At 42.4% G+C, this 72,089-nt stretch overlaps 1 protein-coding gene across 1 annotated transcript; it reads left to right on the forward strand.

Moving 5' to 3' along the window:
• Window positions 1-8,163: 8,163 nt before the first annotated feature.
• On the forward strand, window positions 8,164-56,301 carry LOC149460910 (palmitoleoyl-protein carboxylesterase notum2-like). The gene is made up of 12 exons (XM_089679064.1): window positions 8,164-8,233; window positions 9,401-9,773; window positions 9,852-9,904; window positions 12,405-12,500; window positions 14,112-14,172; window positions 18,251-18,309; window positions 24,297-24,396; window positions 35,403-35,591; window positions 38,774-38,874; window positions 44,472-44,619; window positions 49,431-49,478; window positions 52,849-56,301. Exons 2-12 carry the CDS (start codon window positions 9,469-9,471, stop codon window positions 53,150-53,152), a joined length of 1,464 nt encoding a protein of 487 aa, XP_089535190.1. The 5' UTR covers window positions 8,164-8,233; window positions 9,401-9,468; the 3' UTR covers window positions 53,153-56,301.
• Window positions 56,302-72,089: the final 15,788 nt, after the last annotated feature.

Here is a 72,089-nt window from a genome sequence, read left to right on the forward strand (position 1 = left end):
CATTTGGTATTGTAAGGATATTTGGTATTGATATTTGGTCTGCGCCCCATTTTGTTTGTGACCTATATTAAGTGAATAATATACACTAGGCAGGCAGCTTATAATTTATCACACTGTAGCATAGGGTTTTTGTTAAAATTAACTTACTTATTACATTGAAAGTAACATATTCATACTTTCCAAGGTACCATGGCTTCAAATTTAGATCTTCATTCCTCATGCTTAATAATTCAGAATATTATTATTATACAGGATTTATATAGCGCCAACAGTTTGCGCAGTGCTTTACAATGTAAGGGAGACAGTACAATTACAATACATTTCAGTACAGAAGGAATGTGAGGGCCCTGCTCGTGGAGCTTACAATCTAAAGGATAGACCTGAAAGTAATTAGTGTGTAGCTGCTTTGCCATGAACTAAAGTGTCGTTATTGCACTGTCATTGCATGTCACCATCAAAGATTGCGTCTCCCAACCATTCTTAGTTAAATAAATCACTGGATTATTTTAACACTTTTATGGTGAGTGCAAAAAGTTATAATAAACTATAATTCAAATGATCGACAAGGTTACTGGGATTTGTACACAGTTATTCAGTACTATCTTAATAAATAAATCACACAGTTTTCAAATTATGTATTGTAACATAAATCCAACATATTAAGTTTTGTGAAATCGGCAGTCTCTAAAAGAACATATGTTACAGAAAAAAAAATAATCAAAAAAGCATTGTGTAAATGAGTTTACTGATCTGCAAAATTGAGCAATGAATTCCTGTACCCAAAGGTGATTCTGCTTAACAGGCCCTGTGGGACCATGCTGTTATCATTGAACGCTGTACTTACCCCTTTTTGAGGTTCCTTATTTTTTTTTCTGAGATTGCTGCCCTGTGACCCTGGACTTGCTGCCTATTATTATTGCCCTGTGTCCAGGCTGCTTGTTCCTTGCTTCCTTTTCCTCTAGAACAGCAGAAATAACTAATCTGTAGCTGTAGGCCCATCTATAAACTCTGGGAAAAGCCTTCTGGATTCAACTGCAAGTGATAATATAAATCTCAGGTTAAAGTGAGTGACTGTAGCATTGTTGCAATGTTTCCTTGATTGCATAAGCTTGTAGGCAGGTGCAGTATCTTCTCTCCACTGCAGGTGGCACTCAACCACAGCATCATTGCAGAGGGAGAGGAAGTCAGGAGAAACATTCTCTTACAGGTCCTGGGTCACTGGAGAAGCAATCTGTTCAGATGCTGCCACCCCATGTAACTCTGGCGGCCATCTTGGGTCAGGCAGAGTCTATTTAAGACCCTGGCTTGGTACGCATGTTGCGAGTGGACAGCATAAGGACAGATCACCCGTCTGGTAGAGAGAATGAGTAGCAGTAGGAAAGGTTCCAGTCAATTAAGGGCAGGATATGGACAAGCTATCCTTTCAGGAATCCTCCTTTTTGGGCACCGACTGGCCAGGTCACATTCCACCCTCAGGGGGCAGACATTGTTGATATATCTGAGACCTACTCCACTCCACATTCCTGTTAAGAACTGTGAGCGCCTTCCCGCTGGGCTGTTTGTATCCTTGAGCCTTGTCTTCAATACAAGTTCTGTTTACTGTAACCAGACTCTGTGTAATTACTGCCACCGCACCACACTGCACCCACTCACAAGCTGTAACTACATTTACTTTTACTTATTATGAAGTTTCTCCTTTTTTTTGGAAACAATAGCTTCTCATGCTATATTGAACAATACATAGTACACTGTGAAGATGTAAAATCTGGAATAACCATGTAGCAGCAGAGAACATATGTCATAAGTTGCATTTTCAAAGCTGTCCTAAGCCTCTGTTGGCTTTTATCAGCTTCATATATGCTGGCCTGTGTTTTAAATGCTGCCAAAAATGACATTCTTCCAGTGTTACTGGGATCACAAAGGCAATCCCATTGTTAAAACATCAACTGGACCATTTGCTAATGTCCGACAATTCTCTACTTCAGCTGTTCTGAAACTAATACGCTTTGAATTCAACCCTACAGATGTATTGATCTCTCAAATCTACATTTTCCATTATTCTTCTACTACTATACAATAGTGGCTACAATGTTCAAGAAATATAAAAATGAGAAAATGTGCATGGTTTTTGTGGGTGGCCAAACTGAGTATGATCCCAATTTTTCAAATCTGAGTGTGGTGAAATAGATTTCAAGCCTCTTCATTGTATACCCTGACATAAAATATGCCTAAATCATTCTATGATAAACATGCATAAACCTCAAGACATAGGTTTTTTTTTATTTTTTTTATGAAATTCGTCTAGCACACAGAGTATATACATAGATCTAACACTTTTTCCTAGCCTACTTCAATGGAGAACTTCATTAAAATACTGTAGTTCAGGACAACTTGACAAACAGTAAAGGCTTTTTCTTTCTGCACACCACCACACATGTACGATTTGAACAGGGCAGACAGAAAATAATTGTTTTCTATGTGCCCTGTTCACACCACATATGTGCATTGGTGTGCAGGAAAATTAAACTCAACTGACATGGTATAAACAATTTCAACTGCTGAGACAATTAACACTTTGGTCAGTAGCATGCATTGAACAAAACAGCTTACAGAGTGCAGCAATCAGTAGTATATCTGGGATATGCACGATGCAGCATGGGAAGCATAGTGCCTCCTTAGATTGGTGGTTAGTGGAGAAGTAACCCCCATATACTGGTGCCAAGTGTACTGTCCCCTACTTGACATGCAGGGGTAGAAACTGGGCAGAAATATTTCCAATGGGGTCATATACATCCATAAAACTTGATAGAAGCATTTCCTCTAATCAAGGCTATCTAAAATTAAAAAATAAAATGTCTCAGAGATATAGGTGATTGTCAGGATGAGTCTTTTCAGCTAATCTTTATTGGTTATGCTAAAATCAGGCCTTGGTATTTGGCCACTTTCCAAATATACTTCTCTATTTTACTAAGATGGTTAATTGAGTAACATCAATCTGTTAACATTGCAGTTGTTTAAAGTCTTACAAACTTCAAATGTCCATGGCTCCACCATGTCTTTATGCTAGAAATGAGCGAAACTGCCTGGATTTGATTTGTGGGGAGTTCAATGAATCCTGTCTTAAATTTGTGAAGTCTGAATGTAGCAGTGAATCCCACTAAACCCCACTGTTAAATTCCTGTCATTTTTGGGGATAATAGGCAAACTATTGTCAAGAATGGGCATGGAGAACCAGGCACTGCGATGGTGGACATTTACTCAAAGCAAAATAATTTTTTAAAAAACACAATACAGGGGGCAGAGGGTCCTTTGAATGCAACTTTGAGGGTGAAGTGGGAAAAAAACACAAATCCTTTAAATTACACAAGGAAATGCCTTTATAAATTACAGGAGGAGATTAAGCTATATGTGGTGTTATGGAACAGTACGATTTTCACAGGTAGCATATGAAACACAGTGTTTTAGCACCACGTATTTTGGATGTGTAATTGCATTTTAAACTTTTAACATTTAGCTAGGCTTACAGCAGCAGTACCCCAATCAGGCTTGCTTCAGCCTTTTTTTTATCATTTGTCTACTGGGGCCAATTTATCATTCTTTGCACACATGTCAAAAATCAGCATTTTTTGCTAGACAGTACTGAAAACCTTCTAAAAAGCAGTGACCCTAGGGAATAAAATGGTGGTAGTTGCAATTTTTTTATGTCGCACAATATTTGAGCTGTTAATTATCAAATGCGTATTTTCAGGAAAGATACACTAACATTTTAGTGTAAACAAACACAATATTATACTCAATTTGTTGGTAATATAAAAGATTGTGTTGCTTTGAGTAAATAGATACCAAACATGCCCAGTCTTATAAATGCATCCATCCGTGGAATCACAAAAAAATATGGCACACAAAACCCTCTTTAGGCGATACTTTAAAAGCCAGGTCATCATTTTAGATTTACCAGTGAGCTATGGCCCTAGAATTATTGCTTTCACTCTGGTGTTCACAACATTACCTCACATGTGTGGCACAATTGTTATTTATGTGATGTGAGTGGAAGTGACAGGGGCGCTTTAAACTTTTTTGGAATATTATGTTATGTAATGAATTTTCTTTACACATTTTAAAATGTTCTTAAATGGTACTGCTATCACAAGGTGGGGGAGGGGGTACTCTTTCTGGAGACATCTGGGGCCTATTAGACACCCAATGTCTCCCCTGCCCTCCAATGCTGCGATTCAAACACAGATCATGCTTGAATAACTGCATCCTTGGCTACACTAGTTGAGGAATGACGACTGTGATCTCAGAAGTGATGTAATACGCATAGCTTCTGGGGTCATTAGTCGCAGGAAAGATTGGACAGATGTACAGTCTGCTCTCACTAGGAAAGCCTGTGATCCTGGACTCCCCAGTGGAATGGGAGCTCTCCCATTCCACTGAGAACCACTTTGGTCGGGAGGATGCACTTTGATAGCCTAAAAATGATTGGGTGGCTCTAGAGCTACCTGATAACTTTTATCAGAAAGCTCTTTGCTGGCTCATAAAGCTGGTATCAAGCTCACAGCTGCAGCAGTTATGAATTTGTTTTAACCACTTGTCTACCATGACGTTTTTAAATGTACTTTGGTAGACAAGTGGTTAAGGTACTTTTGCCTACAGCAACAGTTTTTTTTTGTCAGACAGTAATAGGCCTGAATTGACTGGTAGAACTAGCCTATACAACAAAACTAAACTTCAAAACCAAAACCCGTAGACTCCCTGGCGGTATTCCCGAGTGTAGCTCTCGCTAAAGTTTCAGTACCATAAGCAGTAACCCAGAGCTACACTCGGGCTTACCATGTGGCGCTGCTCCGCGATCCCTCGATCACTTACCTTGTCCTGCGCTCCCACGATGTCCCTCCTGCAGTGTCCCCGGCAATGTAATCCAGCGGATGCCGGCATCTGTCATCTGGGTTCCATCCCCTGCGAGCGTTGGGACGTACGGGGGACGGAACGGCGGGAAATTTGAAAATGACAAAAAGTGACATTCACTAAATACACTAAAATCACATAGTAAAACATTACTGTATCAAGCCATTTCACATACATTTTGTCCCTAGTGCTTTGTCCTGTGCCCAGCCTGCATTTTTACTGTTCTTTCTGCCTTTCTGAGAAACGTCCATGGTGTCTAAAAAACGTCCCTTTAGGTCAAAAGCGGTTTTAGACCAGCTAGAGAACAGCGATAGTAAATCAGAACCAATTGCCGAATTGAGTGATAATGATTCGTGGGGAAATTCGATATCAGACACTGAAAACAATTTTACGACTTTGCTCAGTGATGTGCGAACTTGGCATTATATTTCAAATTTCAGTGTTTTTGGTTTGATTATATTATTGAATTAAATTTATTATTATTATATTATTATTTTTTATGCCTATTATTATTTTTTCAGGCCTATTTATTAAATTATAATTTATGATTTCGTGTTTCAAGTTTTATCCTCTCCGGGATGTTTACTAGACTCTTGTTCGGACAGATTTCAGTGAGTTATTCCAAAAAAGCACAGGCCTACAATAAAAAAAATACATATTTCCGTGCAAAAAAAAGTACCGCTTTGAGCACAGACATATGGACATAATCAGACCGCCAGGGAGGTTAATTCTACAACCCCTCTCCCCCCAGTCCTGTATACTCAATTATTCATGAAATATTAAAAATACTGTATAGACTTTAAATAATTACTTGGATAAAGAAAGAGACAAGACAGGCTTTATCAAATAAAAATTAGAGTATTATCTGAGAGACAATAGCCACAAATATTGTTCAGTGGCTAGACACTATGTAAGCAGCTTTGTAAGGTTGCAATGAAAGAGGGAGAGACGAGGCAGGTTTTAACATGAAATAAACATTACAGTGTATAATTGCATGTATAATTTGGGAGACACTAGCCAAAGATATTGTATAGTGACAGCACAGTATGCAAGCAGCTTGATAACGCCACAATGTAAGAGGGAGAGACGAGGCAGGTATTATTGTGAAATAATCTTTAGAATGTATTGTCTGAGAGATCATAATCATAAATATTGTTCAGTGGCTGGGCAGTATGTAAGCAGCTTGGTTGGGCCACAATCTAAAGTGAGGCAGATTTGATCTTGAAAATAAAAATTAGAGGATATTATCTGACAGACAATAGCTACAAATATCAAATAGCATACATGAAAGCACAATTCAGCATTTACCCTGAAGAAAACATTAGAAACTTGGCACCTGAGGTCCAGCACCAGAACAGGCCAGGAAAGGTGACAGGAGCTAGTATTGGTGGATAGGATTCTTTTTTTGGGGGGGGTATAGATGATAGTTACAAGTTTAGTGTGTAGCAGCATTAGCAGGGGCTTTTTAGCCATTGGTAATGAAAGTTAGTGATCCACGCTGTCAGGGGACAGGCAGATTCACCTCTCCATAACAAAACATCCTGCTGCACTGAAGGCGCTTTCATACAGCACACTGAATGTAGATAAAGCCAGAAACTCCAGTGCATACTGTGAAAACATCAGCCAGCGTCCCACCCTGGGTTCCCAATGGTCCATGGGGTCCTCACTTCTGAAAGTTTTTATCAGTTCTTGACCTAATGTCATCAGCAATCATGTGGTACAGGTACTGCCTTTGAGTGCTGCCTGCAACTCTGAAAAGTGGTGTTGAGACAAGGGGTGGACTGACCATTCAGGCACTCGGACACTGCCAGAGGGCCTAGGGTCAGTAGGGGGCCCCATGAAATGCCCCTGGTGACTTTTTTTTGGGTGTGCTTTGAGTGTAGGCAAGGACACAGGGGCCCCATGATCCCCTATTACCCGTGGGTCCCATAATCCCCTATTACCCATAAGTTGTCAGTCCGCCCCTGGATGAGACAGCCACTGCCACCAAAGTTCCTCCTTTCAGAGATCAGAGGATCAAAGGCCCTTTGGTCATCAGAGAGGACCCTGCCCTCAACAAAAAATGTGGCAAATAGGTTCTACTGCAGTACCTACTCAAAGTGCTGCATTTTTGTCTTTCTCTGGGATGGTGATAGTAAATTGCCCATTTTATCGTTGTGAAGTGGGAATCTTATATTGTGTTCTCTCTGATTACTTGAATCCTGGGGTCCATGTGCAGGCATTTGAGCTAATGGACCCTATTCACCACAAATTCCCTGAAGCAGATGACCCTGAGTCCTCTGTGTCACTGAACAACATTGCCCTTAACAATCACCCCCCACCCACATACAACTCTCGAGGTTTTGGAGGTTTTGGAGGGGTGAAGTATCCCCCTGTTCTATTCCCTCCTTCTGCTCACCTCCAGTACCCCAAGCCTCCTCCTGATATTCCTCCTGATATTCCTCCTCTGCCTCCTGCTGCCTTTGCCTCACAGGAATTGAAGCGGTAGGCAAAGGATCCAACTTATTCTGAGACAGCAGGATAATTTCAGGTGCCAAAACTACCTAAATTTTTTTTTGAATTGAAATAAATCAGATTGAAGTGCTGCTGCTGTATTTAAAGAAGAACCTCACTCCTTACCTCCTGACTTTCCTCCTCTAAGCCCTTCAAACCTTTTATGCTGGGTTCTCTTTGGAATTTATACTCACCTGCCCAGCTGATCCAGCGTTGTCCTGCAGATATCCGCTGTTCAGGTGTCATAGCCTGTGTCCAACACTCTTATCCCATTCCAGCTGCCTCTCCTGTTTTCAGGTACTTAATCCAAGGAATATAAGGTGAGCCCACAGGTTTGCTTTAATTGTGGTTGTAAAATTTCATTATTTTAAACTTCATTTAGCCATTTAGACCACATTTGGATATACTACTTTACTGAGTTGTTTTAGCTGATTGCCATGTCTACTGCCATACAATTTTAATATTAAATAATTAGAAGCAAAGCTCTAGTTATGCAACTTTTACTTCCTGTTAAATAGCAACAAACATGTTCGGTCTTTGGGGAAAACTCCTGTGCATTCTTTGTTCCACAGCAATGATGGTGTTAAGCAGTTTAACCTTGGCAAGGCATGTCTCTTTGATGTCTGTGGATGTCCTGCATTTCAGGGATGTGAGGGGACTAGGCTTGTAATCCCCTTTACAGATCAATGAGTCATCCAGCTGCCATCCAAAATACAGTATATGTGCACCACATCTACAGAGGAAGTGTTTTCTTTCTGAGTGGGACTACTGTCTGACAGGTCTGTCCTCAGAGCTCTCACACTTTACTCTGGTGGCTTATCCACAAATAGAGGTAAGTTCATTCAGCTTTTTGGTTAGATCCTAAAGGGCCACTAAACATATATTACAGAATATAAACATTACAGGAGGTCAGAAGATACATTTTTAAATGACTGTGGTTTATCAGGGAGCAGTATTTTTTAAAATACATTCCATATTTCTTCTACAGTAATCCCATACAAGAAAATTGCCAACTGTCATGGTAGGCAACATTGGGTCTGCATAAATTTTAATTACATTTGTACAGTTGTCTAAAATATTTTTGGTAGTTGTTCAGATTAACATTTATATTTATATATATATATATATATATATATATATATATATACACATACACTGGTCTTGAAAGAAATTCCATATTTAAAAGCAAATGTTTTTCATGACCAAACAAAATAAATAAAAATCTGGCTAGGACTCTAATCACCATCTGAATAATGTTTTTGGGAACCATGAGCATATTGAATTACTGTATGGATAAAACGTTTTGATGCTTGTCATTCAGTATGTCAGAGGTCCACAACCTCTTTCATGCATAGAATGTGGAACATGAAAAAATAGTTTTTAATTAGTTTTATTTTAGTGAAATAAATTAAGTAAACCCTACTTGACTTCATGGTTATGGGACTTTTATAACTTTGGATGTGTTAAATACACAATGGTATTGAGTTCATGGTGAGTGGCTGCTAAGAACCTTATGTGGCTCATAACCCATTAATAGGAGACTTCTTGCAAACAACAGTTCATCTTCAAGTATTTCTTGCAACAGCCAAGTGGAGTAAGCGAGATTATGGCAATACTAAGCCACTCAAAATCTGTAATATGAAAACTTGCCCACTAGGGCATATTTAAGAAAAATAAGAACTTTTTATACATGCATTAATGTTATTCTGCATGCTCATTCTTTTTTATTTCGCATGCATGTATATTTTTCTATACAATATAATTATGGTCATGTGAAATAAAAAAATACTTTTATTGACAGCGAACAGTTTATAGAGTACCATATTTTTGTTATAGTAGTAGGACTTTAAGCCACATAGTGCCTAATTTCACAAAAGGACACTCAACTATGCAACACCATCAGTGAAATCACTTCACATATGGGAAGGATTATTGATATCATATTTATTAATAACCATAGCAGAACTTCTGAAAACACAACTTAGGTATCTCTTCACAGGGTTGATTGGCACTACATGTTGAAATCGTTGAGGGAAGAGATTGATAAAAGGTCAAGTACAAGCAGCTATGAAGCTCACAGAGTCCTTTGTGGTTTTACTATTCCTAAGCCAAGTGAGGTCTCAGAACAAACGAGCCAATAAAATGCTGAAGACTGTATCTCAAGATAAAGAAATTCCTCAGCAAGGCATTGAATATTACCCCTTGCCCATCCAATCAATACCTTCATCTAACATTTCTATACTGCAACATCCAATGCTTTCAACAAGAGGTCCAATGCTGACGCCTCCACGTGAGCACAGATCCTCCGAAGATATGAAGCTCCATCTTCTGAAGAACACACATGTGACTTGTAATGATGGCACAACAGCAGGGTAAGACTATCTAGAGACCATTTATGCAAGACAGAACAACTATGTGACTCTTATGGCTATCTTTTTGGTTATTTGTAGGTACTACATACGAGAAGCCAAGGCAAACAAACGATGGATTATATTTTTGGAAGGTACTTATGGAAAGGGAAAGTGCAGAATTCCACAGACTGGAATAAAAATTGTGTAACTAGAAAACTAATACATGAATGGAACAAGGAATTTATTAGTGATAAAATCTAAATAACAAAAGGGATCCTGTTACAAGACTACTGTTGCTAGACTGATGCTGGGCAATAGATCTTTGTTGTGATGTCAGTAGCCCAAGAAAACTCAAAGCTGTCACTCAAGTGACACTCTAGTATTCACCTTTTACATAAAAACTTCTGTTAAAAAGGCGAGAGGAGGAGCAGAGGAGCTGGGACAACACAAACAATAATTAGACAACCCCAGATAAGAAGAAAGCTATGAAGTGCAAGGAGTGAAAAGGTTGTGATAAAATTGGCACTTTCCTGAGTTTCAATTTGATAAAGTACAATACAACATGACAGGAAGTACTTTGTTTATCCAGCCAGTGCCCATACTTGTTAAGTGCTTTCAGTCCATTGTCTTAATGATACAATAGATAAAAGATGATCCTCCCTACATACCTCAGTGTCTTGAGGTATCTACCCAGTGATCCCTAGTTTATTAATATGCATGTCGGGATGATAGGAGCATGATCCAGATCTTCTCAGCTTTGATATGACATACCATAACTGAGCAGGTCTAAGCCTATGCAGATTTAGTTTTTTAAGCTGTAGTATACTGTTGTACAGTTTTACCCTTAAATTAATGCAGTAAGTAAAACTTGTAGAACCTGATAAAGGGATCTAAGTTATCCCGAAAACTTGCATCTTTAATAATGTAAGTTAGTCAATAAAGGGTATCACTTAAACTCTGCTGTTCACTTTGCAAGAAAACTTTTCCTTATATTAGTGAATAAGGTGAAGCTCAACCGACTTCCATTTTCCAACTATATGTAAGCAAAAATGCTTCTTTTTCCCCCTGCATATGATTAGGTATTCTTTGTCACACCTATGCAGTTTGCTTTTTGTCCGTTTTGCAGTGCTTTTCGCAGTTCGTTTTGCATTTTTCTACACGTGTTTTTGATGCTTTTTGACACATTTACAGCATTTTGCTCAACTTCTTTTTTTTTTTTTTTTGTAAGGTGGAATTTTTTTTGCTGGGCAGAATAAAAATGCAAAACGTGCAAAAAACGCACTACCATGCATTTCAGTAGATTCTCCATTGAACTCTATTGTAGCAAAAATGCTGCTTTTTGCTTTTAAAAAAGTCCCTGACCCTTTCCAAAAATGCAGCAGCTCAAAAAAAGCATAGATGTGAACATGTTCCATAAGAAACCATGTTAAATGGACTGTAGTGCGTTTCTTCAAAAAGCACTAAAAAACGCATTGGTGTGAGTGGAGCCTAAATTGAACTTTCACTCTGTACACTAAGCGAAGGGTAAATTACCATGCAAACTGAATATTCCCGTGCAAGGTGAACAGCCTATTTGCCTTTAGAAAAACAACATATCAACCCTACTGAGACATTTGAAACTCTACATTTTTTTGTGATGCAATTAGTTTAGGTTTAAATTGTTCTTCTTAATAAGAAAAGAGAAATCTGGAAAATACAATATAGGGCAGCAACCTAAAAGTCTTCCTGTATTAAATTGCTGAAAAGTAATATTTGACTGGTTGAAGTAGGTAACTGACATTTATATATCTGCTTGTTGATGTTGATTCAGGGTATGTAAAACTGAAATAAATAAAAAATATTCAGATTTCATCTGTTACTTTTCTAGGTTAGAAAACCATAGCTATATTTAATTGGATGGCAACACAGACAGTGAAAGAGGCTGGAGAAGGTCGGCAGGGCTAATGTGAAAAAAAAAGGATGAAAATGGTGTTAACAGATACAAAGTTCTTTAGCAAACTAAAGTTGCCTTCTACCAGTACGAACAGGACATTTGGATAACTGCTCTACATTTCTGTACTGTTTCCAGCATCTATATTTACAAAACACATCCAATACTGTGAAGGGATGGTGACTATTATTGAATTGTATATCACTATGTTCAGGAGATAGTATTTTTGGTTCTGTTTTGAAGTGGCACAAAATGCAGGAATGCTTCTTTTTAAGCACAAAAGCTGGTTTTGCTGAGAAAAAAAATCCCCTCCAAGTAAATTGTGAACATTGCAACGATTCTATATTTATTTTCTGCAAATTTGTAATCATGCAGCAGAAAATATTTCAGGGAGTAAGAACTTCAGGTTGTTATATTGCAAGGTGATATTTGTAATGTTTCCAGTTTTCAGTGGCTTTAGATTACAAAGGTAATATGCAAGATGGGATGCAGAGTCAACAAATAAAATATTATATATATATATATATATTATATTTTATTTGCTGCTGCATTATATATGTGTGTATATATATATATATATATATATATATATATATATATACACATACACACAAGTATCACAGATATCTCAAAATCAATTGTTTTTTTAATAAAAGTAGAGTTTTGATTATTGCATTATCATATATTGCATTAAAATAATTTTCCATTTTTTCTATGAACAGGGGGATGGTGTTGTTACAGTAAGGAGACATGTGATATCAGATATAAAAGTGCCAAACGGTTAATGAGTTCCTCAAACTGGCCAAAGACCAGAAAAGGTAAGTTACCATTGGCTACTTAAAGTATATGTTTGTCATTGTTCTATGATTACATCAACTAAAATTTAATACACATTTTCAATAACCAATTCATTCATTATAATATTAGTCAGTATTATAAAAGTAGGTGTTTGCTTTATTTATGTAAATTTTTATAATTGACGCTTATTTTAAAAATTCTGCTATAGTTTACGTCATAGCATTGAATTATATAAAAATGTGACTCTGAGCACCAGCTATAAATTAAATCAGATCTGCAAGCACAAAAAGTGAAAACTCACTCTAATGTATATGTACAATAATATTGTGTACTATTAAATTATCCTAATCAGTAAAACAAAATTAACACAAATCAAAATTGTGCCTAATATAAAATGTGTACAGTATATAATATACAGTGTAGTCCAAAGACAGAAAATTAAGTCCTACATATACTGTAAATGTCCTTGAGTGAAGCTGTGATCACATCCACAAAAACAGCTCAATCCGGTGAAAATGGTGTGTAATAGACACACCTCTATCTCTTTATCTCCTCTTTTGGCGCTCACCTTATGAGTTGACTCTCATCACAAAAGTCTTATTTCACCTTTAACTAAATCAATGGAACTCCATCAGCCCAGCTGGACTCTCCCAGAGCTCACACAATCCTTGGGGCTCCCACTGGGTCAATCCAGTAATAATTACATCTCTTTTTTCAAAGGCAGTTTGTATTTACATTTTCATAAGAACATCATAGTCTCATAGATGAAGCCACCTTGGAGTTTGTTCCCTTCACCAATATACACAGTATAAAGTCTCTCTTGTAAATTTTATTATAATGAAGTATTTAGATTAGACTTCTGTACCATCTTCTCACCAGGGAGAGATGACCTCTGGAGTTTCAAAGTCTATTACCCTTATTCATTCCATACTTAGAGTCACCAAACACAAAACCTTCAGCTCATTCAATCAAGAATGGTCATACCCTCAACACTTACAATTAACTGCATAGTATATGGTAGACAAGCTGTTTCTCACATACAAAATGTCATTCTATTCTACTCGAATGGTGGATATTAGGCTAGGTTCAAATTATTGCATTTCAGGAACACACACAATTGGGCATGTTTCTGATAAGTGAGAGAATCCAATGCACATATTCGCTAGCACAACATGGAACGTCCAATTATGTCCAAAACTTTATTGAAGAATGATCACATCATAGAAACATGATGCAACATTTCAGAGCTGCACAGGACCCTTTTGTCAGGCATGTCATGATCATTTATTTTAGGGTTTTGTATCCTTTAAGCAGCCACAGTTAGCAATTACATGTATATGACCAATGAATCAATAAAACTTTTTTAAAATATGTAAATATAAAGCTGCAACATAATTTTTTTTCGTTTTGGTGAAAACTTCTCTTGACACAGTTTATATTTTTAGAAAAAAAAAACTAAAAAGATCTATTTCTACAATGACAACATATAAAAGTTGGATTTATACAGTACATGGGCTTTGCAAATTGTTCTGAGGCATTCTGATGTGATATATATATTATATACTTTAAAGCGGCTCTGACCACAGAAATGCAATTTAAGTGATATACATTGCAATCGTTATTTTTGACAGGCACAGGAGTTCTCTCACCCAGGCAAGATGAGAATCCTCACTGGTGGAATCTAAATGCTGTGTATGTCTACTATGATGGTGATAAGTATAAAGAATTATCCAGAAAGGATGTAAATGTCTACTAAAAACAAAAATGCATGATCATCTGTCTCTGAATATCTCCAATACTGTACATTAAACCAAATGTAGGATAGTAGCACACAAACACTGAAAACCCAATGCCAAGTTACGAGGAATAGCATAAAAACATTTGCATAAATCTTTTGACTACAGAAGAACTCCATGCAGCATGTAAAATCATTCAATGTAACAGCTATGCAATCCAGCTTACACTACAGCTGCCAGTTCATTTTGGGAGCTTCCCTCTCCCCCCTTGTTTCAGTGGCAACCCTAAAATATTGCATTTCCCATCAGTGTCTGTGCTGGAGACCATGGTACTAAAGACAAAAAAAGATGACAAATTATCCTATCAGGGTCACAGGCAGCAATATAAACCTAATAAGGGTTTTAACACACTATCCAAAACTGCACAAAACCAGAAAAACGTCCACCCCTGTAATGTGACTTGTCAAATAAAGAAGGTGGAACGTTTTCTATTTTGTGTATTGATATACTTACTGCACCCAGGTATGGAGTTTTGTTTTACATACACTTGAATTGATTGTTAAGTTAGTTCACGGTTTCTCAACCTATTTCCAGTCAAGGCACCCTTTGAAACTATGGGAATCCTGAGGCACCCTATTCTAAGATATAAAAAGTCAATAGTTTTGCATAGTGCAGCAGCATCCATCGTCATTGGGCACCCAACATTAGAGGTGATTTATTCTTTCAAAGCAAATACACTATTGCCCACTTGTACTGACTAGTATTCCAGCATTTCTTCCTACTCATGCTCTATAGCCTATGCCAGCCTTTCTCAATCAGGGTGCCCAGGCACCCTGGGGCACCTTGAGGTTTCTTCAGGGGTGCCTTGGCAAAATGTCTAAAAATTGCCCAAAGCTTGTATACAAGCCAGCTGGTGGAACAAATCTGCTTTTTAGCTACACAAAGCCACAGGTTTTCATTGTGCAGCATTACCACTTTCTAGCCGCTGGCATCCTGACAACCAATGACATCATCAGTTGATAAGGAGGATGTCAGCTGCTTGCATATCATCCTAGCTTGACCCTCCCCTGCACCTCACCATCAGTGCTGGGGTCAAATTAGCTCAGTGATGGAGAAAAACTGAGGGAGAAGAGAAACATTGGAATACTACTCAGTACTAGTGTGCAATGGTGTATTTGCTTTGGAAAACGAAATCACCTCTAATGTTGGGTGTCCTACATGTGTGGATGTTGCTGCATTATATAGACCTATTAGAATAATTTTTCACATTTTAGAATGAGGTGCCCTTTTAAAACTAGAATGGGGTGCTTCAAGACTGTCCATAATTTTGAGGGTGCCTCGGGACTATCCACAATTTTAAAGGGTGCCTTGACTGAAAAAAGGTTGAGAAACACTGGCCTATGCAACCAACGTGACCCCAGTGCTGAAAGAAAGGGGCGGGGCAAACAAGGATGCTATGCAGGTGCCTGATGTACTCCTTATCCACCAATAATATCAGCGTTTGTTAGGATGCTGGTGGCTGGCCTGTACAGTGTCCACAGTTGTAATATTAAACAATGGAAACCTGTGACCTGTGTAATAAAAAAGCAAGCTTGATCCACCTGCTGGCTTGTATACATTTTTTGGGCAATTTTTAGGCATTTGTTTTCCCAAGGCACCCCTGAAGACCCTAGAAGACACCCTAGTTGAAAAAGGCTGAGTTAGTCAGTAGTGACAACAAAAAAATTGCAGAAATGCTTTGTTGAGTGTAGAAGTAGAATTCCAGGTTTACTATCATCTTAATTAATTTGTTTGGGATATGCTGGCCAAAATGAATTACCTCCATGAAAGAACAGTCTGGCCACTGTGTGTGTTGTAATCGTGCTAGCATCAGATGCATACAGTATGTGATACTGTGTTATGGCAGCAGTATGAGACACTTTCTCTCTGCTACTAATTATAGATTGAATCAGTCTTAGTACATATCCTCCATTCAGGAGAAACCTTTTAGTTTTATCAATGGACACAAAGCTTCCTCTGGCTGAGGTGAGGATTGTGAAGTTATGAACCTACCTCAGAGGAAGCCTTGTATTCATGGATAAAAAAAGGTTTCTCCCAAAATGGTGAGGATGCGCTAAGATCAACTCAATCTATACTCAGCAGCAGAGAGGAAGTGGTTTGGTGGGTTATGCTCAGTAGACGTGCTCACACACCCAGTGAATCCAGAAGCATCCTGTAGTGATCCACCACTCCACTGCTCTCACCTGGTTCTGTGTCTTGCTTTCTCATACCATCAGGAGTCAGCTGTCTCCTTCTGGTTCTTGTAGCTGGCCCCCTAGTAAAGGACATGCCCCGCACTATGATATCAGGGGTTGGCTGAGAGAACCAAGAAGAGACAGCTGGCCCCCTGATAAAGCATGTGCCCCACACTGCAATATCGGGGGCTGGTTGAGAGAACCACGAAGAGACAGTTGGCCCCCTGATAAAGCACATGTCCCGCACTGTGGTATTGGGGACTGGCTGAGAGAACCAAGAAGAGACAGCTGCCCCCTGACAAAGCACATGCTTCACAGTGCAATATCGGGGGCTGGTTGAGAGAACCAAGAAGAGACAGCTGCCCCCTGACAAAGCACATGCTTCACAGTGCAATATTGGGGGCTGGTTGAGAGAACCAAGAAGAGACAGCTGGCCCCTTGATAAAGCACATGCTCCGCACTGCGATATCAGGGGCTGGCTGAGAGAACCAAGAAGAGACAGCTGGCCCCCTGCAGTGGCACATGCATTTTCGAATGCTGACTTGAAGTCTCCTGAGATGTGTGACATGAGCATCCAAGGAGGCAGTGGGAGCTTGGGGGCTTTGTCATTCTCACTTAGATGAGACATACAGAAGTGAGGGGCTGTGAAAGGAGGGGGAAAGATTAATATTAGGGAAAGTAGGTGTGGGGAGTGAAGGTCTGCTTTAAGAGCCTATTTGAGTGGCCTGAGAACTGCTTCAAAATAGTGTGCAAATGTGCTTTTGGGCAGCAAATGCTGGGAAAGAGCCCCATCTTGCCTAAGTGTTTCGCTCTCAGACATCTCTAAAGGGGGCAGTGATGTTAGAATGGTAAGCTCTACAAAGGGGACAATAGGGTTGATTTACTAAAGGCAAATAAGCTGCTCAATTTGTATGAGAAGTTGCACTTTGCAGGGGAATTTGTCCCAGAAATTAGTGAATGAGTTGAAGTTCTGCTGACTTCCATCATTCAATTATGTGCAAACAAGAACGCTTATTAAAAATTTTCTTTGCAAGTGGTTGGGCATTCTTTACAAAGTGTTTCTTCACCACATTCAACTCTGTGGAAAATTCCCATGCAAAGTGCACCTTCTCTTGCAAAGTGAACAGCTTATTTTCCTTTAGGAAATCAACTCTAATGTTTTTTGGAAGACAAGGAGCTGTTAATAGCAACTTAAAAGCTCCAGTAACATCTTATTAGATGATAAAGCCAGTTTACACCTGAATCGCACAGAAACGTGGCATTTATTCCTGTGCGATTCCTGCATGGTGCAATTTTGCAGCCAGCTTATTCTTTTGGATGGACTGCAAATTGCACTGAAAGGTGGAAAAAAGTAGTGCATGGACTACTTTTAAAAAGTGCATCGCACCAAATCGCATGGTACTGTAGTACCATGTGATTTAGTGGCCACAAATGCACTGCGTTGGCAATATGCATTTGCTGTGCTGTTATTAATACATTGGCACCTGCAACAGCTCACAAAGGCAGTGCGTTTTGCTCGTGATGTGAAAAATTACCATGGAACATGCCTTCCAGGGCCGCATTCTGATGTGAACCAGCTCTTAAAGTATGTGAGAGGATGCTGCTAAAGCTCAGAGCAGGTGTATCCTGAGCTCCTCAGAAGTCCGCTGATGGCCTTACTGACAAGTGGGTGGTGCACCAGATGCAAAAATGAGAAAGGGGAATTGTTGCTCAGTGATCTGTGAGTTTTACTGAAAAATGGTTTCCAAATTGTTGTGGTAAAGCACATTTTATAATAGGTACTTTCTTTTCTTTCTCTAGTTTTGTGCCCTACTGCTCAAGTGACGTCTGGAGTGGAAACCTATCCAAAGTTAACAATGGTATAAATATTTCTGTTTGTTTAACAAGATTTCCACTGAGAATACAAAAGGCTAAACTGTTGTAGATACTGTACAGTGACATTTCATTCATGTATCCGCATGGCAGTGCAGTACATTACGTTGCAGTGCTGTGATATGCTGCCTCTTTCCACCCTGCACTGCATCACACATCACACCAGTGTTGTGGTGTGAATGAGGCACATCACAAAATACCTCTTGATCTGCCAGAAATACCACAAGACCTGTTGTGGGCTGACAACATACAGCTTTTTTTGTTGGCTATAACATGTCCATGCATTGCTTAAATTATGGCTGATTCCTGTGAATAGGAAATGCTCTATGAGAAATGTCCACCTTTGAAGACCACTAATCATGGATTGAAAATTTCAAGTTCTAATATTACTTGCAGCATTTAGACAATATATGGTTGGTCCTTTTTTTTGTCAAAAGGAAAAGAAGTTTTCTGGAAATTTTCAAGGGTACTGACAAATCTTTTGAACTAATTGCTCTCCCCAATGAATGCTGGCAGATTTACTATCCACTAGCCTTGACACCTGGGAGTTGATTTACTAAAACAGGAGAGTGCAAAATCTGGTGCAGCTGTGCATGGTAGCCAATCCACTTCTAACTTCAGCTCGTTCAATAAGCTTTGACAAATAAAACTGGAAGCTGATTGGTTTCTATGCAGAGATGCATCAGATTTTGTGCTCTCCATTAAAGCAGAAATATATCTTCAGTGGTTCATGGTTCACTGGTCCATTTTCACATTTCTCTTTTTTCTGTATGTTGTCCCTTGAAATAGTTGTCAGACCTATCTCTACTGCTGCCTACATTGTACAGATGACAACCAGTTTTGCTTCCCCTTGTGCCATCTACATGTAGCCCTTTAGGATTCGCTAGAGATTTGCATCCCCCTATAGTCCTGCACAGCCTGGCAACACACATTTTCTTTAGACCTTGCACATGAGACTAAGGAGGAGTAAACAATCCTTAAGCTTGTTTTTTTTGGATTTTATTAAGTGGTTGAGAACTTGGATAGGGATGTATAAGATGTTCAAGGAACTGTGAACTTGAGGAGAAACTCTTTAGTCACTATGTACAAGTCCATTAAACAGCAAAGTCTCTTTGTTGGAAGAGCTCTCCAGCACTTCAGGTGTACCACCTCAGACCCCAGATGAAATCTCCTTTGCACCCAGCTGCCTGAGGGAATCCAGAAACTGCCACAGTAGCAAAGCAGCCCCAGATGAGGAGCTAGTCAGGTTTCCCAGGAGAATGCTCTCTCCCATTATCTGGCCCAGGGGGTGTGGGATTACTCACTCAGTCTGTCCTGTAAGCATGTGGGTTGGTGGCTGCCTACAGGCCTTACGCTGGGCTGGCTCCTTCCCTGCTTCCCAGGTTGTGCTCTCTCAGGGAACAGGCTGAGATCCTCCTTTCCAGCAACTCTGCCCCCTCCCAGGCTTCACACTCCAGCCTTCTTACTCCATTGTCCACCCGACAATGACGTGCTATTGAGCAGGCTCAGTCACTCTTAAGGGCTGTCCTGATCCCATGCCAGGCCTCCTGTCTGGGGATTGGTCAGGATCCCTTAAAAGTGCAGACCAGCCCCTCCTCACCCGTGCCCAATGCTTCTAGAATCTTCTCCAAAATTCTAGAACAGGGGAAGGTATCAAGGAACTGACCTGCAGAGTCTCTCAGCCCTGACCCAAATTTGACCCTGCTGACTATTTCCTCAGGCTGCTGATAATTGGCTCCCCTGGTTATCTAGTGGGGTGCCACATACAGCTATTCCATTTAGGTACTCCACCATTCTAAGTGCCAGTGTCAATGGACCTTTTTTCCCAATACAAATTAATGGGAATGCAAAAGCAGCTTGAAGCAAGTTGATGTGGCTTAAAAAGAAGTCAAATGTAGGTCAGAAGGCAATCAATTGCAGATATAATGCACCTGTGAATGAACACTGAATGCTATTAGAAGCATCTCAAACTGATGTTGAATGGAAGCAAAATGCACATGAAAAACTGCTTTTGCACATTGGAACAAACCTTTGTAATGCTCACTACAGCTGCTTACAGCCAGGAATAATTAGGAGGGGCAGGGCAGTCTCAGATGTCCTTATACATGCCAGCAACCAGCCAAATTAGGTAATTATGCCATTTTCAAGTGGAACTAAATACATCAATTTAACTGTTTCCCAAAACAGTTACATTCAAGGATTGGTGTGAATGATAATTATCAGAGTCTCAACCTATCAAGCCATCAAATGGCTGGTGTCATAATGGAGCACATGTGCAGCATCATGGCAACTGCAGATCAAACAAAGGCTAAGTTGACAGCTTCCTTGGCTGTAAAGGATTAGAGGGTTTAAGTCCACTTTAACATGTTGTATGTACATTATGTTTTTTTTAATTGTGCTTTATAGGTGGCAAACAATCCCAAATTACAATTAAAAATAATGGGTTCATTTTAGAGAATATACAGTATATATCATTTTTTAATAGATTTAGATAAACTTGTGAACATGGTCATCTTATCAAGTGTACTGCATTTGTTAAATTAGTAGTGTTGCACAGTGTTGTCACCATCATCCTTGGTGACTTCAATATCCCTATTAACGTCAACTACCCGGCTATATCCCAACTCCTCCACTTAACCTCTTCTTTTGCACTCACACAGTGCACACAGTCCTCCACCCACACTGACGGGAACACCCTGGACCTCGTTTACTCTCATCTCTGCAGCCCCCACAACCTCACAAACACACCTTTCCCTCTCTCTGACCACAACCTCATTACGTTCTCTGTCTCCCTGTCCTCAAACACCTCCCCCCCCAAACGTCAAACCATCACCAGCTGTAACCTCCGCAACCTGAACCCGGCCCCTCTCCACTCTGCAGCTGACCGTCTTTACGACAGTATCCTTCCACTGTCCTGCCCTGACCTGGCCACTACTGCGTATAACAACTCGCTGTCAGCTGCCTTAGACTCCTTAGCACCCCTAACCACACGCAGCATTAGACCCCGACCGCTTCAACCCTGGCAGAACGACCACACCAAAAATCTTAAACAACGCAGTCGTGCGCTGGAGCGATTATGGCACAAAACCAGATCCCCTCAAGCGTTCACCCTTTACAAATCCACCTTCCTCTTCTTCACCTCCTCCCTCCACGCTGCCAAACAAGCCTACTTTGTAACCCTCATCAATACCCTCTCCACCTGTCCTCGCCGGCTCTTCTTCACTTTCAACTCCCTACTCTCCCCCCCCCCCCACCTCCACCTAGTACCTCACTCACTGCCCATGAGATTACCAACCACTTCCAAAACAAGATCAACGCAATCCGTAAAGACATCGTCAATGCTCAATCTACCTCCCCACCTAGCCTCCCTCCCACGATAACCCCCTCAACTCTCCCCTCCTCTGACCTCGCAACCGCCCTGACCCCCACCACACCTAACATCCCACACACTAAAACCTCCCCAACACTCCACTCATTCAGCCTTGCTACTACTGAAGAGGTCACTAAGGTCTTCTCAGAAGCCCGCCTCACCACTTGCCCCCTTGACCCTGTCCCCACACAACTCCTCCGGTCTCCCTCCTCCTCCATCCTACGCTCCCTCACCCACATCTTCAATCTCTCCCTCTCTACTGGCGCATTCCCCTCCCCCCTAAAGCACACGCACATCACTCCCATACTCAAAAAACCCTCCCTGGACCCCACCGACCTGAGCAACCTTAGGCCCATCTCCCTGCTGCCATTTTCATCCAAACTCCTCAAGCGCTTAGTCTACAATCGCCTAAGCTCCCACCTCAATGACAACAACCTCCTTGATCCACTACAGTCTGGCTTCCGTCCCCTAAACTCCACCGAAACCGCCCTACTCAAAATCACTAATGACCTGCTAACCGCCAAAGCTAATGGCCACTGCTCAGTCCTCCTACTCCTCGACCCCTCCGCGGCCTTCCACACAGTTGACCACCCCCTCCTCCTTAATAAACTATACTCCCTTGGCATCAGAGACTCCGCTCTCCTCTATCCCAACGCTCCTCATCTATCCCAACGCTCCTTCAGCGTTACCTATAACGCTGCCACCTCCCGCTCTCTGTTGGGGTCTCTCAAGGCTCTGTCCTGGGGCCCCTTCTCTTCTCCATCTACACCTCCTCCATTGGCCAACTGATACACTCCCACGGCTTCAACTATCACCTCTATGCCGATGACACGCAAATCTACCTCTCTACCCCTCGCCTCACCCCTTCAGTCTCCGCCCGAATCACCTGCCTACTGAACGACATATCAGACTGGATGTCGCTCCACTTCCTCAAATTAAACCTTTCCAAAACCGAGCTCCTAATTTTCCCCCCAGCCTGCAACCCCCCCATCCTCTCCATCACAATCAACAACGCCACCATCAGTCCCACCCCGCAAGCCAAAGTCTTAGGTGTCACTCTAGACTCAAATATGTCCTTCCAACCCCATGTCCAATCGATGGCAAACTCATGCAGGCTCCACCTCCGCAACATCTCCAAAATATGTACGTTCCTAACCCCAGACACTACTAAACAACTCATTCACTCCCTTATTATCTCACGACTCGACTACTGCAACTCCCTCCTCTCCGGCCTACCTCATCACAGACTATCCCCGCTTCAGTCTATCCTGAACTCAGCGGCCAGACTCATCCACCTTACCAACCGCTCCGCATCTGTCACCCCCCTCTGTCATTCCCTCCATTGGCTTCCGATTGCCCAACGCATTAAATTCAAACTACTAACATTGATGTACAAAGCCATTCATAACACTGCCCCAAACTACCTCACCAACCTGATACCCAAATACCACCCAACCCATACTCTTCACTCCTCACAAGACCTCCTACTTTCTAGCTCCCTGGTCTCTTCCTCCCACGCCCAACTGCAGGACTTCTCCAGGACTTCCCCATCCTCTGGAACTCACTACCCCAATCCATCACCTACCCTCCTCACCTTTAGGCGCACCCTGAAAATCCATCTCTTCAGGGAAGCCTACCCCACCCTCACCTAACAGCCGATCTCCACTCCTCTTACCACTCCATCCCCCACAGCCACTTCCTCCTGTACCACTATCCCCTCCCTCCTAGATTGTAAGCTTGAAAGAGCAGGGCCCTCGAACCTCTCGTATATTGTTTTGTTACTGTATTGTCTCATGTACTGTCCCCCACTATATTGTACAGCGCTGAGCAAACTTTTTGGCTCTATATAAGCACTGTATAACAATAATAATAATAATAATAATGATTACACTTTACTGTTTTCTACATGCAAATCCATCAGTCACTTCAGTCTGCTGGAAAATTTACTTTTTGTGTGAGTTATACTTTAATCACAGCAGCTTTTCTGCAAGGATGCTGACTGTACTGCCCTATACTGCCTATAGATGGTCCAATGTCACCCCGAGAATAGGGAGACATTTACCTGTCCTCTGCATTGCCAGAAACCACCTAATTTGTCTGGCAGACTAAATTGCATACACCCATTTAACACATTTCTTTTTTCTTTTCATTAAAGAGACTTTGCTACTTGCCCCATTTGGCAAATATGCAGTCTTTTTAAATTCCATCTCCCGACTCACATTACTCGCCTCCCATGCTGCTCCATTGCTCAGGTTACTAACTCCTTGTGTAAGCTCCATGCTAGATATGTCGGAAAATCTCTATAAGAAGTAATGAGGTTAAAGTACTCATTATTACCACTTAGGGTAACCCTAAATGGTTTGAAACTTATCATATAAGGCTTTGGACTGACAGGCAGAATTGGACATTTTATGGTCACCCTTAAATGCAAATAGTTACTAGAGAGAGAATATATTGATCTATATATGAAATGAATCTTGAAAATATAGAAAAGTGTGTAAAATATAAAAGACACCTGAATATTTAAATTTTCATAAATGTTCTAAAAAAAAAACATGTACACAATATATTTCCATTTCAGTTTGTTTTCTTTCTGGTTTCCAGACTATTCATTCATGGGATCATTAATAATTCAGGAGGTAATTCGAGATTTAGTACCAAGAGGCTTAAAACAGGCCAAAACTGTCATTCTAGCAGGTTCTAGGTAAGTTTTCAACTGTTAAAATGTTTATGTATTATGTGTATATGCTGTTTTGATATGTTGGTAGAAAGATTTGTAGATCCATCAGTGCTGGTTTTTGTTTTTTTTTAACTTTTAACATAAACAGGGGAATTCAAAACAGCCCTAAAGGCACTTTTCTGGTGGTAGTTCCTCTCGGGCATGCATTTGCACCTGTGTCGGAAATATTACCAACTTCTGTAGCAAATTCAGTTAGTTCTTACAACCGCCACTTTACAAACTTGTCAATATGACAGCAACAAATTCTTAAACAATTACCTCCAATTCTCAGATTAGGAAGCTGGCGATGCTTATGACCAACTCTGAGCTGGTGTACAGGAGCTATATCATGACTCAGAGTAGGCAATTTGTAGGCAGATGCCTACTTGTAGGATGCACATTATCTCATGTTACTGTTTGTACTGTGGTTATAATAAAGTATGTGCTAGTGAATTGGCCAGCCCAGGGAGTTAGGAAGAGGTTAAGGCTGCTGGCTCCCCGGTGTTCATGGCTTTGTTCCCATGTCGTGGGCTATAAATACAAGGGAAGGCAGCCATCTGGGCTCTCTCTTGGCCTTCCACATGGGAATAGACAGGAAGAAATGCTGCAGAAAGTAGTTCTACTTTGAGCACATGGCCCCCCTTTTGGGGTACCCAGTCGGGGTACCAGAAGCCGGTTATGGAGTTTGCTGAAAGGACATATCTAAGAGGTATGAACTGGGCAGCCTAAGCTAGGATGAACTAGAGCTGTGTATGGAGGAATCTGTGAGAGACTCTTTTACATTAATTCTGTATCGGCAAGAGGTTTCAAGTAAATGTTCCAAAAGTTCCTGGATTGAAGTTCTTTGAGTAACAGGGTGCATGCAAGGCATACAAAAGTACAGGGCTTGTAACAAGGGGGTGAAATGGAATGTTGGAGAGAACACTGTTCAAGGGTTAACAAGTGGTGAAACTACAAAGTGAAAGGTTGAGATGCCATTGCCATGAGTAACCAGAGGAGTGTTGGGTTCTATAGCTGCAAACTGGCAAATTTACAGTTTGACTTGGCAAGGATGACTGAGTGCTTTGGTAATAAGGGGGTTTCTGAGCTTTAACCCCTCCCTAGTGACAGATGTCCCATACATGCGACCAACATTGTGACACAGAGCGTCTATGGATGTAGCCTGCATGTCACACGGAAAGGGAAGAGTGAGGATCCTGGATCAGGAGTACAGAAGCTCAGAAACATGTAGAGACTTCTTGCTTAATGGAGTAAGACGTTTTGAATATGTCACTGGGAGTGAGGTGATATAGAGGGTAGGCTGGGGGAGCGGGGTAAAGGCTTCATGGTATCCCATCAGAAGTGCTGCACCATGTAAGTATAGTTAGGCAACTGTGAAGTTAATTGTGCACAGAGAGTTCATTGTACCAAGTGTTATGCTTGCTTCTAAGTCTAGAGTACCTCTTTAAGGCAGATTTCTCATGACTGCGGTCTGTGCTTGCTCATACAGGCACATAGCGAGTGAAGTTTCCAGTGTCCCCTAACTAGGTCATATTAAGCCCTGCCCACATGTGCCTCTGCTGGGAAGGTGTCATGTATGTGACGGCTTCCTGCACACTACTGTATACCTGAACCCATTTATCTGTTAGCTGAGGCATTCCCCAGCTGAAAGCTAAATGTAAACAAAGATGATACCCAAATATGACATTGCCCATTTTTGGAAATTACATGTCACTGGGTGGGCAGAGCCTGATGGGGAACTGAGAGACTATTTTCCCATCAAGTCCACTTTACTTTTGAATGACAGCGCATGGAAGTGGGTGGATTTGAAAAGCGCTATAGGACTATGGATCAGCCCACTACTGTGGGCTCTCAATCAAAAGTAAGCGGACCCGATGGACAACTAGTTTCTCAGTTCCCCATCAGACTTCGTTGACTCCAGTAAGCAGATCCTTGAACCTGGGCCTGTCAGTGTGATGGGCCCAGTGGTCGAGGAGGTAGGGCAGGAATGAGTGCACCAAGAAAGGAGTGTAGAGTGTGCGCACTCCTTCCTCAGTGCAGACACAAACAGATCATGTAGCTGTAGAAGAGACAGTCAGCGCACAGGATTTTAATAAGGTCATTTTGCAAGATCAATGTACAAATAGGCAGAGTATATCATAACACACCGACGACATGGTAACACCCAGGGGCCTCAGTACCATGGTTTCTTACTTTCCCTCTCTTCCTAGTGAAGTGACTGACCTCAGGTGATATATAGATATGAAACAAATCCTCCTACAAAAGTTGTACCTGTTTATCTACAGATGTCTTTCCCCCACAAATATTCAAAATACATAATTTACACAGGATCGCTCAGTTCTGAAAAGCAGGGGGCAGAGAGCTGAGGTTACACCAGTGTGGAGAGCTCTGACAGCTGATTAGAGGAAGGGGACAACCTCCCTTCACACAGCACATAGGAACAGAGCTGAGGCTGTCAATCAGCTGGAGCTCTTTCCCCTGTCACCTTTTTTCTCTTGGTGTCAGGAAAACCTGTCAGAACGAGGAACGAGGAAGTAGACAGAAATGACACTTAGTGCTCTGGACTGAGACAAGTACACACTATAGGGGGATATGCTATGTTCATATTTCATGTCTGAGGTTTACAACCACTTTAAGAATGAACATGTTTTACATTTTTATTGTTTGTTTCTACAGTGGGGATCGAAAGTTTGGGCACCCCAGCTAAAAATTTGTATTAATGTGCATAAAGAAGCCAAGGAAAGATGGAAAAATCTCCAAAAGGCATCAAATTACAGATTAGACATTCTTATAATATGTCAACAAAAGTTAGATTTTATTTCCATCATTTACACTTTCAAAATAACAGAAAACAAAAAAATGGCATCTGCAAAAGTTTGGGCACCCTGCAGAATTTATAGCATTCACTGCCCCCTTTGCCAAGCTGAGACCTGCCAGTGTCATGGATTGTTCTCAATCATCGTCTGGGAAGACCAGGTGATGTCAATCTCAAAGGTTTTAAATGCCCAGACTCATCTGACCTTGCCCCAACAATCAGCACCATGGGTTCTTCTAAGCAGTTGTCTAGAAAACTGAAACTGAAAATAGTTGACGCTCACAAAGCTGGAGAAGGCTATAAGAAGATAGCAAAGTGTTTTCAGATGTCAGTATCCTCTGTTCGGAATGTAATTAAGAAATGGCAGTCATCAGGAACAGTGGAAGTTAAAGCAAGATCTGGAAGACCAAGAAAAATATCAGACAGAACAGCTCGCTGTGAGAAAAACAGCTTGTGAGAAAAACAATTCAAAACCCACGTTTGACTGCACGATCCCTCCAGAAAGATCTGGCAGACACTGGAGTTGTGGTACACTATTCCACTATAAAGAGATACTTGTACAAATATGGTCTTCATGGAAGAGTCATCAGAAGAAAACCTCTTCTACGTCCTCACCACAAAATCATCGTTTGAACTTTGCAAATGAACATATAGACAAGCCTGATGCATTTTGGAAACAAGTTCTGTGGACCGATGAGGTTAAAATTGAACATTTTGGCCGGAATGAGCAAAGGTACGTTTGGAGAAGAAGGGGCACAGAATTTAATGAAAAGAACCTCTGTCCAACTGTTAAGCATGGGGTTGGATCAATCATGCTTTGGGGTTGTGTTGCAACCAGTGGCACAGGGAACATCTCACGAGTAGAAGGAAAAATGGATTCAATAAAATTTCAGCAAATTTTGGATGGTAACTTGATGCCATCTGTGAAAAAGCTGAAGTTAAAGAGAGGATGGCTTCTACAAATGGATAATGATCCTAAACACACCTCGAAATCCACAGGGGATTACATCAAGAGGCGTAAACTGAAGGTTTTGCCATGGCCTTCACAATCTCCTGACCTCATCATAAATAAAAATATATGGATAGACCTTAAAAGAGCAATGCGTGACAGACAGCCCAGAAATCTCAAAGAACTGGAAGACTTTTGTAAGGAAGAATGGGCAAAGATACCTCAAACAAGAATTGAAAGACTCTTGGCTGGCTACAAAAAGCGTTTACAAGCTGTGATACTTGCCAAAGGGGGCAGTACAAGATATTAACTCTGCAGGGTGCCCAAACTTTTGCAGACGCCATTTTTTTGTTTTCTGTTATTTTGAAAGTGTAAATGATGGAAATAAAATCTAACTTTTGTTGACATATTATAAGAATGTCTAATCTGTAATTTGATGCCTTTTGGAGATTTTTCCATCTTTCCTTGGCTTCTTTATGCACATTAATACAAATTTTTAGCTGGGGTGCCCAAACTTTCGATCCTCACTATATATGTTTCTACACTTTTTTAGGTTTAAGCTGTCTGGCCACAGTGTGGCACAACACTAGAGTATATTCCTCCCAGGCCAGGCAAGCCAGAATCAGCATTCCAGGTCTCCATGATAATCCGGATTGAACTGGTACAAGAGGCCAGGTCTATAGGTGAACAGGTGGAGATTAGTAATGACTCCTGGTACTTGAAATGCAAGATGATGGTTGCATCCGGTTTCTGGACTGCACCAAATCTTCAAAATATTGATCAGCACACAGGATCTGGTCACAATAGTATACCCTCATTCGCCAACTGGATCATATGATTGGGTGGTGCTTAGTGATGATTTTTAGTGTTTGGAGCACAGGATAACTGCTGGTTGCAGTTTCCGGAAAGCACACCATCAGGGGTGGACTGACCATTTGGAAACTCGGGCACTGCCCGAGGGCCCGGGGTCAGTAGGGGGCCCCATGAGATGCCCCTGGTACCTTTTTCATAGGCTTTTTTGAGTTTGGGCAAGGACACAGGGGCCCCATGATCCCCTATTGCCCGGGGGCCCCATGAGCTGTCAGTCCACCCCTGCACACCATCCATATAGTGGTCTGCTATAATGGCATGTTGTTTATGTGAAAGTGCATTTAACTGCATTAAGGTTGTTCACAGTCTGGCTAGTCATGTTTTGAGGAATGGGACTCTGAAGGTTGTGTTTGTACAGTTGTGGTGACTTTCCCCCATAGAAAGTCTATATACAGTATGTATGTGTTTTATTTCACTCTGCTGTCTGTCACCTTGAGAAAGGGATCCACTGTGGCCCAGAACAGTCGGAGTGTTATGGTTTACTCTGTGTATTTGTACATTGCTCTTGCAAAATGACCTTGTTAAAATCCTGAGGTCATCTGGTTGAGTGTTGCCTCTCTCTTCGAATGGTAGTTGACAGTGTCATCATTAGCTATGCACTCTTAATAAGGGATATTAAAGGGTGTGGTGATGGATTTGTTACGAGATTCATGTACCCGTCTCTGACAGGTACACAAATTGGGTGTGTAAGGGGGCCTACTATTGGGCAGATGTTGCCACCACATTGTACAGTCCCCGCCCCGCTTCCTCTTGGATAGGGCATCCATCCTCCTGTTGTTGACCTAAACTCTCCACCATATTTTTGTCCTACTCCCAGCCATAGTCTAGCTCACGAAATCTCCGGCCTAAGGCTTTGATATTTAAGAATAAAGGATGCCCACACAGACTAATTTGCAGCACTTTACTGCAACTTCACATCTGAAAAATTACTGTGACATATTACTTCAGATATACTAGCAGAAGCTTCTGTGTGGAACGCCACATATGAAGTTTGACATTCTGTAGCAGTGACTTCAGTGCAGAGCATAAATACACATATTTTAGTTAAGCCATCCTTCCTTTACTCCATTCCTCTCCTCGGGAGCACCAGGGAATTATGTAAACATACAATATAGTACACCTCACCTGTCAATATGCTTTTTTTCATGGACTTTCAAACATCTCTATTGGGAACCACTATCTTTATCTGTTTCTTTGATCAGAGCCCACTCTTCACCAATACTTCTCCTTCAGAGACATAATTAAAGACCATAGACGGTGCATGCATGTGCAATTTTCTTTCATGCATCAGTGTTGATTTAAGAATCCCTCCGCCAGAGCCATTGTGTTCTCCCGGCATCCCCTCTGGCATAACACAGTGAATACTGTTAGCAGCTATAATAGCTGCTAGCAATATTCACATGTATAACCCAACAGGCTGGTCGATCCATCAACTTGGGTACATTCAGCCTGCCCATACATGATTCGAATCTCGTCCGGTCCCTGCTGAACCGGTCGAGATTCGAACTGTCTATGGCTTGCTTTATAACTTGCTTGTTCTATATGTTGGTAGTTGTCTTCTAGACCCTGGCTGCTGCTCATTATAGGCCCATTTCTGTTGTGCACTTGATCCCTCTCTCATTCATCAGTATAGCTCAAATTCTCTCAATTACCATACCTGGAAACTGGTATTAAACACAGACTTTAACTTAGTTTTCTCATATGTTGTCCCACTGCAGCATTGAATCACACAAAATGGTGAAGGAACATATCACTTGCTTGGTACCCTAAGGCTCCTTCCAAGCCCAAAGAGTACCTTTTCTAGGAGACAATATATATGTTGATTCAAATAGACCTTGATACAAAATATGGTGAGCAATTTATCTACTCCACACTCCCTGACACATACACCAAGGCGCAAAATATTTTCAGAAATATGCATTGACATACTGTATTTACAGAATAAAACATAATTTTCATGATTTCTGCTTTTGTGAACAAAGGAAATGATCTTTCATAAATTTGCAGTGGTTTTACATGATTTGGAGACCAGCGGGATCTCAAAGTCATCTATAAGATTTTAGATTTGGTAATTGGAGAACAAAAAAAATAAATGCAGAGCCTACAACTGTTATTATCATTATTATTATTATTTAACATTTCAAACTAAGCAATCCAAAGAGTTAAAAAAGGCTCCAAACAGTGATCAGGGCCCTTCAATATATTGTGTATGTGTATATTTGGCCCCAAGGCTCTTGGGTCTTCAATAACAACCTTTAAAGGATTATGACTACAGTGTGATGGTGACTTTATCCATTCATTTAGGTTGATTTGAAAGATAAATGTTCAGGGAGCAGGTCTCCTGGTCTGGTGTATAGTATTCTGCTTTTAGATCCCAAAGATTCTTTAAAAGTCCACTTGCTTATACTTGGCTTCAGGGCTCTTTCCACTTCAGTTATACCTCGCATAGATTGTAAATACTGTGTGCTGATGATGTCATCTATTCATGTATGTTGTTTTGAAAGAGAAATGTCCAGGGACATTGCTACTGGTGTATAATCCCCTGCTTTTAGATCTCCAAAAAATTTCTATGTGTAGTCAAACACTCTTCCATGCTCAGTACATTTCAGTGTACAGATAATCTGCAATGCTATTAGTAAAATGCTCTCTCCTATATCTGGTATTGAACCTATGCAACTCTGTTGATAACCTATTAGCTTTTGTCACATGCATGCTATAGCCACATACACCTACTCATGTTTTGCAACAGAAATGTTGCAAATGTCTTTAGTTGGGTGTAGGTAGTGTTTTATATTCCCCACCTACACTTATTGTTAAGCGTTTACATGAAGCACTAAAGAATCTTTTTCAGCCTGTAAGTTTACATCAGTGAATGTATTACCTTGATCTATCAGTACAGAATCGTGGGGGAAGGCATGTCAACACATGAGCCTTAATGTTACCTTGGAGAGAGGACTATCACTGTTAACCCCTATGTTACCTTCTATCAGAGAAATAAACCTTTACAAATTTACCACACATGCTTGCTAAATGTTTTGTACTTAACAAATAAAGTGTTGATGAATATCTATCATCTGTTCAATGCATGCGTAATTAGATGAACATGCTGTAAAACATCTTTTGTAATCAGTGTTGATGTCACCGGTTGATATTAGCAGGCAATCTCTCCCCAAACACTAAGGTGATCATATTTTCAAAATGAAATAGGGGAACACCCTACAGACTATGGTCGCTGTTAATGGGATTGGGATGGGAAAAAGTAGGGGAAGGGTTTAATAGCAGTGTGGATACCACGCCGTGCCGAATGGTGAGTGTGGCTAAATTGTGCTAACAGTGTGAGAAGCTTAAAGGGGTCAATAAAAGTTGAGCCCATTTTGCTCTGGGTAGAAACTGCGTAACACGCAGAGTGCAGAGGTCAGGAGTACGTAATACCCAGAGTACAGATCGCTGTGATCTATGCTACTACTTATCCGATGCATGTAGTTTTCTTTCCATTGGGAACCACGGTGAAGATACAATTTACAAGTTGGATTGGGCAAAGCCTGTCACTGCTTTTTTGTCACTATGGGGTTTAATTATTAAAGCGTGAGAGTGCAAAATCAGGTTCTGCATAGAAACCAATCAGCTTCTAACCTCAATTAAGCTTTAGCAAGAAAGCCTTGAAGCTGATTGGTTTCTTTGCAGACGTGAGCCTGATTTTGCACTCTCAAGATTTAGTAAATAAACCCCTATCTGTCAGTGCAACTTTCAAGGCTTTGACACTTATAGCCTGTATGTGTACTTTGTGAACTATGTTTGCTTCTCATGTGCTACGCTTTTAAACATTATTTGGCTGCTGTATATAGGCCATGATTCTGGACTAGCTGTTGTACATGTAAAGCCCAAAGCTGCAGCTCTGTCTTCCATTTCTATAATTCAAGTGCAATAGACAATTGAACATGACGTTATGAGATAATATGGACAATAATTAATAGCTTATTTGGCCAAGGGATACCAGTTATAATCACTGACTCCCAGCGACAGACTGACAACTCATGGGGCCCCCGGGCAATAGGGAATCATTGAGCCCGTGTCCTTGCCCAAACTCAAAAAAGCCTATGAAAAAGGTACCAGGGGCATCTCTGGGTGCCCCCTACTGACCGCGGGCCCTCAGACGGTGCCTGAGTTTCCAAATGGTCAGTCCGCACCTGCTGACCCCAAGGATGGAAGGGCTTTAATGCTGTGCTTTCTTGTTTATTTAAATGCGCCAAGCATTATTCTTTCATGCTTCGTAATATTTTGGTGATTTTTGAGTATATACAAGAGATACAAATGGTGCATTGCGTCATAGGATTACAAACTTACAGTGCATGGTTGGCTGCTTATTATCATGATATGTAGATATTATATTAGTACCTACAATACCATGCACTGAGGTGAAGTATATCTTATATCCTGAGGAGCATATTATGATTAGATTATTTAAGTTCTGCATGTAGTGGCTGTGAGTGGCTCGAATGTCCAGTGTATGAGATGGCAATGTTGACAGTTTTTAATACACGGTGGAGGGTGAAGGTGTTTTGTAAAACTTTGTGATTTTAAATCTGAGTTTCTATAATAAAAGGATACATAATATTTTTATGAGCAAGTACCGTATATGTTTCTCAATCATAATTATAAACTTTTTCTTTTTTGATGGTCTGTCCCAGATTAGTTATTGTGCAGTGTACATTAAGTTAGAGGCTTGCCCCCCTGATTTGGGGAGCAAGCACAATGCAAATGAGACTTTATCTATAAATAATTAGGAAAATCCTTGCAGTTTTTTTTTAATTTTTATGTCTGATTCCCCACCTACCTCCCTGAATTGCACTCACTGAACCTTGGCATTACATTGTATCCACTAATGAGACCTGATGCCATGACCTCCCACAATTTTTCTTCTTCTGTATGTTATGTATGTTGCAGAATTCATGGACACCAAATGGGTAGTCATGACAATAAAGGAGCAAAAACATCACAATAGCCATCAGGAGAGATTTGTGGTCATGATAACATGCTGTGGCCCCCGGAGGGCTCACTATAGACAGGTTAGGTATGAGGAAAGGAGGAGGTAGCTGGGCAGGTCAGGTATGCGGTTTAGGTGAACATTTTGGGTATGGTAAGTAAATGAGGGGATAGGTGGATGGTTCAGGTATGAAGTAGTAATTGGATGGATCAGGTAAAATGGTGGTGGGGTATCCCAGGATAAGTTGATGGACCTAATATAGTAAAACCAAAAGAAAAAAAAAATATTTTCACCTCCCAACCTTGTCTGGTCCAGGGGCGGACTGACCATTTGAGCACTCGGGCACTGCCCGAGGGCCCGTACTCAGTAGGGGGCTCCATGAGATGCCCCTGGTACCTTTCATTTGCTTTATCATAGGCTTTTTTGGGTTTGGGTGAGGACACAGGGGCTCCATGATCCCCTATTGCCCGGGGGCCCCATGAGTTGTCAGTCTGCCCCTGGTTCCCACCATGCACACACTCTCTAGTCTCCTTCACATGTCTGTGCTGTCAGTTATATACATTTAAAGTACAACTAAAGGCAAAACGTTTAGTGTTGGATAGGGTGCAGAGGCATTAGAACACCTGTCAGTTTTTATTGCTGGCTGTGCGCTCATTAGGGAGATTCTCTCTTTCTATCTGCCCTGTTTACTATTATCATTGAAAGTAAAAGTAAAAGAAAATCCCAAAGGTTGGGTTGTCCTCAGAAAAGTAATGGTGGGGAAATCTTTGCATGGGGACGCTTGTTCTGGTGACCTATGGGTTCTCGTGGAATTTCCTTAATTTGCAGAGATTTGCTCTTACCTCCTGTTTTGGTTATGGAACAGGAAGTGAAGGAAAATCTCCCCAATGGTACACAGATGGTAAAAAATAAACTGACAGGGTTTTGACCTTCCCTTACTGTATCTAAAATGAAAAAAAAAAAGTTTTGCCTATAGTTTTACTTTAAATATTTTACAGATTATGACAGTGTGGTGCCATGGGTGGGAAACAATTTCATCCTATAGAAACAAATACTCTCTTAGATACATTAAAGTAGTACTATGTATTCCTATACTTTAATGTATTCTCTGCTTTAAGGTAGAAAATGCCCCACTACTTGTCCCAATCACCCCCAACCCTGTCCCTAAAAGCACATGTACTTAGAAGCAGATGTTTGGATTCTGCATTAGGGGCTACACACATGTGTGAATGGCTCAGTTGAAAACAATGCAGCTGCATTAGGATACATAATTAAAAAACAAATCTATATGCATGTTTTTACAGCAGTGTGAATGAAGCCCAGACTAGAATCCTGCAATTTTCTTATCTTTTAGTTTTTTTCTTTTGTTCCAGTGCTGGAGGTACTGGGGTCCTTATCAATATTGACAGAGTGTCAGCACTTATAGAAGAGCTAACAGCGGACACTGTTCAAGTACGGGGCCTTGTTGATTCTGGTTGGTTTTTGGACAAGAAACAGGCAAAATCTGATTGTACAGATGGCTCCTCATGCGCATTAACTGATGCTATCAAGAGAGGTCTAAAGTAAGTGAAAAAAAAAATGTTTAAAAGTAGAGTGCCTACAGCTTTCCTTTCACAAACACTATCCTTATTACAGTTGATGAAATTGAGAAAATTTCACATCTGTAATCTCTACCCCTTCAGATATTTCTACTAGACTAAAGCTGGATATTGATGGTCAGCAGGGACCAGCCAAATTTTGATCCATGCATGGTGGTTCCAGATCGATAGAAGAACAGAAATGTTTATCAATCATCAACTGCATGCATTGGGCTGCGACCGCTAAATCAATGTATTCTGACAACGATGGAGTCTCCCTGTCAGAATACAATGGCAGAGGGGGGAGGATTCCACCATCCACCTAGCTTGTGTGGAATCTGGAAATACAATAGTTTTTTCTATGGCCAGCCTAAGGAAGTATAAAAAGAAACCTACAAGCAGTAGGAAATTGTCAGACTGTCAGCTGAGGTTCTGTTCCCTTCATATTGTATATGTGTACTGTAAGTTAATTTTTCTCTTCACTTATTTGTTAATAGTTAGGAGTAATGTAATGAAAAAACAATTGTGCATTCCAAGATAAAATGGTTGGCTGCAGTTTACCATTCCCAAACTGTAAATTTTCATTTAAATGACAACCCAGACTAGCAGTATAACACTGGCATTTTACCGAAGGCTCATTGTGTTAGATAGGGTTTTTGGACTGGTGTAAACTGCACAAGGTAATTGTAGCTATTGGAGTGCACCTGTAGCAAAGCAATTGAGTACTGTACATGATAAAAAACAACTGCTAGACACCTAGACAGTACAATGGTGGACTTTACTACATGAGACCATTGAAACAATTCATACATTTAAAAAGAGACTGGGGAAAAAAATCCCCCAAGATACACAACCTCCTCTTATCAATTTATTGTGTAGCCACATAGGCTGTATTTGTAGCTTGTCGAGCTTCAACAGTCAGTCAACGCGATTCAAATATAGCTTCTTCAGAACCGTATATTAGAGGAGGTAGAACACTAACAATATAGATAAATTACATACATTAGTACATATATCACCAAAAAGTAGGGGAGCATATGACTGAACCCTAAATAAACAAAAATAATATGTATACATAGGCTCACATTAATAGTGCAGAAGGACCCAGATGTGAGGTCTGACAGGTGGACATAGGGGACCCAAAAAGGACTATTATCTGAGGGGCACATTCTCAATAATATACCAATCATCGATAGGATCTACAAAATGTAGTTGAGTCAGATTATTTTTCTCTACATAAGTTATCTCAAAAAGACTGGCACACATATTGTGGATACCTACATGAACAGCCTCAAGCGAAAAAAAGGAGGAAAATTCTCAAACTTCCTCATATTTCATAAACCACAACTTCTAATTCGGTAGGGATCATTCCATCCTTCTCAATAGCTGTATTCATTCTACAGAACAATATGAACATAGGAGCCTCAAATGAAAATCTTCATCACTTCATAGATGAGGATTTTCATTTGGGGCTCCTTTGTTCATATTTCATATTAAAAGCTGTGGTTTATGAAAAATTAGGAAGTTTGAGAATTTTCCTCTTTTTGCACTTGAGACTGTTCATGTAGGTATTTGCAATATGCGTTCTAGTCTTTTTGAGATAACTTATGTAGAAAAAAAATTATCTAACTCAACTATGTTTTGTAGATCCTATCGATGATTGGTATATTATTGAAAATGTGCCCCTCAGATAATAGTCCTTTTTTGGTCCCCTATGGATACATATTAATTTTGTTTATTTAAGATTCAATTGTATGCCCCCCTACTTCTTGGTATTATATGTACTAATGTATGTAATTTTTCTATACTGTTAGAGTTCTTTGTCCTCTAACATACGGTCCTGAAGAAGCTATAGGAGATACACGTTGACCGTTGAAGCTGGACAAGATACAAATACAGCCTATGTGGCTACACAATTAATTGATAAGAGGAGGTTGTGTATCTTAGGGGATTTTTTTTTCCAGTCTCTTTTTAAATGTATAAATTGTTTCAATGTATTTCAAACTGTTTTATACTTATCTAGAATAAAATATGTTATTTTTCAATGAAATGAAGTGTGGTCTCATGTGGTGCCTATAAAGTCCACTATTGTACTGTCTAGGTGCCTAGCAGTTGTTTTTTCCATGATCATAATTGGATGTGGCACATTGAAAGTTCTTACAATCCTCTACTGTACATGATACTTTTTTATTTGGCACTAATAGTTTTTAATTCAGGACAAGGTTTTGAGAGATGTTCTATCTTCCTCAAGCCGACTCAGTCCTCATATAGAAAGCTTAACATAATGCCAATTAGTTTTACAATTTTACAGCTCAGAAAAAAATCTGTGAAAGGCAGGTAAAAAAGATTATCTAAAAATCTTACAGTCATAATATATTTCACCCATCAACCAAATTATAAAGGAACTATTAAATTACCTCTGCAAAAATATTGGTTACTACAGTGGCCATCAAAATTGACAAACTCAGTTTACAAGAAACCTCCTTACCTCCCACAGGTCCATCTCTTACTAAATGAACCATTACACAAAACAACAATGTAAACTGAAGCACCATACCACTCACTATTAAAAGATCGAAGTACAATTTTATTTCAATAAAAGATCAGAGTGGACTGAAAGAAACATAAATAGACTAGGAATGAACTGGACCCTTAATGGTATTTCTTGCAGTGTGATTACAAGTTCTGGTTTGACTACTCTTTTGATTTCCCCCCTTGAATTTACATTTTTGTTAATTTACACTACAAGCTAGAGACTGGGGAGATCTTTTGGGGTGCCCCTGCTGAACAGGCTGAATTTCGATCCATGTATGGCCAGCTTTAGATATTAGGCTGAATCTGTACTGTAAACTAGAATTTGTGGATGCACAGCCACCCAATGTCATAAAGGAATTCATTGTATGGCTCCATCCACCATCCCAAAATGAAGAATGAGTCCATTATGTTTTGAATTTGTTATAGACATGAAATATGTAAATACTTTCTGTATTAAGAAGGCTTACTGTGCTTTAAAAGAACATTCACATAATTGTAGAATTTGTTTTTGTTAAATTTTTATTTGCATTAATACTACTTACTACTGACATGATGAAGACTGGAACTCTTAAAAAATTGTCTTGAAAAATGAACTTAGTCCAAAGCTGGTTATTTTTTTTTGTCATCTGCAGGCTTTGGAATGGAGTACTTCCAGATAAATGCAGACAACAGTTTAGGAGAGGGGATGAGTGGCAGTGCTTTTATGGCCCCAAGTCCTTTATATCAATGAAATGTAAGTACCACTTAGCTTCAGTACACACTTAAAAACCTCCCATGCAGGCCAAAAAGGTCTTGGGTTATTAAAGTTGGGATGGTTGGGATGGTCATGGTATGACTAAATTTATTGGGAGGGAGTTGGATGGATAATGGGTAGGTGACTGCTCAGGTACAGGAAAATCCATTGTGAGCCTTTAGGAGCAATGGGAAAAATGTACTAAAACTGGAGCACACAGAATCTGAAACAGCTGTGCATAGTAACCAATAAACGTCTATCTTCAGCTTGTTCGGTTAAGGTTTGAAAATGAAAACTGATTAGAAACTGGCTGCCATGCACAACAGCTCCAGGTTTATGTTTGCTCCAGTTTAAGTAAATTCTACTTAATGCATCTAAAAAAAATAAACTGCTCTGCCTTTAGCACTAATATATGCAAACAAATGTTCTTCTTCACGGGCATTGCTAAGATTGTGACAAACTGGGGCAATCTTGGGCACCCAAAGGAGAGGAATGAGGTAGATTCATCACACGGAATGGTGTGTGCACCATTAAAGGAGTTTAAAAAGCCATGGTAAAAAAAATCTGAGCCTGTTCACTGTAAACATGGCACACATATGCCACAGTCCTTGTATCCACAAAATACAGCATGCTTTAATTACTGTGCCACAAGTGAGTGTCACATCTAAACCTCAGCACAATCATTTAAAAAAAAATGAAACTATTCTATTACAGATGCTTTTCAGCCTTCCTTAAAAAAGAACTTCATCAAATAGTCAGAGAAGGATGAGCTTCGAATTCAGGTCAACCACGAATGCAAACTGAACCAAAGCTGTTCGCAGTATATCAAATGGGTGAACTAAGTGGCCAGATTTGGCCAGTTCACCCACCTACCAGAACCTCTGGCTGCTGCAGCCATAAGTCATTCATTTAGTGGCTGTATTACTAAGGTCACTAAATAAAGCATCTGGCCGCCAGCAGAGTCTGGAATCAGGGCTTCCCATGTGATATCATAAAATAAAAAATAATCATGACCTCATATTTTCCTAACAAGTTTGTTGACATTCAGCTGGGGACTGGGGAGCTGTCATTTGTGGTGAGAATCATGTGAGAGAGGAACATCAGCATGGGTCATCCTGTTTGTGTCAATAGGCCGTTTTTCGTTGTGATTGACAATGGATCTACCTCACTGAACCACATGAATGACATAATAAATATAAATGGATAAATATTGTGAGATTAGTTTTTTTTATAAATTACTTGTTTCTGTGATGTTTATGTGTTCTTTCTTTTTTTTTTTTTCACTCATTCATGTAGAGAGGTGCCAGTTATTTGAGGGTTTCACATTCACTGGGTTAGAGATGTATTGATGAGGCTCTTGTCCTCATCAACAATGGGACAAGGTGCCTTGCAGGGGGCCCCTTCTGGCAGGCTACCCCTCATGTTGAGGGCATGTTTAAAGTGGTTCTAAAGGTAAAACATTTTCTATCTTAAAGTGTTACTAAACCCAGGACCCTGCATTCACTATATCTGGTCTCCCACAGTACACAGCACAAAGTGCAATTATTTTAGTAACTATAAATTGCTAAATACCTTTTTATGGAAGTCTTGTGACTTCCATATATGTTCAGCAATGCACATTTTGAAGCGGAAGAGTTTTCATTTTGCTCTAGGAAGATGCAGAACCCCTGACCTCTGTCTGAACAGTGCTAATTTGCCCTGTGCTGCTCACATGCACTCTCCCAAGAAAAAAAAAAAACACTCCAGCAATACATGCCAAACTGAGCATGTGCAGAGTGACTCCACACGAGATGATTAGAGAAGACAGGATCAAACAGCCTTTTTACACAATTCAGATGATTAACCCCTTAGGTTCCACAGTGAGTATAACAAGCATGCTTTACTACATATACAGGCTGATTTTACTTTTGTGGGTTTAGTAACACTTTAATGCATCCCCTGCAAAGTAAAAACATTTTGCCACTTGCTGTGCCTTCCTCCCCCCTTCCGGGTCCTGTATCAGTCCAGTGATGTGGCCTATCTGCCCATCTTCTCTTCTTTCTCCACTCTCTCACAAGCTTGGCTGAGAGCAGCAGGAGCTATTGACTCATGCTGCTGTCAGTAGTAAAATCCTGTGAGAAGAGAGCATGGGGCAGCGCCATGCAGCATTTTGTATGTCACACACACGCTCAGGATCGAGCTTGCACATCTGCCTGTCCCAGGGCCTGTGCTTCCACTAGGAAAACTAGGGAGTTGCCTAGGGTGCACTGCCACCTAGGGGCGCCTGGGCACAGCACAGGCCGACACTCTCTGTGTGGTCTATGGACCTCTTGTATGAATTCTTAATTTCTCTGCAGAGTCCCCCTATCCTCATACACAGTGAATGATGAGGGAATGATGGCACCTTTACTCTGCACAACTGTCTCACAGCTCGTCCACGCACATGAGTATTTAGTGTATATATATATATATATATATATATATACACACACACACACACATATTTAATATACACTGCTCAAAAAAAATAAAGGAATACTTTGAAAACACATCAGATCTCAATGAGGAAAAATATCATGCTGGATATCTATACTGATAAAGACTGGGTAATGTGTTAGGAACGTAAGGATGCCCCATCATTGGATGGAAATGAAAATTATCAACCTACAGATGACTAAATTCACAGACACCCCAAAAATTGAAGTGAAAAAATGATGCAGCAAGCTAGTCTATTTTGCTCAAATTTCATTGCAGCAACTCAAAATGGTACTCAGTAGTATGTATGGCCCTCATGTGCTTGTATGCTTTCCTGGCAATGTCGGGGCATGCTCCTAATAAGATCATTGGATGGTGTCCTGGGATATTTCCTCTCATATCTGGACGAAGGTATCACTGAGCTCTTAGACAGTCTGAGGTGCAACCGCGCGGTGTCGGATGGACCGAAACATGATATCTCAGAGGTGTCCAAGTGGATTTAGATCAGGCGAGTGTGGGGGCTATTCAATGGTATCAATTCCTTCATCCTCCAGGAACTGCCTGCATACTCTTGCCACATGATGTTGGGCATTGTCGTGCACCAGGAGGAAACCAGGACCTACTGCACCAGCGTAGTGTCTAACAATGAATCCAAGGATTTCATCCCGATACCTAATGGCAGTCAGGGTGCCATTGTCTAGCCTGTAGAGGTCTGTCCGTCCCTCCATGGATATGCCTCCCCAAACCATCACTGGTTCACCACCAAAACGGTCTTGCTGAATGATGTTACAGGCAGCATAACATTCTCCACGGCTTCTCCAGACCCTTTCACATCTGTCACGTGCTCAGGGTAAACCTGCTCTCATCTGTGAAAAGCACAGGGTGCCAGTGGCGGACCTGCCAATTCTGGTGTTCAATGGCAAATGCCAATCGAGCTCTATGGTGCCGGGCAGTAAGCCAGGGCCCACTAGAGGACATCGGGCCCTCAGGCCACACTCATGAAGTCTGTTTCTGATTGTTTGGACAGAGACATTCACACCAGTGGCCTGCTGGAGGTCATTTGTAGGGCTCTGGCAATGCTCATTCTGTTCTCTCCTTGCACAAAGGAGAAGATACCGGTCCTGCTGATGGGTTAAGGATCTTCTACGGCCCTGTCCAGCTCTCCTAGAATAACCGCCTGTCTCCAGGAATCTCCTCCATGCTCTTGAGACTGTGCTGGGGGACACCGCAAAGCTTCTGACAATGGCACTTATTGATGTGCCATCCTGGAGTAGTTGGATTGCCTGTGCAACCTCTGTAGGGTCCAGGTATTGCCTCATGCTACCAGTAGTGACACTGACCCTAGCCAAATGCAAAACTAGTGAAAAACAGTCAGAAAAGATGAGTAGGAGAAAAAAAGTCAGTGGTCTCCACCTGTACAACCATTCCTGTTTTGAGGGTCATCTCATTATTGCCCATCTAGTGCACCTGTTGTTAATTTCATTAACACCAAAGCAGCTGAAACTAATTAACAACCCCTCTGCTACTTAACTGACCAGATCAATATCCCAGGAGTTTAATTGACTTGATGCTCTAATTAAAAAGTGTTCCTTTAATTTTTTTGAGCAGTGTAAATATATATATGTAAAACAGTATTCCATGTAGCATTGAAGTGTCGGCTAGCCCTAGAATGGAAAGTGATGACATTAGCCCAAGATCCTGGGTGGTCAGCAGTCTCTGTTTGGAGGATTGGTCCATACATCTTTGGTACACACACTGGCACACATGATCCTCCTGCTGTAACAGGGAGCCAGCTAGTGACCAAATGAAGTGTGTCCAGCGCTAGCTCCTCCTTCTACACAGCTGCAACCAATCAATAGGCGGGGGTGTGCTCTGGTTGTAGGGTTAACCCTATGTGAGTAGGATGATCAGTGCCTGATGTGTATGAGAGGGAAGCAGCAGGGCTACTGTTAGAAACCACAGAGCCCCATACATACTTTTTTTTTTTTTTTTTTGCAGGTTAGGAAGGTAATAGATAGGAGGAGGGGAGAGGAAAAATTTTTAAAAATGGTTAGATAGGGTTTTCTTCCACTTTAACTTTCTAACTATAAACCCAGGGCTGGTGCTTCCAGAGGGCAAAGTAAACAGCCGCCTAGGGTGCACTGCCACCCAGGGGTGTCTGGGCATAGCACAGGCCGGCACTCTCTCTGTGTGGGATGCCGCCATGTCATGAATGATCATTCAACTGAGGGGAGGGGCAGCAGAGGGGAGAAACAAAGGACAAAGGAAGTTGTCAGGTGTCTGGGGCCAATGTAGCAGCTGAGCTGCAGCTCCTTCCAGTGTTCCTCTCAGACTCAGTCCCTTACTGCAAGCCAGCTGGCGGCTGCTGATCAAGGTGGAGTTCCAGCCCTTCTCTTCCCATTCATCAGTGGAGGCGGAGTTGTGCCTGCAGAGAAAGGTAATGTCTCGTGTCTGAGTGAATGTGACCCAGACAGCCGGACATCCATCACATGTGCAATGTGTCAGTAAGTGATGACATCATCACGATCCCAAAGCCTGCTCTTCTAGTGCCTGCTGATCTGTGTCAGTGTTGGTAGTAGTGTGTCGTATCTGTCACTGTATGGGATTGCTCAGTTCAGTTGCATCCTGTCACAGCGTCTTATCTCCCCCCATTGCCTGGGAAATTCCAGCCTGGGATTTGTCAGAGGTGTGGATCCATCATCCTATACTCACTGCAACTGTCACCCTGCCACTGGCAGCCACAGATACAGTCCATCCATGACACTGATTTTGTCTTATTTTATTGGTGCTGGTGGCATCTTATGGAGTCTATTTTTTCAAATTAAAAGAAATGTAGCTGTTTTTTGTTTTGTTGATTTAATATTCTCTACTGCTTTTTAAATTTTTTCTTTTTTTGGGGGAGGGGGCGCAAGTAGCAGGTCTTACCTAGGGCTCAAAATAGTCTAGCACCGGCCCTGTATAAACCACCAAACTATATTGATAAATGCCTACTATTACCAATATAGGATAGGTAGATGTGCATAGTATTTATGTTTGTGCTTCTACTACCTACACACTTTCTTAGATAATGAAATCTAATATGCAACAAATCAATACATTGTTTTTCATTATCATTGTGCCTCAGCCATTTCATTCTGTTTCAGCCTCTATTTTTGTGGTTCAGTGGCTTTATGATGTGGAACAGCTAAGAATAGAAAACATCCAACCTGATTTCCAATTCATGACAGCAAATCAGTGGAATAACATACAGATCATCGGGCGAGAGCTCAAGAAGTCGCTGCGTGAAGTCCCGTAAGAGATAAGCCATTTTGTTTTTCTAACAGTTTATGGTGATGTTTTCTAGGATTTATTCTTTATGTGCCTACTAGTTATTGGTATGGGAGTAACAGCAAGTCTAGCACAAATAATTATAAAATTATGTATTTTTAGCAAGGATGGATAACGATTAAGAACTGTTCTCCAATGAAAAATTGTTAGGGCTAGTTCAAACCAGATGCAGTCTAGTGCGTTTTTAATCTGCATCAAAAACACATGCACAGTGTTTTCTATATATTGCAACATCAGTTCACACCAGTACAGTGCGTTCCAGTGCAGTCAATAAAAGTACATGCTGATTTTTTTCTGAATGGAACGCATCTCAAACATGGCAAAATTCACCAGAACACATGTAAATGCACCAGAATGTCCTGAATTGAGATGAATTAAATTGCACTGGAACACATAAAAACACATTATACAGTTGCAAGAAAAAGTATGTGAACCCCTTGGGATTACGTGGAGTTTTGCATGAATTGGGCATAAAATGTGCTCTGAACATCATCTAAGTCACAACAATAGAAAAACACAGTCTGCTGAACATAATACTACACAAACATTAGATGTTGCCATGGTTTAATTGCACATAACATGTAAACATTCACAGTGCAGGGAGGAAAAAGTATGTGAGGCCCTAGCTTAATGACTTCTCCCAGAGCTAATTGGAGCCAGGAGTGAGCCAACCTTGACTCCAATCAGTGTGATGATATTGGATGAGTTGCTGACAGCTGTCCTGCCCTTAAAAAACACACACCTGTTTTGGGTTTACTGGTTTCAAGAAGCACTGTCTGATGTGAACCATGCCTCGCAGAAAAGAGCTCTCAGAAGACCTACGATCAAGAATTGTTGACTTGCATGAAGCTGGAAAGGGTTACAAAAAAATCCCCAAAAGCCTTGATGTTCATGTATCCACGGTAAGACAGACTGTCTACAAATGGAGAAAGTTTAGCACTGTTGCTACTCTTCCTAGGCTTGGTCGTCCTGTAAAAATGACTGCAAGAGCACAGCGCAGAATGCTGCATGAGGTAAAGAAGAATCCCAGAGTGTCAGCTAAAGACCTACAGAAATCTCTGGCACATGCTAACATTTTTGTTGACACATCTACAATAAGGAAAACATTAAACAAGAATGGAGTACATGGGAGGTCACCACGGAGGAAGCCATTGCTGTCCAAAAAGAATATTGCAGCACGTTTGAAATTTGCAAAAGAGCACCTGGATGTTCCACAGCACTACTGGCAAAATATACTGTGGACAGATGAAACCAAGATTGAGTTGTTTGGGAAGAACATACAACACTATGTGTGGAGAAAAAAAGGCACAGCACACCAACATCAAAACCTCATCCCCACTGTAAAACATGGCGGAGGGAGCATCATGGTTTGGGGCTGCTTTGCTGCCTCAGGGCCTGGACGGATTGTTGTCATTGATGGGAAAATGAATTCCAGAGTTTATCAAGACATTTTGCAGGAAAACGTATGACCATCTGTCCGCCAACTGAAGCTCCGCAGAGGATGGGTGATGCAACAGGACAATGACCCAAAGCATACAAGTAATTCAACAAAACAATGGCTGCAACAGCACAGAATACGCCTTCTGGAGTGGCCCAGTCAGAGTCCTAACCTCAACCCAATTGAAATGCTGTGGCATGACATTAAGAGAGCGATTCACACCAGACATCCCAAGAATATTGCTACACTGAAACAGTTTTGTGAAGAGGAGTGGTCCAAAATTACTCCAGATCGTTGTGCAGGTCAGATCTGCAACTACAGGAAACGTTTGGTTGAGGTTATTGCTGCCAAAGGAGGGTCAACCAGTTATTGAGTCCAAAGGTTCACATACCTTTTCCTCCTTGCACTGTAAATGTTTGCATGTTATGTGCAATTAAACCATGGTAACATCTAATGTTTGTGTAGTATTATGTTCAGCAGACTGTGTTCTTCTATTGTTGTGACTTAGATGACGTTCAGAGCACATTTTATGCCCAATTCATGCAAAACTCCACGTAATCCCAAGGGGTTCACATACTTTTTCTTGCAACTGTAAATACACCGGAACACATTAAAATCTCCTGTAAACGAGCATCAGGAATGTATCTGGAATGCAGAAATTGTGGTGTGAACCAGCCCCCAGAGTTCTTTGACGAATCATTCTTCAAGGCATTCACGCTACAAAGTCCAGTGCATTTTTATAGAAGTAGAACATTTCAATTGTGCTCCTTTTATGTATTTATTTCTATATGTAACTTGGTCTTATATTAATAAACCCTTATTATGTCACGCATGATTTTGGTATGATTCAAATACCGTAACAGATCGGTGCCGCTACAAGCCAACAGTATCAGTCCCCTAGGTTTACACTCTGTATTCATGTGCTGGCAGAGATAGAGCGCATATCACTCCAAAATATAATATGGCATGCAGGTACTGCCATACACTGTACTCAACTCTGATGTAAAGTAAATTAAAGAGGTTTAGATCCCAGCCCATTAGTGACATGACATGTTTCACCCACTTTAAAAGAGATGAAGGTTTTCCCCAAATTATACTTACCTAGGTGGATGCAGCATTGATCCAATGCTGCCTCTGTCCTCGCTGGCTCTAAGGCTAGGTTCACACCTATGCAGTTTGAGTTTGAACTGTTTCTGCAGTTTGTTTTGCGTTGCATTTTGTGTTTTTGTACATGCATTTTTACGTGTTTTTGATGCGTTTTGCGCTTTTTAAAATTCAATTTAATTTTTTTTCTTGTTGCTAGGCAGATTTAAAACGCAAAACGCATCACAAATGTGGCAAAAACGCACTACATGCTTTGAAGTCTATAAAACCAAGAACGCACCTTTTTGCGTTCAGAAAAGTCCCTGACCCTTTCCAAAAAACGCACCGGGTGAAAACGCAGAGATGTGAACATGTTAGGAAATCAAGTTAAATGGACTGTAGTGCGGTTCTGCAAAACACAGCGGAAAATGCTTAGGTGCGAACCTGGGGTAAGTGTGAGAATTCAGAAATCACATGACTGCTGATTGCTGAGTTCTCATAGCAGCTCTGAGCAGCGCTGTCTTCTCTGCCCCCCACTTGCTTACGGGAGCGCTGGGCTGAGGAGGGAGAGGGAGCGGCTTACTCAGAGGCTGAGCCAGGTGCCGCTGCAAACTCTGGGGTGGATCCCGACTTTAAAATCGGGATATTTCCCCAGCCTGGATTGGCTGAGTGACATCAGCCAACAGCGGGCTTCAGCCCCGTCAGCTGAAAATGGAATGAACTGCACTCCTGTAATCCAGCCAAAAGAGCTTTGGTTGTAATTCTCCTTTAAGCCCACTATTAAGTCCAATGTGGGTGAAACATGTCAGAGAGGCATGACCGATAGAGTGGGATCTGAACTGAAACCTATCTTTCAATTACCTTACATTGGAGTTCAATACAGTGTGCGGCGGTACCTGCATGCCATATTGGTATGATTCAACCAGCTTATCAGGATTTTACGCCATGCTAAATTCTGTATGAATAACAAGCCCCTTGTTTTGCTGAAGTCCACAATAGTTGCAAGTCTACCATTGTAGAATATTTGGCCTAATATACTGCTTTTTCCTTTATAAGGTTTAGTTTACACTTGTGGTTGGGGAATAATAAAACGGGCTGTGAAGCTGCATTTTTACCACCCCCAACCATCCTCACTAAGCTGCAAGGGAATCTGTATGGGGGTATATACATGCAGCGGTAGGACTGTTATGGGTTAAACCAGATTGTGAAGAGGCAACATAACACCTCTCTGCCTATCGAATATTCTCTGAAAGGAGATCCACCAAAGATCTCTCTTCAGAGAGCTATCACATGTGTAAATAAGCCCTAAAATTCTGCATGGATTAAATACTGGGATATGCTAAGTGATAGGTAGAATAGATGACTTATTCAGTGCAGTGACATCTTCGGAGGGGATGCAAAAAGGGCAGGACATTCAAACTATGCTGCTTAGCAACACAAAATATAATTAAATGAGACATAAGCTCCTTATTTGTTAATTTGTGATATAAGTAATCACACATTAATAGCTTTTTTGGGCTTTTAAGAAAGACTGCCATTATAGAAATGTGAAGTCTGCCATTGCTGACCATGTCTTCTGCTTGCCCCCTGTCAGTGAATCAAAAAGAGTTGGATGGGGAGACAGCCAGGCAACTAGCATTTTCAGAAGATGATCAGCAATGGCTTACTCATCTTAGTTTGGGTTCCTTTATACTGTATATTAAACATTCAAATGGCCAGTTGTCCGCAGTCTTTTAGGCTTTATGCAGACAGGCGTATTAAAATACTCCTATCTGGATTCTTCTGCCAGGAGTTGAAATGCTTGTTTATGTGAATATACAGGCATATGATGTTTAGAAGTGAAAAAGTGTAAACTCATTCCACCGGCCAGAATATTGAGCTTGAGCTCATCCATGCCCTTAAATAGCATTGGCAGCCTGAATATAACTAAGAAAAACAGATGCTATTCTATAAGAGGTTGGGGTGCGATAAAAATGTGGCTCATCCTCAGGGTTTTACTGCCCACCACTCACTAGTGTGAATGAGTCCTCACATCATACTGCACACGGTCATAGCTGCAATCACTTTAAATGTTCTCGGCTTTGATTATTTAAAAAAATTTTAGATTTTGAAAGCTGTTTATTATACATATTTAAAACTATCCATGGGAATATAATAACTAGTTTAATTTTTAACTGACTTTTATGTTATATCATGCCTTAGCAGTTGAGGAATACACCCTTAATAAACATGCTTTCCTTATCTTCCATAACAGGGCAGTTTTTGCTCCAGCCTGCTTCTCCCACACACTCATTACAGAAAGGTAAGAAGAATGCAGACATTCCAGCTGCTTTGCTTGTCGGTCGGCTTGTCTTAAAGAACCCTGTTTTGTCTTAAAGGATTCTAATCACTATAATTTGTTATCTAAAGCCCAAATACAGACAAAACATTTTAGCTGTGAATAAAGTGAGGAAGGACTAAAACTTTGGCTAAAGCTGTCCATATATTTGTAGATTTTTTTTAAAATTCTAATTCAACCTGCTGATTTCTGCATCCACCCTATACAGTACGAACAGATGAATCCCCAGCTGCGGGTATTGTATTTGACAGCTGACACCACCATCTGATTGGATGCAGGCACTGTGTGGTCAACAGTTTTCTGCAAGCTCTTTCCTTTTTTCAATCTAAGGATGTTGGGTAGGAGGATGCCAACAGGAACCCCCTAAATCTACTTTGTTTACAGTCAGCTTAAAGAGGTGCTCCAGTCATATTTGTAAAAATTAAACATTAGCAGCTACAAAAACTGTAGCTGCTGACTTTTAATAAGTCCCCAGATCCAGTGCTGTGCTCACCCGAGCCTTTTTCTCCACCCATCTTTTGTCGCTGGCATCTTATCTGTGGGCACACAACTGTGACAGCTTGCAGGAAGTGAGCTTAACCTCTTCCACGCTGCCCTATAGCAGAAATACTGCTACAAGGTGACACGGGTGTTCAAAATCATGTATATATATGTGATTTTGCATTTCTGGGTAGGGGTTGCGCCACCATTTGTGGCCTCGGCTGTCAATTGCAGGATCCCGGCCAGTGATTCCTCACCGTCAGAGAATCTGCAATGGGGGAGAGACCTGTGTATAAACAACACTGATCTCTCCCCTGTCAGCTCCAGCACACTGCTTTGTATGGCTCTGCGTAGGGAGGGGCCAGGAGCGCTGGCAGGGGACCTGAGAAGAGGAGGATCTGGGATACTTTGTGCAAAACCACCGCAGAGAGCAGGTAAGTATGATGTGTTTGTTATTAAAAAAAAGCCTTTAATATCACTTTAAACACAAGTGGACATTTTCAGAATAACTGGTTCTGCATGGGGAAGAGGGTCAGTGCAGAGCTTACCATGTTGCGTAGAAAACCACAAGTCCCTTACTTCCACGTAAGAGCGAACAAACTCATTGACTATTTATACACTGACACTAATTGCAATTTAAAAAGCCACATCTGTGGGACATTAACCTCTAATGGGCATTTTAACCTGTGTGTGTCACCTTGTGTGTCTGTACCAAGGCCAAACATTCCAAGGTATGTAAACTTTTGATCATGGCCATTTGGGTGATTTCTGATATCATTATGATTTAAAAAGGAGCCAAACAATTGATAATAAATGGCTTCATATGATCATCATCCTTCAATAAACAAGCATTTTTTGGCATGATCAGTCATTTTCAATATCAATGCCAAAATTTCACAATTTCTGCCAGGGTATTTAAACTCTTGAGCACAACTCTAGCTGATGAGAAATGTTCCCTTTAAGCACAACTCTAGGTTTGGGCCCTCCATTCTAGCCACCATCCTCTTAATGCATCCCTAGAACTTTCTTCCAGGTAGCTTAGGTCTGGTGGCTGCAGTCTTGACACACTTCGGTCACAGAAAGTTGTTTGGAAAACACTAGGGGGGAGATTTATTAAAACTGTAGCACCCAGAATCTGGTGCAGCTGTGCATGGTAGCCAATCAACTTCTAACCTCAGCTTGTTCAATTCAGCTTTGGCAATAAAACCTGGAAGCTGATTGGCGTCAATGCAGATCTGCACCCGATTTTGCACTTTTCAGTTATAGTAAATAAACCCCTAGGTGTCCTTCAAATCTAAAGAAGAGGAGTGCTACATCATCAGATTGTTGAATCTGTGGGGGCAGCACTGGAGAACGGGTGCTTATATTATTATTATACAGTATTTATATAGCGCTAAAAGGTTTGCTCAGCGCTATACATTATAGTGGGGGACAGTACATGAGACAATACAGTAATAATACAATACACGAGGGGGTCAAGGGCCCTGCTCTTTCGAGCTTACAATCTAGGAGGGAGGGGATAGTGGTACAGGAGGAAGTGGCTGTGGGGGATGGAGTGGTAGGAGGAGATTGGTTGTTAGGTAAGGGCGGGGTAGGCTTCCCTGAAGAGATGGGTTTTCAGGGTGCGCCTAAAGTTGAGGAGGGTAGGTGACAGTCTGATGGATTGGGGTAGTGAGTTCCAGAGGATGGGGGAAGTCCTGGAGAAGTCCTGCAGTCAGGAGTGGGAGGTGGAGACCAGGGAGCTAGAAAGTAGGAGGTCTTGTGAGGAGCGAAGATTACGGGTAGGGTGGTATTTGGGTATCAGCTCGGTGAGGTAGTTTGGGGCAGCGTTATGAATGGTTTGTATGTCTGTGTTAGTAGTTTGAATTTAATGCATTGGGCAATCGGGAGCCAGTGGAGGGAATGACAGAGGGGGGTGGCAGATGCGGATCGGTTGGTAAGGTGGATGAGTCTGGCCACTGAGTTCAGGATAGACTGAAGCGGGGATAGTCTGCGACAAGGTAGGCCGGTGAGAAGGGAGTTGCAGTAGTCCAGATGTGAGATAATAAGGGAGTGAACGAGTAGTTTAGTAGTGTCTGGGGTTAGGAACGAACGTATTTTGGAGATGTTGCGGAGGTGGAGCCTGCATGAGTTTGCCAACGATTGGACATGGGGTTGGAAGGACAGGTTTGAGTCTAGAGTGACAGCTAGGACTTTGGCTTGTGGGGTGGGACTGATGGTGGCGTTGTTGGTCATGATGGAGAGGGTGGGGGGGAGGGGGGCATGGCCTGGGGGGAAAATCAGGAGCTCGGTTTTGGAAGGGTTCAATTTGAGGAAATGGAGTGACATCCAGTCTGATATGTCGTTCAGTAGGTGGGTGATACGGGTGGAGACTGAAGGGGTGAGGCGAGGGGTGGAGAGGTAAATTTGCCATCGGCGTAGAGGTGATAGTTGAAGCCGTGGGAATGTATCAGTTTGCCAAGGGAGGAGGTGTAGATGGAGAAGAGAAGGGGCCCGAGAACCGAGCCTTGGGGGACCCCAACAGAGAGGGGGTGAGAGGGGGAGGTGGTAGCATTATAGGTAACGCTGAAGAAGCGTTGGGATAGATAGGAGGAGAGCCAGGAGAGAGCGGAGTCATAACAGCTGAAGTATTTGTTTTTATTATAAGGAGCTGCTGGTGGATCTGATTTACTTTTTGTTTGCTCAAGCTTGGCCTAAAGTCTGCTCAAACACGGCAAGAAGCAAATGACTGATGCATCTGTCAGCATCCAGTCACAACTGAATTATTGGTTTTAAAATGTAGGCACACCATTTATAAAACCCTTGCTTTTATTTTATTCAGGTGTATTAAACTATATAAATGTTTATTTAACAGCAACTGGCTGGATTTCCAAGTAAAGGGAGTGAGCTTGGCTCGAGCTCTGCAATGTTGGGAGAAAAGTCTACAGGAGCGAAGAGGTCAAAAGACTGTCATCCGTGGATGTCCCTTTCATTTAATAGACAACTGTCAATGGCCTCATTGCAATCCCACATGTCCAGCTCTTCATGATCCTGTGACTGGCCAAGAAGTGACCTTATTGCAAATGTTTCTCAGGCTGAACCTTGAAAACCAGAAGAGAGGTCAGGAGCCCAAAGGAGATCTAAGCCAGCTGATGGCCATGTTAAGAAATGGAGGTTAATCATAACTTTATCATACATAATTTATGATAACTAGTCCCTATGTCAATGAAACTGAACTTTTTCATTAGGCGGCAGTTGCCTGAAGGAATGTTTGAAGAAGAGTGATTTAACTACACAATAAGCTCTATTATTTATGTGGTTTCAAAGTTTTACCAAAACATGTACAAGTTTCTGCAAAAAGATATATGCAAAAACCAACAATATGTAACTTGTTTCAAACTTAAACTAGCTCATCAAAGTTAAAGCTTATTAACCCCAAAAACAAAAATGTAATATATTGCAGCACGCCAATCCTTATATATGGTGGCTGCATTAGATTTCTTTTTTAGGCTTCTGTTTACTTTCCCCTAGTGATCCAGCCAGCCAGTAAGGAGCAATGGAGAAACCTTTGGAGAGGGTAGTGTTAGATTCACTTACAGATTTAGATGGACTCAACTAACATATTAAAGCAGTATTAAAACCAAAAATGTAATATCTTGCAGTTTATGAATTATTAGATGTGGTGGCTGCACTCATTAGTTTTCTTTAGGCCTCCCCCCCTACTTCCACATCCTGTATTAGCATGCCCCCACTGTGGATGAAGGGAGCACAGGGCTATAGCACACAGAGGCATTATTAATGTGGGGGTGGGGAGTGTTAGATGTACTAACAGATTTAAATACACTAACAAATTGAAATCAAACTCCAGCTCACACTGCAGTTACACAAGCAGTTGCAGCAACAGATTTTTTTTTTCCTTTTGGAATAAAAGATGAATAAAAAAAATTAATAAAAGCTGATCATTGTAAGCCCTCCTGTCAGTGGTAAGTGGTTTATCTTAGCCCTCCAATTTGCTGGACAGCTTGGTCTGCTAAAGATCACCATGACAAAAAAAAAAAAATCAACCATCACATCCAAGAATTGGAAAGCTACAATATATAAAATGTTGTGTTTTGGGTTTAATACCCCTTTAATGATGCACATTTCAAAGTTTCTAGGTATAAGATGTGTTTTGGTAAATGAACAGCATGTCATACAAGATGAAAACTTTTTGATGTAATACTCCATCTGCCTTGATCGATTTTAATGAGATATAGCAGGGTTTCTCAACCAGGGTTTCATTGAAGCCTAGGGTTCCTCCAGAGGTTGCTAGGGGTTTCTTGAGCAACGGAAAATTTCTGCCTCTCAGATAAGTTCCCACTAACACCATTGATATCTGTAAGGGAATAATTCTGCCCAATGACGACAAGCGTAAGGATCATTCTTCCCACTGACCATCACACTAATGCATCAGGAGTTGTACATATAGTAATTTTTAGCAGAGGTTCCCTGGGACTGGAAAACTATTTCAAGGGTTCCTCTGTTTTGAAAAGGCTGAGATAGAGGGTATGTTTGTGTGTGCAAGGTCATCTTTTACACGGTTCCACGTGCTACAGGGCGGCAAGGGTGCACAAAATCACGTATACTGTATATATATATGCGATTTTGCAGTTCCGGGTAGGGGGTGCATGTGCGTTGTGCGCGTGCCCTACCCATGCCGCCATTTGCGGCCTGGGCTGTCAATCACCGTGTCCTGGCCGGTGATTACTCGCCTCCACCCGGTGATCGCAGAGTATCTCCGATGGGGGAGAGACCTGAGTATAAACAACACAAATCTCTCCCCTGTCAGCTCCTGCACACTGTTTTGTATGACTCTGTTTAGCAGAGCCATACAAAGCAGTGTGCTTACAGTGAAACACACACACAGCCAACATAGTGAAACAGCACACAGTTAACCGTTTGATTGCCCCAGATGTTAACCCCTTACTGCTCAGTGCCATTAGTACAGCGTGAGTGCTTTTTATTAGCACTGATCACTGTATTGGTGTCACTGGGAATGTCAGTGACACCAAGTCAGTTACCCCCATGTCAAAATGCCCGCCGCAGTCCCGCTACAAAGTTGCTGAACACCACCATTATTAGTAAAAAAAAAATTATTCCAGTATCTATAAACGCCATTTGTAAACACTATAACTTTCATGTAAACACGTATTGGGATTTTATTCTAGCAAAGACATGTAGCAGAATACATTTTGGCCTAAATTTATAACAAAATTTGATTTTTAAAATTTTTTTAATGAACATGTTTAATAGCAAAAAGTCAAAAATATAGTTTTTTTCTCAAAATTGTTTTTTGTTTATAGCGCAAAAATAAAAAATGCACAGGTGATCAAATACCACCAAAAGAAAGATCTATTTGTGGGAGAAAAAGTACAAAAAATTCATATGGGTGCAGTGTTGCATGACTGCGCAATTGTCGGTTAAAGTAACGCAGCGCCGTATTGCAAAAAATGGCCTAGTCAGGAAGGGGGGTAAATCCTCTGGAGGGCAAGTGGTTAAAAGAGAAAAACAAAAAAAAAAGAGAACACCAATATTAAAACCGAGCAGTGAAAAGGCAGTATAGGCTTTTAATACCCAATTTATATTATATCAAACTATATATATAAAAAAAGAGAATATCCTTTTTAGTTAGAGCTGCAACCCTTGAGAATTCCTACTATACCATTTGTAAATATGACCCTCCGCTTTAGACTGGCATATATTTGAATCATATACAATTTTTTGTTATGAGCATGAATCTGATTGGCCACATCATGCAGCTCTACTAATGATTAGTTTATAATTGTGTCACAGAAAGGGAAGATCTATTGTACTCATTCGCTCAGATTGGATTTCAGACTGCAGTGGTACTTGTTCTGCCGCTATACCTGTCCCAGATTGCTGCTGAACATTTCTGGTATGCATTTGGCACTGGAACCTATAAACAGTTGTATCTGGCATATGAAAACAACATCTGATTATGCAAGAACCCAAAGATAATGCAGATCCTATTTTTGGAACGCAAAGATGTTCTGGATTCACTTAGTTGATACATTTTATCTGTATGCATGCAGTATGTTGCCATATGTCTTTGATGATATAATTTTATCACTGCAAGAATTCCTGAGTTCAGTAAAATTCCATGTTAAAAGATTACATTTAGCATAACGCCTTGAACATTTTCATCTCAAGGCCAGCTCAACTCTGAAATATTTGAGGTTTGCATTGTTGTTGGCAAGTTTAATCAAAAGTTTGTTCCTTATGCCTTGGTTGATCTGAATCAATAAAGACCATATCTGCTCATTACTAACCAGTATCTGAATCATTTCAAGCCAAACTCTACATTTGTTGATAAAAAAAATAATTTCTAGAGCAATTCTATAATCTGAAAATTGTAATTGTAGATTTTTACCTTCTGTTCTCTGGATAAAGCCTTGCTGTTGCATTAGCTTCTTCAGCCTACTAAATGGGATAGTCAGCCTGCTATAATAAATCAAGCCTGATACATAGAAAACGTCATCCCTTTACCCTTGAGGTGCCATTAGCAAGTAACTCAATAAAGCTGGGTACACACAGATTGAAATTCAGCTGGTTTACCAGGGGCTGGACAAATTTTGATCTGTGTGTAGCTCTCCATGTTTAACAGAAGCTGATTGATAGATTAGCATCTGTGGATGGATCTGCTGGAAAATTTTCATTCGATCAACAGCTGCAGCACTGATTAGTGTACAGTATTCTGACAGCGGGGAGCCACCACTATCAAATTACAATGTCCCAGTTGGGGGATTCCTACATTCACATCGCTTGTGTGGATAGAGGAATCTGTTCAAGCAGACCACTGACGATTTTACATAAAGTGAAAACTGCCGCAAACACAAGGAGAGGGATTAGATCACTCACTTTTTTTTTACCTAAATGTGAATCTGTCACTTTAAAGGAGAAGTATGCAAAAGCTTGTTTGGCCATACTTCCCCTCTGGGTCACAGGAGTGCAGTTAGTTCTGACATCACAGGACTGGCCTGGGCTCTGAAAGTATCCCAACAATAATGTTGGGACACACCCAGAAGCCTGACCAACAACTGGTTCAGCTTCTCAGCTTGCCTCTGAGAGCCTGAGCCAGCCGTTCCCACAGCCTGGCATTCCAGTGAGCACTGAAGGGGCAGAGCAGACAGCCAGTGACTGACTGCTTTCTGCTCAGTGAAGACCAAGAACTGAGCAATCAGCAATCATTGATCGCTCAGTTCTCGGTCTTAGAGCCAGCGGGGGACAGCTGCCGCTAGAGACTGAAGCTACATCCACATAGGTGAGTATGCATGTTATTCTGTAATCTTGCACTTCTCCTTTTAAGAAAAAATTTCACTGTCCATGCTACACTTGAATGCCAGGTCATTCTGAGCAGGCAAAGTGCTGACAGGGGTCCAGCTTTGGGGTGCAGAGATGCTGCAAGCATTATGAATTTATTACACATGAATTTTACTTAAAGAGGAACTTCACCCAAAAGAGGACGTTCCATTTGTTTGCACTCCTCTCCACTGCCACATTTTCTACTTTTTGGGGGTAACTGGTTTTGACAGGTACCCACTCTAACTTCCTGTCAGATCGCAGTGGTGATTTGTGCAGAAGTTCGGCCCCTCCTCCTTCCCCCTGCAGCCTTCTGGGACACATTACAGGTCCCAGAAGCCTGCGGGACCATTCACAAAGTGCAGCGCGGCTTCCACATGCGCAGTAGGAAACTGGCTGTCGAGCCATAAGGCTTCATTACTGGATTCCCTTACCTAAGATGCTGGTATGTGTACCCAAAGCCAATTGAAAGTCAGTATTTGTAGCTGCTGACTTTTAATTTTTTGGGGGGAAGCTGGAGCTCCTCTTTAACCACTAGCCTACAGGGCACTTATACCCCCTTCCTGCCCAGGCCAATTTCCAGCTTTCAGCGCTGTTGCACTTTGAATGACAATTGCGCGGTCATGCAACACTGTACCCATATGACATTTTTATCATTTTTTTGTGACAGAGAGAGCTTTATTTTGGTGGCATTTAATCACCTCTGGGGTTTTTATTTTTTCTTAAACAAACCAAAAAACACTGAAAATTTTGAAAAAAAAAGTTTTTTCTTAGTTTTTGTTATAAAAGTTTGTAAATAAGTGATTTTTCTCCTTCACTGATGTGCGCTAATGAGGCTGCACTGATGGGCACTGATAGGCTGCACTGATGGACACTGATAGGTGGCACTGATGAGGAGGCGCTGGTAGGCAGCACTGATGGACGCTGATAGGCAGCACTGATTGGCAGCACTGATAGGTGGCACTGACTGGCATTGATAGGTGGCTCTGACTGGCACTGATGGGTGACACTGAAAGGCAGCTCAGATGGACATGTATATGTGGCATTGATGTGGCACTGAAATGTGGCACTGATGTGGCACTGGCAGGTGGAATGGATAAGCACTGATGGACACTGACAGGTGGTGCTGCTGGGGCTACACAGATCATCAGAGCACACTGATCATCAGTGCTCTGATGATCTGTGTACATGTACCCTCCGAAGAATGACGATTACCGGCTCTCCTCTCCTTACGAGCTGTCAGCGTGACAGCTCGTGGGGAGAGAAATGCCGATAACTGGCATTTCCCAGTTTACATGTGATCAGCTGTGATTGAACACAGCTGATCACATGACCGAGATGACATCTTCGGCTCTTTCCGTGGATCGGTGATCCGCTGTGTCCGAGGGGCACCGTCAATCACCACGCACTCCGGGAGCCGTGCATGAGTGGTGAGAATGGAAGGATGTCATATGACGTCCTCCCAGAATGAGAAAACCACCTTGCGTCCATCATAATCCTATATGGCGGGCAGGAGGCAGTTAAATATCCTCTAGGTTGGAAAATGCTCACAAACATGCATGCAAAAAAGTGCATTAAACGCATGAAAAAAATGTAGAAAAAATATATGTAAAAATACATATGTATCCGAATCTGTTAGGATGAAAAAGCATGAACCGTCCCTTAAACTGGGTCACATGGTTAGCCAAGATCAAACGGTTACCAAACAAACTGATACAACGCAATCATAATTTTTACTCATAAATTCATACAGCAACTGCAAAGTGATCAAAAGCAAAAAATCAACGGTTCAGGCAATTTTTTGTGCTGGGAACCTTTTGCATGTATGTGCCTACTACATAGTTATATAGTTGGTAAAGTTGAATAAAGACACTGGTCTATCCAGCTCAACCTCTAACGTATGCTTCTGAGGTTTATAACTGCATGGACTGTTACAGTGCCTTGAAAAAGTATTCATACCCCTTGAAATTTTCCACATTCCATCACGTTACAACCAAAAATGTAAATGTGCTTTATTGGGATTTTATGTGATAGACCAACACAAAGTGGCACATAATTGTGAAGTGGAAGGAAAATGATAAATTAATTTCAAAATGTTTTACAAATGAATATCTGAAAAGTGTGTCATGCATTTGTATTCAGCCCCCCCGAGTCAATACTTTGTAGAGCCATCTTTTGCTGTACATCTAGAGTGTGAAATTTTCACCCATTCTTCTTTATAAAATAGCTCAAGTTCTGTCAGATTGGATGGGGAACATCTGTGAACAGCAATTTTCAAGTCTTGTGACAGATTCTCAATTGGATTTAGGTTTGGACTTTGACTGGGCCATTCTAATACATGAATATGCTTTGATCTAAACCATTCCATTGTAGCTCTTGCTGTATGTTTAGGGTCGTTGTCCTGCTGGAAGGTGAACCTCCACCCCAGTCTCAAGTCTTTTACAGACTCTAACAGGTTTTCTTCTAAGATTGCTTCATCCATCTTCCCATCAACTCTGACCAGCTTCCCTGTCCCTGCTGAAGAAAAGCATTCCCAAATACATTTACATTTTTGGTTTTAACTTGACAAAATGTGGAAAATTTCATGGGGTATGAATACTTTCTCAAGGCACTGCACATGTGCTCACTGACATTTTATGTGTTACAGCACTTTGTTTACACTTTAAAGAAGATCTCCCATTACATATTTTACAGTTCTGTACCATTTGGGACAAAATACATGTACAGTATTTTGTCCCATGTTGCTAAATTTTTAGTTGCAGCTGATCTGACAACAGCTGGAAACACTAGCAAGGTCAAGAGGAATGCTGGAAGGGAAAGTGCATTACTCTTGCCGTTGTGTGTTGTAAAGTTCAGGGGTATGGCCACGGTGATATTGGTTCAGGATCACATGCAAAGCCATTTCTCATGAACATAAAAAGTATTTTCTTTAACCACTTGCCCTCCACCCTATAGCAGAAGAGCTGCACAAAACCACGCATATATATGTGATTTGCATTTCTGGGTAGGGCTCTACCCATGCTGCTATTGGTGGCTAGTGATGTCAATCTCTGGGTCCCAGTGAAAGCTGAGAGGGGGGAGACCTGTGTGTAAACAACACAGGTCTCTCTCCTGTTAACATGGACATGCTGTTTTGTATCTCTCTACACAGCATGCCTCCCTAGTAAAACACAGCACACAGTAAAAAAGAAAAAAAACCACACAGCACACAGTTAACCCTTTGATTGCCCCAGATGTTAACCCCTTCCTGCCCAGTGCCATTAGTACAGTGTCAGTGCTTTTTTTTTTTTTTAGCACCGATCACTGTATTAGTGTCACTGGGGATGTCAGTGGCAGTTAGTTTTTTTTTTTTTAGCAAAGACGTGTAGCAGAATACATTTTGGCCTAAATTTATGAAGAAATTTGATTTTTTTAAATTTTTTTATTGGACATGTTTTAGCAAAAAGTCAGAATTTTTTTCAAAATGGTCATTCTTTTATTTATGTACACCGTTGCATGACTGCTCAATTGTCAGTTCAAGTAATGCAGCACCGTATCACCAAAAATGGCCTGGTCAGGAAAGGGGGTAAATCCTCTGGTGAGCAAGTGGTTAAGGCAAACGAAAACAAAGCATCCAACAGCAAATATAAATAGCTTAACTTCAGTAACATAAAACAAAAGTCCACTCACCTTCAGCGCATATGAAGCATAATGTGCAAATTTCACATTTTACCCAAAGTTAAAAAAGCTCAGATTCAGTCGTTTTATTATTATTAATATTATTATTATACAGGATTTATATATCGCCAACAGTTTGCGCAGCATTTTACAAAATGAAGGTAGTCATTACAGTTACAACACAATTTAGTACAAGAGGAAACAGAGGGCCCTGCTCATCAGAGCTTACAATCTAAGAGATTTAGCAGCTGTCAACATGCAGCACTTAGACAGGTGCCTCCTATTCCAAACTCCTACTACTCCACACCCTGTACTAGAAAGCACTTAGCACTGTAAAATATTATAAGGATAGATCTTATTTAAGTGGTGTATTTATTTTTAAAAAATGCATGGGGGGGGGGTGGCCGGCCGTGGACGGAGATGGCCACACCTTAGGAGAGCTCCGCGAGCCAACAAGCTGTGCAGCTATAGAAAGCGACACTACCCAGCTGGGATCCCCGCCGACATCAGTAATCTTTTTAGGGAGGTGTGGGGCATAACTCTGGAGGATGGGGAAAAGGAAGATAAAGGAGGGGCCCTGCAAACTGTTGGAATTCTTTGCTCCGGCCCCCTCCTCTCAAAATGGCGCTGGTCCCTGCTCTCCTGCGGACCCACAAGAACAGGGGGAGAGAGACAGCCACGGTTCTCCCCTGCATGCATCCAGGCTTGCTGCTAACACAGTGCAGGCTAATTCTATCATGAGAACACCAACCTGCAGCCCCCAGAAGACTAAGCAGAAATATTCTCCAGAGGTGCAACTGATGGGTGAGCAATTTCATGATTCACTTTCACAAAACACCACAAGAGAATTTATAGAGAATTTGGAGGATTACCCCGCAGAATCTATGCCACTAACTACTACAGTGATGAAAGATATGCTAGTTACTCTTAAGGGATCCCTACATAAAGATATGATGAGCTTTGTGTCACAGATTAATACAGAGGTGGAAACTTTAGGAGAGCGGGTGTCACACGTGGAAAATAAAATGGGAGATTTCACCACTGCTTATAACGAATTAGTGGATGCCCATAATGAAGTTGAGGATGAGCTGAAAGCTCTAAAAGGTGAAAATGGCAGATCTTGAGGACCACTCCCGCAAAAAATAATATAAAATTTAGGGGGATTGGCGAAAACACTCCTGTCACAGATCTGCGCAAATATATTCAACAAATGATATCCACACTGCTGCCGCACACTCCGAATAGAGAAGTAGTGGTGGATAGGGCACATAGACTGCCAAAGCCCTCCTTTCTCCCAGACCATGTTCCTTGGGATGTAATCGTGAGAATCCATTTCTATCATGTGAAGGAGGAGCTAATGCTATTTGCATTGAAGAATATTCCACTTCCAGCGCCCTACAGCGGGATCTCCTTGTTTACTGATCTCTCCCAACACACCATATCAGCTCACAAGAAATAGATTTCTTTCACGAAATTATTGCAAAAAAACAGTATCAAATATCAGTGGGGATTCCCTACCAAACTGCTGATTACCAAAGATAACCGAGTCCTTATGTTCACTTTGGAGTAAGATGGTTTTCAACTTGCTAAAAAATGGGGCCTTATTACTGCAGATGAGGAAATTGTGACTACCAAATCCTCTCCCAGGAAAATCCCCTCAGACTGGGAACAAGTAGCAGGATGACGTCCGTTGACTCATCAACCCGCACTCTCCTGTGCCTTATGCCTTACCTGCTGCGCATTTGGATAGCTGATTCTTAGGTTGCACGCCTTAGCACTTTCCCCCACCAAGTCAAGTGATTTGTTTCACCCGAACTTATGTTACTCTTTTGTTTCGATTTTCTTCACAAGTTTTCCTGCTCTTTTTTAGTGTTTTTTTCCAGAGCAGCAACACCATTTGTACTACTGGATCTACATAGGACATCTTACATTGATGTCGGAGGGATGCAACTTCTTCTCCCACGATGGAAAACCATGATTCATGTAAGATTACCTTTTCAGCTTTTATATCCTGTCATGCCGTTTTCGTTTCTACCACTAGAGGGCGACCACATCTCACAATCCCAAGATTTCTCATAGTCTTAAAGATTGTCTCTTTGAATGCTCATGGCCTTAATAGCCCTTTCAAACGTCACATGCTGTGGAAAGAAGCCCAACGGCTGCATGGTGATGTGCTTTGTGTTCAGGAAATGCATTTTTCCTCCTCTAAAGCTCCATACTGCTCTAACCGCCTATTCCCACATATTTTTAAATACAATGGGACCGCTAAGAAATGCGGTTTTCTAATTGCTATTCGTGACTCTGTTGCTATTTCACTACAGGTGTCAGACAGCAAGGGCAGATTCTTAATCCTCGTATGTGAAATCTATACCATTGTGAACCTCTATGCCCCCAATACCCATAAGATTATTTTTTTCAACTCCCTACGGAAGAAAGTGGCAAAAATTCAAAGGGGGCTTCCTACTATATTACGGTGATTTCAACGCTATTATCAACAACTCACTGGATACTTCCAATCCTTCATGTCAGTTGAGACAGTCTTTAGCCCACAGCCTCACAGAAGCCAACCTTTATGACCCCTGGAGATGCCTACATGCTTCTGAAAAGGACTTCACGCACTACTCAGCCCCCCACAAATCATATTCACGAATAGATTTCTTTCTTTCTAACGGATTTACAACCGCTACAAAATATTTCTAAGGCTGAGAACCACCCGATGACGTGGTCGGACCACGCTCCTATCTCTCTGAGCACTGAGGAGACTTTGAAATTTACTCCAGTATTCCTATGGCGTAACGATGTCTCCATGTTTTGTAATAATTCTTCCCGCTCTGTTATTACTGCTGCTTTAGAGGAATATTTTGATGTTAATGTATCTCCTGACACTAGTGTGACTAATGTATGGTGCGCTCATAAAGCGTACTGCAGAGGTTTGTTATTGAAGTTAGCGTCGCAGGCTAAACGTAATCGGCATCGTATTTGTCACAATGTGCAGGCACCTGTCTCTTGACTGTCATGGTGTTTAGGCAGCATATCTCTTTGCTTCTTTCCCTCTCTGCAGCTTCTCCCCTCCTGCCCCCCTCATCCTGTCATGGCCCTTTGATGCGGACCATCCAGGAGGAGAGGAGTGACGAAAGTCTCCTGTCTCTGAGAAGCCCCCATGTCCCTGGAGGAAGAGGGTGGGCAACTCAACAGGGAGTCCAGGCCACAGCAGCCATACTGACGCTGCACAGCCCGGACAAACAGCTCAGGCACAAAAGTTCTTCCCGGGGGTTGCACTCCTCAGAGGACAAAGGCCGTGCTCCCGAGAGCACTGCCCATGTCAAGGGGGCGTGCCTCGTTGCCAGGCGACAAGGCACGCCGCCCCCGGTTGCTAGGGCGACCAGGGACGCTCCACACAGTCCTTAAGAAGGCCTGAAGGGAGGGTCTTGTAGTTTCTTCACCGCTGTGCAGCTGCCAGGAAAGTCTGTGCTGAGGCAGGACTCCTATAGCACTCTGCAAAAGACCCCAAAGGGCTATTATTGCCGCCCCTGAGCTGGGGGGGAATTATTATTACTACTGCTGCCCTGGGGTGGAGATCGAGGGGATTTTTCCCACTACTGACTCTGCAGCAATACCCAACGCTTGGGAGGATTATTCCCACTGCTGACGCGGATGCTAAGATTGGGAGGATTATTCCCCACGGAGTACACTGCTGGCACTCAGGACTGGTACCTGTTGTTAGGACCCTCTGTTGTGTGCTGAGGTGGGTTGCCCCCTGGACTGTCGCTGTGAATCCGGGCATCCCTGTCGGAGCCGTGAGTGTATGCACCCCTGTTTATTCCCTGTGGACTGTCCTTGAGATCTGTTCCCCCTCTGCTCCCTACTTGGATTGCAAATTGCTAGAGACTCTAACTTTGCCCCCCTTGGGGACGGATTACAATTATTTTGAGCCCTCTCCTTGCTATTCCCCTAGACTGGGTACTGCCACGCTACCTGCAGACCCCAATTGAGTGACTGTCAGTTCTTTAATAAAGCTTTGTGTGTTTACCATCTTCTTTGTGTGTTCTATCCTGCCTACCCCCCCTCGTCACATACTGGATGGCAGCGGTGGGATTAGAACACTAAGAGAGATGGCAGACAACGAGAGCCAGCTGATGCCGGAACAGGCTCGGGCCAGTGAGTACAGAAACTGGACTATGTCATGTTTGCAGGAGAGGGCCAAGGAGCTGTCCCTCGCAGGAAAACCTGGTGGCAGTCATTGAGGAGGCTGACCCCCAAGGCACTCCTGCAAGGGAGGAGAGCAGACCAACCCTGGCTTCCCCCGCAAGCCATAACCAAAGATCCAAAAGCCCCTGGCTTGCTCGGGTGGAGGAGGTGATGGCCATCCTGGGGTCAGACACCATGGTAGATGACAAGTGGGAGGCTATCCGGAGGGCCCATGAGAGGGAGAGCCAAGGGAGCCCCCAAGATCTAAGTTTTCCCTCCAGCCCCAGGACCATGGGCCCCCCCCCTCCCGGGTCAACCGCAAAGACTTTAAGCCGTTTAACGAAGCCACCGGGGATGTGGAGGGGTTTTTTCAAGACTTTGAGCATTTGTGCCAACTCATGGAGGTGCCGCAAACAGATTGGCTACAGCACCTCATGGGTCTGCTAGAAGGGGGTGCAGCCGCAGCCTACCGTACACTGGATTCCCAAGAGAACCGAGATTACGCACAGGTCAAACAGACCATGTTGGAATACTACGCGGTAACCCCAGAGACACACTGGGCGCGTTTCCGCGACCTCCCCTGCCATGCCAAGCCATCCTACAAAATGTACGCTCACAAGATGTCGCAGTCCTGCCAGCGGTGGCTAGAAGGGGAGCAGGCCCGCACCGCAGAGGAAACTATTCAGGCCTTCCTGAAAGAACAATTTTACGCGCAATGCCCTGCGGAGGTGCGCGGATGGGTAAGAGAAAGAGCCCCTACCACCCTTATGAAGGCCGCTGCCCTGGCTGATGAGGTCCTTGCAATCAAACCCCATTGGAAGAGATGGGCCTCCGAGCTGCCAAAGGCCCGCCACCCGTCCGGCCACCCTTCAATCCTACCGCCACCCCTGCCAAGGTGCCCCCCCCGCCCGCTGCACAGGGCCGCCCCTAGACCGCCGCTGCTACGGATGCAACCAGCTGGGGCACGTCCAAGCCAACTGCCCCACCTCCAGGGGCCGTCACTTCAACTGCCCTGTCAACTACCGGGAGCTGAACTCCGCAGAAGAGCCCCTGCCTCCACCCCCCAGTGAATGGATGAACCCTCCAGAAGCCGGCTACGCTCGGGGAGTCTACAGTGTTCACCCCCCAGGAGCCACTTACCTTGCGCAGAGGCAGCGCCACCTGCAGGCCGTGCGGGTAGACGGGCACCCCGCTACTGGTTTCCGAGATACGGGGGCCTTCCTTACCATAGCTGACCCCCGAGTGATAAGGCCGGAAGCCATACAACCCGGCCCCGAATTCTCCATCGAACTGGCGGGAGGAGCCAGACATCATATCCCCAGGGCGTCCGTACGCCTTGATTATGGATTCGGGGAGCAACGTTGCCAGATTCACGTCATGGGCGGCCTCCCAGTGGATGTCCTGCTCGGGAACGATCTGGGGGAGCTGCAGTGCCAGTACGTCGGGGCTGTAACCAGGAGCCAAGCAGGTCGAGGTCTCCCACAGACGAGACTATCACGGGACCTATCCCCTTCATGGACCCGGTGAGTGACCCCCCACCTGACCCAGACACCACCCTGACCTGGGACCAGGAGACCTTTAGGAGGGAGTTAGATGCAGACCCCACCCTGACAAAGCTTAGAGCCCAGGCAGATGCAGGACATGTGGAGGGGTGGAGACCAGGTTTGGTGGGAGCAGGGGCTGCTGTACCGCCAGGCGGGCCCAAGCCACCTGGGCCAGCCTCATGCTGCCCCCAAACAACTGGTCGTGCCGAGACTGTTTAGGTTCCCGCTGCTCCAGATCGCCCATGACATCCCGGTAGCTGGCCACCTAGGGAAGAGGAGGACAGAGCAGCGACTGACCCAAGCCTTTTATTGGCCAGGTATCTCACAGTCCGTCGCTCACTTCTGCCGGACCTGTGATACCTGTCAGAGGAAGGGACACCCAGGGGACCACCCCATGGCCCAGCTCCGCCCCTTGCCCATCACTGAAGAGCCCTTTCAGAGAGTAGCCATAGACATCGTAGGACCACTGGCCCACCCCAGTACGTCGGGGAAAAGATACATCCTCACGGTAGTGGATTACGCAACCCGCTACCCAGAGGCCGTCATCTCTGCCCCTAAGGTGGCAGAGGCTCTGGTCACATTTTTTTCCTGGGTAGGCTTCCCCAGCGAGATCCTGACTGACCAGGGTACCCAGTTTATGTCCGATGTAGTCCAATCCCTATGGCGCACGTGTGGGGTGCGGGCGATCCGGACCACTCCCTATCACCCCCAAACCAATGGCCTCTGTGAGCGCTTCATCGGGACCCTGAAGAGCATGCTGAGGTCCTTCGTTGACAGGGAGGCAGACTGGGAGAAGCTCCTCCCGCATCTGCTGTTTGCATACCAGGAGGTACCGCAGGAGTCAATGGGGTTTTCCCCCTTTGAACTCCTATATGGCCAAAGGGTCCGAGGACCCCTGTCCCTGCTCCAGGAACATTGGGAAGGGAAAATAGAGGACACAGGTACTCCAGTCATCACCTACGTACTCGAGCAGCGGGAGCGACTGACCGGCCTGGCCGCCGTGGCCCGCGATCACCTCCGGGGGCGCAGATGCACCAGAAGGTGTGGTACGACCGCAGGGCACGCGGCCGCAAGTTTGTCGAGGGTCAGCAGGTGCTCAAGATAGTTCCCAACCCCCAGAATAAGCTCCAGCACACCTGGGAAGGACCCTACAAGGTCCTCTGTAAAATAGACGAGACTAGCTATGTCATTAGCCTTGACGTCCGAGGCCGTCAGCAGAACCCGGTCGGGCCCCCTTGCCGGCACTTGTGAAATGGAAGGGGGAGAAGTGTCACAATGTGCAGGCACCTGTCTCTTGACTGTCACGATGTTTAGGCAGCATGTCTCTTTGCTTCTCTCCCTCTCTGCAGCTTCCCCCCTCCTACCCCCCCTCATCCTGTCATGGCCCTTTGATGCAGACCATCCAGGAGGAGAGGTGTGACTTTCATCACTCCCCCCTCTCCTGTCTCTGAGAAGCCCCCATGTCCCTGGAGGAAGAGGGCGGGCAACTCACCAGGGAGTCCAGGCCACAGCAGCCACACTGACGCCGCACGGCCCCGACAAACAGTTCAGGCACAAGAGTTCTTCCTGGGGGTTGCACTCCTCAGAGGACAAAGGCCGCACTCCAGAGAGCACGGTCCATGTCAAGGGGGCATGCCTCGTTGCCGGGCGCCGAGCCACGCCGCCCCCGGTTGCTAGGGACACCAGGGATGCTCCACACAGACCTTAAGAAGGCCTGAAGGGAGGGTCTTGTAGTTTTCTTCACAACTGTGCACCTGCCAGGAAAGTCTGCGCTGAGGCGGGACTCCTGTAGCACTCTGCAAAAGACCCCAAAGGGCTATTATTGCCGCCCCTGAGCTGGGGGGAATTATTATTAATACTGCTGCCCTGGGGTAGATATCGAGGAGATTATTCCCATTACTGACTCTGCAGAAATACCCAACGATTGGGAGGATTATTCCCACTGCTGACGCTGATGCTAAGATTGGGAGGATTATTCCCCATGGAGTACACTGCTGGTACCTGTTGTTAGGACCCTCTGTTGTGTGCTGAGGTGGGTCGCCCCCTGGACTGTCGCCTGCTGTGAACCCGGGCATCCCTGCTGGAGCCGTGAGTGTATGCACCCGTTTATTCCCCGTGGACTGTCCTTGAACTCTGTTCCCCCTCTGCTCCCTACTTGGATTGCAAATTGCTAGAGACTCTAACTTTGCCCCCCTTGGGGACAGATTATAATTATTTTGAGCCCTCTCCTTGCTATTCCCCTAGACTGGGTACTGCCACGCTACCTGCAGACCCCAATTGAGTGACTGTCAGTTCTTTAATAAAGCTTTGTGTGTTTACCATCTTCTTTGTGTGTTCTGTCCTGCCTACCCCCGTCACAGAATTTTTTCTGACACAATTGACCAGATAGCTAAACCTGACCATTCACATAAACTAACTTTATCCCCTGACATCCTTCAGGAGGTCCAAAATGCTAGACTGACACTTAGGACTTTACTATTAGGGCGTCACGGTCAAAACTTAAAAAAGGCTAAAGCTAAATTTTACACTCAAGGGAATAAAGCAGGCAAGATGCTAGCAAAATATTTAACAACTAGACTAGTGAAATCCAAAATATCTCTCTTGGACCCTATTTTTTAATACGCCAACTTTTCATCCCAACAAGATAGCAGAAGCATTCCGTACTTACTACTCCCAATTATACAATCTCAAGAATGATCTTTGCACTCCCCAACCTACTCCAGATTTGATTAATCAATTCTTGAAAAGGCTGTCTCTGCCTACATTAGATCACCACAAACTAGAAGGTCTTCTTAATCAATCCATTTCAGAAAGTGAAATTCTCGCGGCAATCAAAGCATTACCTAAAGGGAAATCTCCGGGAATTCCAATCCATATTAGTGCCTCATCTTAAACGCACATTTGATGAAGCTATACTTAAGTCCACATTCCCGCCGGAAATGTTAAAGGCTATCATTGTCACCTTACCTAAACCGAGGAACGCCCTCAAAATTTTAGGCCCATCTCATTATTAAATACCGATCTCAAAATTTACGCCAAAATTATAGCGACCCGCCTCCTTAATATAACCCCTCTCCTGATTCGGGTAGACCAAGTGGGCTTTGTTAAAGGTAGACAGGCAGCGGATGGAACTCGTAGATTACTGGACTTGATGCAGTTAATAGAATCCCGTGAATCACAGGCGGTGTTCTTGGCCTTGGACGTTGAGAAAGCTTTTGATAGTGTTCACTGGCGTTATTTAGACGCTACGTTGCTCAAATTTGGTATAAGTGGATATATAAAATCGGCTATTATGGCACTTTATACAGTCCCCACTGCCCAGGTTTTTACGTCCAATGGATCGGAACCTTTTAGCATTACTAATGGAACCAGGCAGGGCTGTCCACTATCTCCCATTATCTTCTCCTTAGTAATGGAACCATTAGCAATGGCGATACAAGATAATCCACAAATCTCGGGCATTCGAGTTGCAGATACCTTCCATAAAATTGGCTTATTTGCTGACGATGTTATACTTACTGTTACGGAACCTGTGAAAACCCTTACAGAGATTTCATCCTCCTTACAATCTTTCAGTGCGGTTTCTTATTACAAACTTTATATTACAAAATCATCTGCCCTACCGACAGCTATAACGAAGAATCTTTTAAAAGAGCTCGAAGCTAAATTCCCCTACAACTGGACACAGAATAAACTTGACTACCTTGGTATATATATATCGTCTCCAGCTTCCAATACCTTTAAAGACAATTTCGAAAAGCTATATAAGTCTGTTTTAGAGGAGTTACAGCAACTCGATAAATTTGAAACATCTTGGATAGGCAGAATAGCAGCTTTTAAGATGCTGATTCTTCCCAAAATTCTATACTATTTTCGAACTATTTCAATTATCATCCCCCATGCTTACTTTAATAAATTGGAGGTGGCTATTAGGAAATATATTTGGCAGGGGAGGAAATCGAGAATTTCTTTCCTGTGCCTTACTAAACATAAGTCTAAAGGTGGGACCGGTCTTCCAGTGCTCTCTAGATATTACTATGCCTCTATTTTGGACCAACTCCTGGAGTGGTTCACCCCATCAGACAAACTATGGGTACAAATTGAGAAATCAGTAGTCTCTAATGGAGACCTTCGGGCTTTAGCATTGGCTAAATCTGCCAATATAAATCTCCTCAATACATTTCCTCCATCTATTTCTGCGTCTCTTGTGGCATGGTTATTTGGCATAAATAAATTAAACTCTTCTTCTCCTAAGATCCAAATAGATATACCCCTCTCAGCGCATGAATATTTTATTCCTAACCTAAACACTCGGACTTTTATTGAAATAGGGAATGCTACCCCAAGTAGAGGTCTACACTCCCTTCTACAGCTTAGAGGATATCATAGGTTGAATCCGAAGACATGGGTTGACATTGACTCCAAACTATGGCATGCCATGACTAACCCTGTTCAATTAAAAAAGGGGATTTCATGGTTCTATAATTATTTACATTACGATAATGATTTCAGTATTCCCCGTAATATAAGAAGTTGGGAAGCAGATCTTAAAAGGTCTTTCACGAAAGATGAATGGGGGGCTGCATTGGGCAATAACTTAAGTATCATTAAATGCACAAATTATTGGAACTGCTCTCTAAAAAATTTTTATCGTAGCTACCTTACCCCTTATAGGCTCGTTAAAATGTATCCCAATATGTCACCCCTATGCTGGAGGAAATGTGGGGAGGAAGGTAATCTACTCCATACTCTGTGGGGATGCCCCTACTGGTTTCTGGCATGATAACTAGCGCTACGCCTCATCTAGCGCTCCTTAATATTACCTTGCACCTATTCCCTGCCCAGTATAGAACAATTGTTGGCCATATACTTATCGCTGCTAGAATGTCTATCACTGCTGCCTGGAAATCAGCGAAGATTCCCACCATCCTAGAAGTAATCCATAGAGTTAATTCGAATTACATTTGTGAAAAATCGGTGGCTCTTCAATGTGAAAATAGGGGGGAATTTGACCTAAAATGGTCTAGTTGGTCAAGAATGTTTATGCCTCATGGTATGCATCTATGAGTATACTGCTTTACATACCATAGTGTGTTTATTTGGTTATTGCTGCATCTATGCTCTGATCTCGCCTTCTCTGTTTCTTTCTTTATTCCTGTTTTTTCTCTCTCCTTCTTTCAGTCATTTCTGTTTATAATGAGCACTATGTAGGCACTAACTGCCCTAAGGGCCAAGTATCTGTTGGTAATCAAGTTTTGCTAACTTAGATGTACTCTCTTATATATGCAATCATAAGGCCAAAGGCTGTATTTCATCTGTTCTACCAGACCTCTAGGCGTGGTGACGCCATGGTGCAAGATATGTTTTT

The sequence above is a fragment of the Staurois parvus genome, unplaced genomic scaffold, assembly GCF_062004578.1.
Source record: "Staurois parvus isolate SC_StPar_1 unplaced genomic scaffold, SC_StPar_1.0 ptg000217l, whole genome shotgun sequence".
Taxonomy (NCBI): Eukaryota; Metazoa; Chordata; class Amphibia; order Anura; family Ranidae; genus Staurois; species Staurois parvus.

Excerpts from the sequence above, each read along its gene's own strand:
- LOC149460910 (XM_089679064.1), top strand. The coding sequence starts at position 9,469 with ATGAAGCTCACAGAGTCCTTTGTGGTTTTACTATTCCTAAGCCAAGTG. Across the intron at positions 9,905-12,404 it reads ATGGATTATATTTTTGGAAG|GGGGATGGTGTTGTTACAGT; the intron begins GTACTTATGGAA and ends TTCTATGAACAG. Across the intron at positions 24,397-35,402 it reads GTCATTCTAGCAGGTTCTAG|TGCTGGAGGTACTGGGGTCC; the intron begins GTAAGTTTTCAA and ends CTTTTGTTCCAG.